Source organism: Anolis sagrei, chromosome 7 (genome assembly GCF_037176765.1).
Source record: "Anolis sagrei isolate rAnoSag1 chromosome 7, rAnoSag1.mat, whole genome shotgun sequence".
NCBI classification, from domain to species: Eukaryota; Metazoa; Chordata; class Lepidosauria; order Squamata; family Dactyloidae; genus Anolis; species Anolis sagrei.
Genome location: NC_090027.1, coordinates 24,468,891 through 24,540,979, shown reverse-complemented (window position 1 = coordinate 24,540,979; position 72,089 = coordinate 24,468,891). Strand labels below are relative to the sequence as shown.

General features: G+C 43.6%; 1 protein-coding gene across 1 annotated transcript; it reads right to left on the bottom strand.

Moving 5' to 3' along the window:
- Window positions 1-47,661: 47,661 nt before the first annotated feature.
- Window positions 47,662-68,813, bottom strand: SH2D6 (SH2 domain containing 6). The gene is made up of 12 exons (XM_067470608.1): window positions 68,699-68,813; window positions 67,530-67,546; window positions 65,818-65,953; window positions 64,002-64,060; window positions 62,876-62,945; window positions 60,206-60,319; window positions 58,920-58,948; window positions 58,557-58,602; window positions 52,772-52,803; window positions 51,874-51,957; window positions 51,604-51,762; window positions 47,662-48,179 (listed from the first exon to the last, which is right to left on the bottom strand). Exons 2-12 carry the CDS (start codon window positions 67,530-67,532, stop codon window positions 48,063-48,065), a joined length of 849 nt encoding a protein of 282 aa, XP_067326709.1. The 5' UTR covers window positions 67,533-67,546; window positions 68,699-68,813; the 3' UTR covers window positions 47,662-48,062.
- Between the last annotated feature and the right edge of the window lie 3,276 nt (window positions 68,814-72,089).

The following is a 72,089-nucleotide window of genomic DNA, read 5'->3' as shown; positions in this document are numbered from 1 at the left end:
TATCGTTCATCTGCAATCAAAGAGCACTCTGGATCCCACCAATGATGGCCCTGGAGCTAACTTGGCACACAGGACTCCCATGACCTAAGAAAAATACTGGAGAGATTTGGGAGGAATTCACTTTGATTTATAGCCATTGCATGTAATGGGATTTATAGTTCATCTGCAATCAAAGAGCACTCTGGACCCCACTAACAATGGTCCCAGAGCACACAGAACCACCTTGGCACACAGAGCACACAGAACCACCTTGGTCCTTGGCACACAGAACCATCATGATCAACTGAAAATACTGGAGAGGTCTGGTGGGGTCTGACCTTTATTTCTGGAAGTTGTAGTTCACTTACATCCAGAGACACTATGAGCATCACCGATGACGGATCTAACAGCTGGTACACTGGCTGGGATTTCTGGGAGTTGTAGGCCAAAAACATCTGAGGAACCCAGGTTGAGAACCACTGGTGTAGTCCAAACCAAGCCAACTTTTATCACGCAGGCGGTGTGTGCTTCTTTTCAGTTCAGTTCTTGTTTTGTTCCCAATGCCATTTACTGGAAGGGAAAGCCAGATTTCTTTGAAATGGTCTCTTTCAGTGAAAGTACTATTCTAAGAATTACTGCTCAGACTGCTTTTGCTTTCACATAAATTGTTTACCCCATTGTTTCTCAACCTTCCTAATGCCGAGACCTCTTAATGCACTTCTTTCTGTTGTGATGACCTCTAACCATAACATTCTTTTCGTTGCTACTTCATAACTGTCATTCTGCAGCCGTTATAATTCGTAATATAAATATCTGATATCTAGGATGTATTCTCACTCACTGGACCAAATTTGGCACAAATACCCGATACTCCCAAATTTGAATACTGGTGGGGTTGGTGGGATTGGGTTTGTCATTTGGGAAGTTGTAGTTGCTGGGATTTCGCACACTGGGATTTATAGTTCACCTACAACCAAAGAGCATGCTGAACTCCACCAAAAATTGAACCAAACTTGGCACGCAGAACTCCCATGACCAACAGAAAAGACTGGAAGGGTTTGGTGGGCATTGACTTTGAGTTTGGGAGTTGTAGTTCACCTACATCCAGAGTGCACCAGGGACTCAAACAATGATGGATCAGGACCAAACTTGGCATGTCTAAATGTGAACACTGATGGAGTTTGGGGAAAATAGACCTTGACATTTGGGAGTTGTAGTTGTTGGGATTTATAGTTCACCTACAATCAAAAGAGCATTCTGAACCCCACCAACAATAGAATTGGGCCAAACTTCCCACACAGAACCCCCATGCCTTGACCTTGAGTTTTGGAGTTGTAGTTCACCTACATCCAGAGAGCACTGTGGACTCAAACAATGATGGATCTGGACCAAACATAAATACTCAATATGCCTAAATGTATTTGGGGAATATAGACCTTGACATTTGGAAGTTGTAGGTGCTGGGATTTATAGTTCATCGATAATCAAAGAGCATTCTGAACCCCACCAACGATAGAATTGGGCCAAATTTCCTACACCAACCCCCATGACTAACAGATAATACTGTGACCCCTCTGACACCCTCTCGCGACCCTCCCAGGGGTCCTGACCCCCAGGTTGAGAAACGTTGATCTAGAGCAAACTTGCCCAACATGACAAAATTTAAGTACTGATGGAGTTTCAGGGCATTAACCTGGTATGTTGTGAGTTGTAGTTCACCCACATGACTTTTTCAAATAACCCAGGGAACGCCATGTAACCACGCTAGTTAATAAATAAAATTAATCATGACCATGCTATTTTCTACCTAAAAATCTTGGCAGTAGAAAGATGGAATGCCATTGTTTTAGGGTGGCATGATGACAATAGTATTGCAGAAGACAGAATTTCAGCAGGTACGCTATGTGATGCAAGGAGCAAAGGAAATTGCACCAGATGCAGATCTGCCTTCTAAGCTATTATTTAAAGTGCCAACTCTCTCTCTGCCAATCTTTATGGTGCCCAAATACACAGCGCTGAAAATTAGAACAATTTTCGACTTTTGTACGGAGCCACAATGTGATGATGGGATCTCAGATCTTTAATGATACAGTAAGGATCGCCCCACAGGTGATCTGGCTCCCTGATTTAAATTATTGATGGCCCACTAATGATGGAGGCGGCTTGGCATGTGACGGGAAGGGCAACAGATCAGAAAGGGAACGAACATAGAGTTTACTTGTTTGTTAAGGTGCGGCCAAAACAGCCAAAGCATAACCTCAGGGGAAGTCAGCCTGCCCTGGGATGATGAAAGCGCTTCCCAAGGTTACTACAGCAGATTTACAAACAGAGAAAGAGAGGAAGTGGGGCCTTCCTCTCACAGAATCCAAAACATTCAGGTAGATGCACTTCTCTAGATGCATCATGGGCAAACTTTAGCCCTCCAGGTGTTTTGGACTTCAACTCCCACCATTCCTAACAGCTCAGTACTGTCCCCCATGTTGTTTAACATCTACATGAAGCACATGTTGTTTAACATCTACATGAGAGATCATCCAGAGTTTTGGAGTCGAATGTCATCTGTATGCAGATGACGTTCAACTCTATTATTCCCTTCCACCTGCTACTAAGGAAGCTGTTCAGATCCTGAACCAGTGCTTGGCAGCTATGACGGTCTGGATGAGGGCAAACAAATTGAAACTGGGTACGGACATGTCACAACTCAGGATAGATTCACCTTGCCCAAGACACCACCACACACCACGGTTGTAGATTTTGTAGTTTATTGAGAAAAAGCAAAATCGAAACAGGGAAATAAAGGAGTAAAATTCATTGAGCAAAACAGAGTCTTAAATGAAAAGGCAAGGTATCCAGGTTTCAAAGGCAAATAACATGAAGCATAGTCCTTAAGCATTGGATAAACAAGCATCCATGGCAGCAAGACAAGGTCTCCAAGAAATCAGGATCAAAATTGGGTGCCATTCATTTTTCGGGCCCAATTCAAGGTACAGGTGCTTACCTACAAAGCCCTAAATGGTTTGGGACCCATCTACCTTTGTGGCCACATTTCTGTATACGAACCCACACGATCACTTCGTTCATCTGGAGAGGCCCTGCTCACGATCCCACCTGCTTCACAGGCGCGATTGGTGGGAACGAGGGACAGGGCCTTCTCGGTGTTGGCCCCGCGACTCTGGAACTCCCTCCCTAAGGACATCAGGCAGGCCCCAACACTGGCAGTCTTTAGAAGGAGTTTGAAAACATGGATGTTCCAGTGTGCCTTCCCAGAATAAGGAATCCTAAGCAATATGTCCTTAATGCACTTTATGAGACATTTAGAATTGTCTGCATGTCTTCCTATCCCAAAACACTCCTCCTATCTCCCTTGAACTCCCCAGTTTTTAACTTTAAATGTTCACATGTTTTTAAAATGTGTCGTGTTATTACTGTATTGCTTTTTGCTTTTATAAGTTATTCATTGTTTTGTTGTGGTTGTTTTGTGATGTTGTGGGGCTTGGCCTCTTGTAAGCCACACCGAGTCCTGCGGGAGATGGTAGCGGGGTATAAGAACAATAAAATAAATTAATTAAATTTTAAAAAAGTCCCAAAGAGCCAGGAGCTTTCTGTAAAAGCCAAGGTAATTCCATAGAAGTTAACAGGGTAGAAGCCACATTGGACTGACAGCGAATGCCCTTCGCCCAAAGCATTAAATAAGTTTTCCCAACATGAAAGCATTACGTTGACCTCTAGCTTCATGCTTGTTGGCAAGGGGTGCACTTCTTCAAACTCTTAATTGCAAGCAGTCTTCTCTAATCAAATCTCCACTACTCTCTTCAAGGCTGGTTACCTCATTATCTTCGCCCAGCCCGGCCTCGTCACCCTGGGAACCAGAAGGCCCAGTGCTCTCAGAAGGAGTCTCCACCTGGAGCTCAGAAGTTTCACTATCTTTATCAGAAAACACATTCCTTTCTCTAGGGAACAGAAATGCTGTCTCTTCCTCAGAATCCACACTGTCTGCCTCATTTGACTCACTGACCGGAACATGTTCAAAAATCCCATCCTCCTCCTCGTCCTGAGCAGGTTCAGAAAACTCAGGCTCAGACTGAGCCACAACAGGACAACACAAAGGTCCTCCTAGTCAGTTGCAAGGCCAAACAGGGTATAGGGTTACAGCCTGTGTTGGATGAGGTTACACTCCTCCTGAAGGCAGAGGTCCGCAGCTTGGGAGATCTCCTGAACTCATTGCTGAGCCTGGAACCCCAGGTCTCAGCTGTGGCCAGGGGAGCATTTGCACAATTAAAACTTGTGTGCCAGCTGTGCTTGCACCTTGGGAAGTCAGATTTGTCCATGGTGACCCATGCTCTGGTCACATCCCAAATAGACTACTGTAACACACTCTATATGGGGTTGCCTTTGAAGACTGTTCAGAAGCTCCAAATGGTCCAATGGGAGGCAGCCAGATTGCTCACCTGAGCGGGGTACAGGGAGACTATAACCCCCCTGTTACGTCAGCTCCACTGGCTGCCAGTCTGCTACCGAGCTCAATTCAAAGTGCTGGCTTTAGCCTATAAAGACCTAAACGGTTCCAGCCCAGCTTACCTGTCTGAATGGATCTCCCACTATGAACCATCTCAGAGCTTAAGATCATCTGGGGAGGCCCTGCTCTCGGTCCCGCCTCCTTTGCAGGAGTGATTGGTGGGAACGAGAGATAGGGCCTCCTCAGTGGTGGCCCCTCGGCCATGGAACTCCCTACCCAGTGAAATTACATCAGCCACCTCCCTTCTGACATTCAGAAAGAGTGTGAATACGTGGCACCAGGATCAACCCTTGAGAGAAGAACAGGAGTGGCGCCCAGGGAGAATACAACTCCTCTGTTGCGCCAGCTCCACTGGCTGCCTGTTAGCTACCGGGCACAATTCAAAGTGCTGGCTTTAGCCTATAAAGCCCTAAACGGTTCTGGCCCAACTTTCCTGTCTGCACGCATCTCCTCCTATGAACCAGCTAGGGTGCTAAGATCGTCTGGGGAGGGCCTGCTCTTGGTCCCGCCTGCGTCACAAGTACATTTGGTGAGAATGAGAGACAGGGCCTTGTCAGTGGTGGCCCCTCAGCTGTGGAACGCCCTTCAGATATTAGATCGGCCCCCTCTCTATTGACATTTCAGAGAAAAGTGAAGATCTGGTTGTTCGAGCAGGCATTTGAATAGGCAGTGTAATGAGCATAGGAATATGGAACAAATGGATGATGAGACTGGATTTTAACTATGATGTTTTATTTATTTATTTATTTATTTCTGTCACTTTTACCCCGCCCTTCTCACCCCCAAGGGGGGACTCAGGGCGGCTTACAGAGGAAGGCACAATTCGATGCCTTTATCACATATACATACATATATAAAAGCAATTAAAAGTTACAAATTAAAAATTAAATCATCAATACAAAACAGTACAATAAACACAGTAGTAGGCTAAACCTGAGCTCAGTGTTCGGAGTTCCGTAAATCCATTCCGTCTCGTCAAATTCCAGCTCGTCATCAAATTTATTTATTTATTTACTTTATTTGTATACCGCCGTTTCTCAGCCTAACCGGCGACTCAACGCGGTTTACAACAGGATAAAAACAGTCAACAATCTACAATTCAAAACAAAAGAGCACAGTACACAATATTACACAACAGCAACAACCCAATGCATCTCATAACTAGAGTCGTGATCCAAAATTCAATTCCAAATCTTTCTTTAGCTGCCAGAATGTCCAAATGCCTGGTCCCATATCTAGGTTTTCAACTTTTTCCTAAATGAGAGAAGGGACGTTGTCGATCTAATCTCCCCGGGGAGTGAATTCCACAGGCGGGGGGCCACCACCGAGAAGGCCCTGCTCCTCGTCCCCACCAATCTCACTTGTGATAGAGGCGGGGTTGAGAGCAGGGCTTCCCCAGAGGATCTTAGGTTCCGAGGTGGGACGTAGAGGGAGATCCGTTCGGACAAATATATATTGATTATATATATATGATTTATATTGACTGTTTATTATTATTATGTTTTTAACTGTTTTATGATGTTTTTGAGCATTGCATTTTGCTATTGTTAACTGCTCTGAGTCGCCCCAGGGCTGAGAAGAGCGGTATACAAATATAATAAATAAATAAATCAATAAATCAATAAAGCAATAGATGGACTGGAATTATGTGCAATGACTACCAGAATGACCTTAATTATGATTGCAGATAGCGTGGTTTTATAGTGATTGTAATGTTTTTTAAATGTTTTAATGTATTTCAATCTCGATCTTAATTTTTAATTCAAATGTTTATATGGTTGTTAAGGCATTGAACTATTGTCTATCTGTAAGCCGCCTTGAGTCCCCCTCGACGTCAAGAAAGGCGGGATATAAATATAGTAAATAAAGAAATAATGAATAAATAATTACACTAAAATCCTTTAAGTTTAGAAGGTTCCATATCTCTGTTCAAAAGGTTTGTAGAAGATTGGTTTACTGGCACTTCCTGCTCTGCATCTTTGTTGTTGTTGTGTTCCTTCGAGGAGTTCCTTGATTACGGGGCTTTCTTGACTGAAGTTATTCAGAAGGAATTTGCCCCTGGCTTCCTCTGAGGCTGAGAGAGTGTGACTTGTTTCTGTGGCTGAGTGGATTTTTGAACCTTGTCTGCAAGCATCCTAGTCCAAGCCTCAAGCATCTACCCCTCACTGTATGTACACAAAGCAACATCTAGATTAAGTTAATATTCATATGTTTTATGTAATTATGATGTTGTTTATTGTTTGCGTTTTCAGTTTGCGTTCAGTCGTTCTTTATTGTAATTGTTGTTTGGGCTTGGCCTCATGTAAGCCGCTCCGAATCCCCAATAATAACAAAGATTATCATTATTATCTATATAAATAAAAATGTAATGTTCGTTTGTGGGATTAACAGAACTCAAAAACCACTGGACGAATTGATATCACATTTGGACACAAGACACCTAACAACCCAATGTATGTCCTTCACTCATAAAACACTGAAAAACATAGCGGAAGGAACTTAAAAAGCCCCAAAAAGCTAAATGACAATACAGAAAAAAGGAAAGAACGAGGGGGGGGGGGAAGGGGAGAAAAGAAAGAGGGAGGTAAAGAAAGAAGGAAAGGGAGAAGGAAGCATGGAAGCAAAGAGAGAAGGAAGGAAGGAAAGATGTAGAGAAGGAAGAAAGGAGAGAAAGAGGGAGGGAAAGAAAAAGGGGGAAGGAAGGAAAGTTAGGAAAGTTAGAGAAGGAAGGAGAGAAGGAAAGAAAAAAGGGAAGGAAGGAAGGAAAGGGAGCGAAGGAAGGAAGGGAGAATGTAGAGAAAGAGGGAGGGAAGGAAAGAAGGAAAGAGAGAAGGAAGAAAAGAGACAGCAGAAGAAGAGAAAGAAAAAGGGGAAAGGAAGGAAAGAGATAGAGAAGGAAGGAAGAAGAGAAGGAAAGAGAGGAAGGAAGGGAGGCAGGAAGGAAGGAGGGAAGGAGGGAAGGAGGGAAGGAAGGAAACACGGAGTGAAGGAAGGAGGGAAAGAGGGAGAGAAAGAGGGAGGGAAAGAAAAAGGGGAAGGAAGGAAAGTTAGAGAAGGAAGGAAGGAGAGAAGGAAAGAAAAAAGGGAAAGAAGGAAGGAAAGAGGGAGCGAAGGAAGGGGAATGTAGAGAAAGAGGGAGGGAAGGAAAGAAGGAAAGAGAGAAGGAAAAAAGAGACAGCAGAAGAGAAACGAAAGGGGGGAGGAAGGAAAGAGAGAAGGAAGGAAGAGAAGGAAAGACAGGAAGGAAGGAAAGAAGGAAGGAAGGAAGGAAGGAAGGAAGGAAGGAAACAGGGAGTGAAGGAAGGAGGGAAAGAGGGAGAGAAAGAGGGAGGGAAAGAAAAAGGGGAAGGAAGGAAAGTTAGAGAAGGAAGGAAGGAGAGAAGGAAAGAAAAAAGGGAGAGAAGGAAGGAAAGAGGGAGCGAAGGAAGGAGGAATATAGAGAAAGAGGGAGGGAAGGAAAGAAGGAAAGAGAGAAGGAAGAAAAGAGACAGCAGAAGAGAAAGAAAAGGGGAGAGGAAAGAAAGAGAGAAAGAAGAAGAGAAGGAAAGACGGGAAGGAAGGGAAGAGGGAGGGAACAAAGGAGAGAAAGAGGGAAGGTTGGCCAGAGCAAAAAGTGGCGGGTACAGCTAGTTATTATTATAAGTTAGCTCACTCGGAAGAATACATCTCTGAATTCCCTTTAATTCAGTTGCCTTTCAGGAAGCGATTGCAGGCTTTTAAACAAGTGGAAAGACCTGCTTTGTTGTCGTCAGACAGATCCAGAAAACCTTTAGGGAATGTAGGAAGTCTCTTCCAAATAGGGCTGATGTAAGGAAGGAGAGCCATTGCCACATGAAGACAACGTATGAACAATTGAAAAAAGTGGAAATTTTTAGGGCCTGGCTTTACCACTGGCTTTGAAAGGATATGGTTGGCAAGTAGTTGGCTGGTGGTTAAAATTAGCCCCAGCCTCGTTTTGCATGATCAGATATACGCATCTCTGAGCTTCTGGAGTTTGAAAGTTTGAAAGGAAGTCTAGCCGTATTTAGGCTGATGTAATTAAACTGGGGATATTCATCACTTTCATTGTCTCGCTTGTGAGCGTCTGATCCGCCTGTTTCAGCTGCTCCTTGCAGAACACTAGATGAGATAAGTCTCTTGCTGAGATAATTCTTATCTTCTTATGTTATTAAGCTTGCTTTATTGAAGCCAGCCTCTGAGAAAATGGTACCAAGCCTCCAGAGATCACGTGTGCCTTGCACTCCTTTTATTCCGGTTTCCTCCGAGTTTTAGCGCATGTGTAGAAGGGCCTGAGCCTAGGTGCCCAGGTTTTGGCAATCGCCTGGAGTGAATTCAGAAAATCTTGTTGGAAATAGCAACCATCTTCAAGCCTCCACTAGTTATTTGTTATGTGTATAATTCAGATAGTTTAAGGTAAAGGTAAAGGTTGTCCCCTGACATTAAGTCCAGTCATGTCTGACTGGGGTGTGGTGCTCATCTCCATGTCTAAGCCGAAGAGCCAGCATTGTCCATAGACACCTCCAAGGCCATGTGGCCAGCATGACCGCATTGAGCGCCGTTACCTTCCCGCTGGAGTGGTACCTATTGATCTACTCACATTTGCATGTTTTCGAACTGCTAGGTTGGTAGAAGCTAGGGCTGACAGCGGAAGCTCACGCCGCTCCCTGGAATCGAACCTTTCGGTCAACAAGCTCAGCAGCTCAGTGCTTTAACCCACTGCGCCACCGGTGGCCCCTTCAGATAGTTTACTGTATTGAATATGTATGTATTGGTTTGCAGTTTTCCTCTTTTGTTATGAGAGGGGTTCCAGACCATGTGATCAGAACTGGGCTTGTTCAGGACTCAGACTCCATTTTAGGACAGTATGCTTTTACAAAGACAATAGGAACAGTAAACTTAAGACTCCAGTAGAAACAGTATTCTTAGAGACTCTAGTGGACTTCCAGACTAGACAGAGACTCTATTAGACTCTCAGAACAGAGAGATGCTTGGAAATCAGTGTTTCTCAACCTGGGGATTGGGACCTCTGGGGGGTTGCGGGCGGGGTGTCACAGGGATCACCAAAGACCATCAGAAAAAACATATTTCTGATGGTCTTAGGAACAATTTTGGCAGAGAAGGCTGAAGATCTCTCCACTTGTCCTTCTCTTCCTTTCTAGTGTTGGTGAACTACAACTCCCAGAATTCAAAAACAGCCCCGCCCCCCCACAACCTCACCATTATTCATTGTTGACCATATAGGTAGTGGGCCAAGTTTGGTGCACATCCATTGTGGGCTGGGTTCAGCATGCTCTTTGATTGTAGGTGAACTATAAATCCCAGCAACTACAACTCCCAAATGTCAAGGTCAGTGTTCACATTTGGGCATATTGAGTATTTGTGCCAAGTTTGGTCCATATCTATAATTGTTTGAGTCCACAGTGCTCTCTGGATGTAGGTGAACAACAGCTCCAAAACTCAAGGTCAATAATGCCCACCAAACCCTTCCAGTATTTTCTGTTGGTCATAGGAATTCTGTGTGCTAAGTTTGGTTCAATTCCATTGCTGGTGGATTTCAGAATGATCTTTGATTGGAGGTGAACGATAAATCCCATCAACTGTAATTCCCAAATGACAAAATCAAGCCCCCTCCAACCCCACCAGTATTCAAAATAGGGCATATCGGGTATTTGTGCCAAAATTGGTCCAGTGAATGAAAATACACCCTGAATATCAGATATTTACATTACAATTCATAACAGTAGCAAAATTACAGTTATGAAGTAGCAACGAAAATAATATTATGATTGGGGGTCAGCACAACATGAGGAACTGTATTAAGAGGTCACGGCATTAGGAAGGTTGAGAACCACCACTTTAGATTATGGCTGTTGAATATGAGGAAGATGCCCTGTGTTATCTGCACAGATAAACTACTTCAGATCTACTTGTAACTGGATTGCTATGCAAAGTACCTGTATACTGAATACATGACGTTTGTGAGTAAACCAACTATGTTACTTTTGGAGAAGTCTGCTTATTTTTCTCCCTTGATCCTCCGCCATCAACTCTGCTGGACTGGCCACGTTGTCCGGATGCCTGACCACCGTCTCCCAAAGCAGTTGCTCTACTCCGAACTCAAGAACGGAAAACGGAATGTTGGTGGACAGGAAAAGAGATTGAAAGATGGGCTCAAAGACAACCTTAAAAACCGTGGCATAGACACTGAGAACTGGGAAGTTCTGGCTCTTGAGCGCTCCAGCTGGAGGTCAGCTGTGACCAGCAGTGCTGCAGAATTTGAAGAGGCACGAATGGAGGGTGAAAGAGAGAAATGTGCCAAGAGGAAGGCGCATCAAGCCAACCTTGACCGAGACCGCCTTCCACCTGGAAACCAATGCCCTCACTGTGGGAGAAGATGCAGATCAAGAATAGGGCTCCACAGTCACCTACGGACTCACAAGAATTCTGATCCTGGAAGACTATCCTACTCAGCCAACGAGGGATCGCCTAAGTAAGTAAGTAAGCAAGCAAGCAAGCAATAATAGAGCAAAATAAGAAATAGAATAATAATGGAGTAAAATAATGTAACTATAATAATGATGATGATGATGATGATGATGATGATGATGATAATAATAGAGTAAAATAATAAATGTAATAAAACTAATACTAATAACAGTGTAAAAGAATAAATAACCTTGACTCGAGTGTCCAATTCTGGGCACCACAATTCAAGAGAGATATTGACAAGCTGGAATGTGTCCAAAGGAGGGCGACTAAAATGATCAAGGGTCTGGAGAACAAGCCCTATGAGGAGCGGCTTAAGGAGCTGGGCATGTTTAGCCTGAAGAAGAGAAGGCCGAGAGGAGATATGATAGCCATGTATAAATATGTAGAGGAAGCCACAGGGAGGAGGGAGCAAGCTTGTTTTCTGCTTCCCTGGAGACTAGGACGCGAAACAATGGCTTCAAACTACAAGAGAGGAGATTCCCATCTGAACATGAGGAAGAACTTCCTGACTGTGAGAGCCGTTCAGCAGTGGAACTCTCTGCCCCGGAGTGTGGTGGAGGCTCCTTCTTTCGAAGCTTTTAAACAGAGGCTGGATGGCCATCTGTTGGGGGTGATTTGAATGCAATATTCCTGCTTCTTGGCGGGGGATTGGACTGGATGGCCCATGAGGTCTCTTCCAACTCTTTGATTATTCTATGAGTATAAACCGAGGGGAGATTTTTCAGCCTAAAAAGGGGGCTGAAAAACTAGGCTTATACTCGAGTATATACAGTAATTGCCTTGCATGAATGCCATTTTCCCAAAAGGTTATGACTCTAAGGTCATGTTTTTTATCAAGAGGTTATGGCATCGTTTTTCAAAAGGTTATGACTTCCAACAAGGTCATGCCTTTCAATAGATAATAAAATGTCCAAAAGGTTATGGACATTTCCATTTTCCAAAAGTCTCCAGGGCCAGGTGAATTGCATCCAATAGTATTGAAACGACCTTGATACGGATGTAATCTCAGAGGCACTGCCAATAATCTTTCAGATTTCTTGGGGGAGTTATCCCAGTGGAGTGGAAGAGGTCAACTTTTGCTTTCATCTTCAAAAAGAGCCAAAGGGAGAAGTGTGTGCTTGAGCAAGTACAGACGTCATTACCACGAAGATCACTAAACAATCAGTCTGTACATACTGGAAAAGAAAAGTTGTGATTACTTAGCACCAGCTTGGGTTTCTCAGAAACCATTTATGCCAAACAGATAAGAAAGAAAACTCCCTCAAAACCACAGGACTTCTTCTTGGACAAACCCAACGCTATTTTGAAAGTTCATGTGATGTTTCTTCTTCATTCTAAAATATTTCCTGGGAGCTCCGGTCATGACTGAGTGTTTTTCACGCCTAATTTCCAAGTATTTGTTTATTTATTTATTTACTTTGCTTATATACCGCTGTATCTCAAGCCCGAAGGCGACTCACGGCAGTTCACAAACAGTAAAAACAGTAGAAACAGCAGTGGTTCCATGCAACATATAACAATTGACTTAACACATTATCCATAAATTACCAATAAGCAATTACAATGCACAATTATTACAAAAAACAACCGTACCCAATCTTCTCATCATCCAAGCGTAGTCCAGGTTCGTCGTCCATTGTTCCATTCCTATGTTCCATTACCAGATTGCACTAAATTACTCAAACGCCTGCACAAACATCCAGGTCTTCACCTTTTTGCGGAATACCATTAGAGATGGTGCTAGTCTAATGTCCGTAGGAAGGGCGTTCCACAGCCGAGGAGCCACCACCGAGAAGGCCCTATCTCTCGTCCCCGCCAGCCGAGCTTGAGAAGCAGGCGGGATCGAGAGCAGGGTCTCCCCGGAAGATCTCAAACTCCTGGTGGGTTCATAGGCAGAGATGCGGTCAGATAGGTAGCTTGGTACTTCTCCTTGTGCTTGGTTGACCTGCTTGTACTATCTCAGTGAATATGGCTACTGGAAAATCAACATCTTTATGAATTATGAATTACCCATATATACTCAAGTATAAGCCAACCCAAATATAAGCCGAGTCACCTAATTTTACCACAAAAAACTGGGAAAGTGGATTGACTCGAGCATAAGCCGAGGGTGGGAAATGCAGCAGCTATTGGTAAATTTCAAAATAAAAATAGATACCAATAAAATTACATTAATTGAGCAATCAGTAGGTTATTTATTTGTCGTGTCAGAGCAACCAGTCCATTATATTACATTTCTAATAGAACAAAGCAAACAAACAGACAAATACAAAACTTGTGAGTTTGGTAGTTGGTTAAATGTCCTTTGACCAGTATCTGGCCACTTGGAGTGCTTCCGGTGTTGCTGCAAGAAGATCCTCCATGGTGCATGTGGCAGGGCTCAGGTTGCATTGCAGCAGGTGGTCAGTGGTTTGCTCTTCTCCACACTCGCATGTCGAGGATTCCACTTTGTAGCCCCATTTCTCGAGGTTGGCTCTGCATCTCGTGGTGCCAGAGCGCAGTTTGTTCAGTGCCTTCCTAGTTGCCCAGTCTTCTGTGTGGCCAAGAGGGAGTCTCTCATTTGGTATCAACCATGGATTGAGATGCTGGGTTTGAGCCTGCCACTTTTGGACTCTCACTTGCTGAGGTGTTCCAGCGAGTGTCTCTGTAGGTCTTAGAAAACTATTTCTAGATTTAAGTCATTGACGTGCTGGCTGATACCCAAACAAGGGATGAGCTGGAGATGTCTCTGCCTTGGTCCTTTCACTATTGGCTGCTACTTCCCGGCGGATGTCAGGTGGTGCAATACCGGCTAAGCAGTGTAATTTCTCCAGTGGTGTAGGGCACAGACACCCCGTGATAATGCGACATGTCTCATTCAGAGCCACATCCACTGTTTTAGTGTGGTGAGATGTGTTCCACACTGGGCATGCATACTCAGCAGCAGAGTAGCACAGCGCAAGGGCAGATGTCTTCACTGTATCTGGTTGTATGTTTTTGAATCTATATAAATAAAAATGTAATGTTCGTTTGTGATACCATCAGAACTCAAAAACTACTGGGGGAATTGACACCAAATTTGGACACAAGACACCTAACAGTCCGATTTATGTCCTCTACTAAAAAAAATTGATTTTGTCATTTGGGAATTGTCGTTGCTGGGATTTATAGTTCATCTACAATCAAAGAGCATTCTGAACTCCACCAATGATGGAATTGGGCCAAACGTAGCACACAGGGCTCCCATGATCAACAGAAAAAACTGGAAGGGTTTGGTGGACATTGACCTTGAGTTTGGGAATTGTAGTTCACCCACATCCAGAGAGTACTGTGGACTCAAACAATGACGGATCTGGCCCAAACTAGGCACAAATATTCCATATGCCCAAATATGAACACAGATGGAGTTAAAGGGAAATAGACCTTGACATTTGGGAGTTGTAGTTGCTGGGATTTATAGTTCACCTACAATCAAGGAGCATTCTGAACTCCACCAATGATGGAATTCAACCAAACATGGCATACATGACATGCGAATGTGGAGAAGAGCAAACCACTGACCACCTGCTGCAATGCACCCTGAGCCCTGCCACATGCACAATGGAGGACCTTCTTGCGGCAACACCAGAGGCACTCCAAGTGGCCAGATACTGGTCATTTAATCAACTACCAAGCTTGCAAATTTTGTTTTGTGTCTGCTTGTTTGTTTCATTCTGTTAGAAATGTAATACAATTGTCTGGTTGCCCCTGACACGATAAATAAAAATAAGCTGTGACCAGCAGTGCTGCAGATTTCAAAGAGGCATGAATGGAGAGTGAAAGGGAGAAACGTGCCAAGAGGAAGGTGCATCAACCCAATCCTTATCTGGACCATCTTCCACCTGGAAAGCGATGTCCTCACTGCGGGAGAACATGCAAATCACGAATAGGGCGCCACAGCCACCTTCGGACCCACTGCCAAGACACTACACTTGGAAGACCATCATCCTGAGGCTACGAGGGATCACCTAAGTAAGTATGGATGGATGTTATCCTTGAAGTGACTGGCTTAACCTTAAAGGAGCTGGGGGTGGCCACGGTCAAAAGGGAACTCTGACCTGGTCCAGGAGGTCACACAGAGCCGGAAGCCACTGAATGAATTTAAAAAATGAATTACTCTCCCCTGGCATCACATTTCAATGAGTTGATTCTCTTATCAGCAGCTTTCTTCTAGTTCAGTGGTTCTCAGCCTTCCTAATACAGCGACCCCTTCATACAGTTCCTCTTGTTGTGGTGAGCCCCCCCCCCGCCCCAACCATAAAATAATTCTTGTTGCTACTTCATAACTGTAATGCTGCTACTGCTATGAACCATCATGTAAATATCTGATATGCAGGATGTATTTTCATTCACTGGACCAAATTTGGCACAAATACCCAATATGCCCAAATTTGAATACTGGTGGGGTTGGAGGGGAATTGATTTTGTCATTTGGGAGTTGTAGTTGCTGGGATTTATAGTTCGCCTACAATCAAAGAGCATTCTGAACCCCACCAACGATGGAATTCAACCCAACTTGACAGACAGAATTCCCATGACCAACAGAAAATACTGGAAGGGACATGAGTTTAGGAGTTGTAGTTCACCTACATCCAGAGAGCGCTGTGGACTTAAACAATGAGGGATCTGGACCAAACGTGGCACAAATACTCAATATGCCCAAATGTGAACACTTGACATTTGGGACTTGTTGTTGCTGGGAGTTATAGTTCGTCTACAATCAAAGCGCATTCTGAACCCCATCAATTCGGCCAAACTTCCCACATAGAACATCCATGCCTTAAAGGAACTTGGTGGCATGAGCCTCCCTCCAGCCTCCCATGTTCTTTCTCGCCCACACACGTGCACCACGCTGCCATGCAATGATGGGTGTGGACCAAACTTGTCATGGGTACTTAATATGCCCAAATGTGAACAATGGTGGAGTTTGAGGAAAAATAGACCTTGACATTTGGGAATTGTAGTTGCTGGGATTTATAGTTAACCTACAATAAAAGAACACTCTGAACCCAGTCCATGATGAATCTGCATCAAACTTGACACACTACCTACATGGCCAACATTGGATACTGGTGGGGTTGGGAGATGTTTTTTAATACTGAGAGTTGTAGTTCACCAACACCAAAAAGGAAGAGAAGGACAGGCGGAGAGATCTTCAGCCTTCTCTGCCAAAGGGTTCCTAATACTATCAGAAATACGTGTTTTCTGATGGTCTTTGGCGACCCCTCTGAAACACCCCTCGTGACCCCTCCAGGGGTCCTGACCTCTAGGTTGAGAAACACTGTTCTAGTTGTCGAAGGCTTTCATGGCCGGAATCACTGGGTTGTTGTAGGTTTTTCCGGGCCATATGGCCATGTTCTGGAGGCAATTTTTCTCCTGATGTTTCGTCTGCATCTATGGCAAGCATCCTCACTACCTCTGAGGATGCTTGCCATAGATGCAGGCGAAACGTCAGGAGAAAAATTGCCTCCAGAACATGGCCATATAGCCCGGGGAAACCTACAACAACCCACTGTTCTAGTTGCTGACAACAAAAGCCCCAACTAGAGAAGAATTCCCCCTTTTCCCCATCTCAAGATTTATTGTATTTACTGCAGACAATCTTCTAGAACTTGAGAATAAAAGCCTTCCTTCACAATCCTCTCAATATTTTATTTTGGCTAAAAGACGCTTTCTTCTCTGGATGATGAGATGTAAAAAGCCTGGGAAAGGAAAGTGATATCACAGTTAGAGGCTCTGTTAACTGTACTATAACGGAAGCTGACAAATAGATTATTATTTTGGAATTATAATAGGAGTAAAAGCGATCATAGCAAAACTATGTGATTTTCACTTTCACTTTTGCTCTCCAACCCCCTATTCCAGTATAAGAGCCATTGTGTTTCTGATTATATTGTGTTCACGTGTGTGTCCGTCTCCTGTCCTAGCCCGTGCCTTCCATGAAAGGCAGGAAGATTGGGGCACTCCTGGCAAACCAATCTTTCAGTTTCTCTTTTATATAATGTTCCCACCCAGTAGTTTCACAACCTGTACTGTTATGACCTGTAAACATGTTATATCACCATAGCTGCTGGGAACAGGGGTGGCTGAATAAACCTTGGAACAGCAGGTAGCTGATCTGTTTGTGATTAATTTCTTGGGGGAGAGTCAAGTCAGGCATGTGGACATCAGGAGAAACACACAACTATGGAGGAAAAATATGTAAATGTTTGACCCAGAGCGTTGGACTCCAGAACCTGAATGTTGTAGTCCTCCAGGCCACAGAAGCTTCTGAGACCTGGACACCAAGAAAAGAACTTTTCCAAGCTCAGGAAGAAACCCTTTCTCTTGCAATAGGCGTGATTGGGCAACATGCATCTAAGGCAGGGGTCCTCAAACTAAAGCTCGGGGGACGGATACAGCCCTCCAAGGTCATTTACCTGGCCCTCGCTCAGGGTCAACTTAAATCTGAAACTACTTGAAAGCACACCACCACCACCACCACAACAATCCTATCTCATCAGCCAAAAGTAGGCCCACATTTGCCACTGAAATACTAATAAGTTTATTTATTATTTATTTATTACTAGCAGTCCCCTGCCTCGTGTTGCTGTGGCCCAGTCTGGTGATCTGGAAAATAAAGTAATGAGAAAGTGTTGGTTTCCAATATATGTAATGTCTTTATGCTTGTGGGTAAACAGTATTTATTGCTGGGTTTTTTGTCAGTGTTGATGTGGAGATTGTCTGGTTTGCCTACTCTGGAACATGCAACATATCATTGTCCTTCTTTAGGGATCCCTTTCAAATCTTACTGCATCTGTCATATGCATATATGTGTGTGTGTGAATGGATGGGTGGCCCTTTGTCAGGAGGGCTTTGATTATGTTTTCTTGGGATTTTATTCAGCTGTGTGGAAGGGGCCCAAGATACTTGAACCCACAACCAAGACTTGACTTGACCAAAGACTCAGGCCTTGCTTCTAACTTGAAAGCCAACGTTGCCTGAACTGACTTTAAAGTAAACCCTGGCTGTTAATATGGAGTCATGAAATTGTGTATTTTCCCATGAATTTTCTCTATCTCTTTCCCGCAAAATCTCTTGGATCTATGGAGCCGATTCTCTGCTCTAATCGGTAAATGAAGATTTTTGCTTATCTCCGTAACACTAGGTGCTTTCTCTTGAGAGTTTTCCATTTCACTTCATTCTTCTTCTTCACTCTACCCCTTACCTAATGATGTTGTTTCTGTCTCCTGTGACTGACCTTGGGGCTCAGCACTGACTCGATTTCATTTCCCTGTCTTGAATCTTCAACACTTTGAAGCTGGCCTGAATCGGCATCTCTTTGAACCCCAGGAAATCCCGAAATCCCTTCTGAATCATCAGCAAACCCATCAGCCCCTGACTGCTGAGCTACAACACATAGAATCATAGAATCAAAGAGTTGGAAGAGACCTCATGGGCCATCCAGTCCAACCAGCTGCCAAGAAACAGGAATATTGCATTCAAAGCACCCCTGACAGATGGCCATCCAGCCTCTGTTTAAAAGCTTCCAAAGAAGGAACCTCCACCACACTCCGAGGCAGAGAGTTCCACTGCTGAATGGCTCTCACAGTCAGGAAGTTCTTCCTCATGTATCTATAGCAGTGGTTCTCAACCTGTGGGTCCCCAGATGTTTTCACCTTCAACTCCCAGAAATCCTAACAGCTGGTAAACTGGCTGGGATTTCTGGGAGTTGTAGGCTAAAACACCTGGGGATGCACAGGTTGAGAACCACTGAGCTATAGGCAGATTTGCACCCTTGGCTATTGTCCATATTGACTTGGGAAGTTAAAATTGAAAACACCTGGAGGACAAATTGTAGACGGCTGCAACAGGCCTTTACAATTTTGTCTCTGGATAGTGGATATACATCTTTAATTCCTTGACTGAATACACAAGTTTCAACTTGAGGTTGACCCGTCATTTGTGTTTACTTGGTTCACTTTGTTGACTTCCTGAACTGCTTTCAACCTCTTTCTCTGTCAATAATTCACTCACTGTCCTTGGTCTAATTTTAACTTCACTAATGTACCATACTTGAACTATGAAATGAGTATTTATTTTCCTCGGTATTTCTTCTAAAAGATGTTAGGGAAAAAATAGCCATTTAATAAATGTTTAATGCAATCCTTCCTAATACATTATCTATATACATGATGCAGGCTTTGTGAGTACAGTCAGCCTTCCACATTTGTTTTGTTGACTTTTGTGGATTCGATTATTAGCAGATTCATGTAAGATGCTCTGGAAATCCTACATGTCCTGTAAATGAGATCATGTGCTTTATTATCTCTGCACAAATTTGTTTTCGTATGCTTAATCACATGCATCTGGATGATAACCAACTCTACTAATGCACAGTGTGGCCTGGAGCTAACTTTGTTCCCGAATTAAAATCCCGCCTTGATTGAGTCCTTATTTTAAAACACATTTGTGAACAGACATATATTATAATTTATCACATGCCTGTCTGCTTTTTCTCCTCCGGGACAGAGCTCTGTCGGCACCAAGCCTGATACTGCCATTCCTAGAACCAGTCTTTCATTTCTCATTTCATTTTTGAAAAAGCAATCCCTACTCAGAGAAAAGATTGGATTGAATGCAACTCTGGCCAAATGCGATAGTTCCTTCCATCTTGGCTGAGGAACTTCAGTAAACGGGCCTAAGTCCATAACTCAGCCACTTGCCCTTTACTCTCCTCTCCTGGGCACCACAATTGAAGAGAGATACAGCTCCGGTCCAACGTACCTGTCCGAACGTATCTCCTTCTACGTCCCACCTCGGAGCTTAAGATCTTCTGGGGAGGCCCTGCTCTCGGCCCTGCCTTTGTCTCAAACACGCTTGGCGGGGACGAGGGACAGGGCCTTCTCGGTGGTGGCCCCCACCTGTGGAATTTGCTCCCCGGTGAAATTAGGTCATCGTCATCCCTCCTCACATTTAGAAAAAAGGTTAAAACGTGGCTGCGGGACCAGGCCTTCGGGCAATCACGTTAAAGGACAATTGATAATGTTTGACTATGGCATGGAAGAGGATTTGGATAAGTTAAGCGGAATAATCATTCGTAGATGGCTAGCTAAACAGCCACCAGACGGGCAATAACTAATCAGAGTATAAGTATGCTGTTTTTTTTGTTTTGTTTTTTGTTTGTTTGTTAAAACTGCTTATTTTGATTATGGTACATAACAGAAAAGCAAAGCAAATCATGGCAGATATAATCAGGTACCAATATTTTTGACGTGTACATGCCTAACTACCTTATTCAGTCAATCAGTTAATTTTGTCATTAAGTACAAATTATTATCATTTGCATATCTTAATGCACATAGACTTGCTATTTCTGCCTGCTTTCCACTGCTTTCCATCAGAGCTTTGTATTAAAATTTTCCATAACATTCAGTAAATCATCACATGGCATTTTACACACATACCACAGACCTTACACTCATCCCAAAACCCCTATCCTAAACAAAATAAACCCTTATCCCCACACCCGTGCACCTTTCACCATGACTTCCCACACCAAAACACTATGAAGCCTTTAAGCCTATTTATCTATCCTTATTTATGGTAAACCTAAATTCCTAATGGAGCTCCTCTATATTACTGACTCTCTATTCAGATATGTCATGGCCAACTTCCATTTTTCTTAAAAGTCCTCATTACTCTTATTCCTCCTGTTATAAGTTAGTCTGGCCATTAGCATATATTCTCGCATTGTTTCCTTCCAATCCTTTTTGGTTAGACCTTTTCCCCCTTTCCAATCTTTGGCAATGGTCAATCTTGCCGCTGCAAAGCTATATTGATATATTTCTTGGTCCTTTTGATTATTGTTTTCTCTCTGCAGACCTAGGAGACACAGTCCTGGGCTTTTTTAAATCTTGTTATGTAACATTTTATTTGTCTCCTTAATTACCTTATCCCAAAATTCCTGTATGATCACACAGGTCCACCATATGTGGAGGAATATCCCTTTCTGTTTCCTGCACCTCCAGCAAATACCTTGTTGTGATTTGTCTATTTTAGCCAATGTTGCTGGGGTGATATAACACCTATAAAACATTTTGTATTGATTCTCCCTGATTGAACCCGATAAAATAAACTTGAATTCTTTGTTCCATAGGTATTCCCATTTGTCCAATTTTATTGGTCTGCCTAGGTCCTTGGCCCAGGATAACATTACTGTTTTATGCTGTTTTAATCTTCATGTTTAATTGTTATATTTGTTATTCTGTATTTTATGATGCGGCATTCAATTATTGCCAATTGGAAGCCGCCCTGAGTCCTCCCAGGGGTTGAGAAGGGTGGTGTAGAAATGTTCGAAATAATAAAATAATAAGAATAATATTGACAAGCTGGAATGTGTCCAGAGGAGAGCGACTAAAATGATCAAGGGTCTGGAGAACAAGACCTATGAGGAGCGTCTTAAGGAGCTGGGCATGTTTAGCCTGAAGAAGAGAAGGCTGAGAGGAGATATGATAGCCATGTATAAATATGTGAGAGGAAGCCACAGGGAGGAGGGAGCAAGCTTGTTTTCTGCTTCCCTGGAGACTAGGAAGAGGAACAATGGCTTCAAACTACAAGAAAGGAGATTCCATCTAAATATGAGGAAGAACTTCCTGATTGTGAGAGCCGTTCAACAGTGGGATTCTCTGCCCCGGAGTGTGGTGGAGGCTCCTTCTTTGGAAGCTTTAAACAGAGGCTGGATGGCCATGTGTCGGGGGTGCTTTGAATGCAATATTCCTGCTTCTTGGCAGGGTTGGACTGGATAGCCCATGAGGTCTCTTCCAACTCTATGATTCTATATAGAGACTAGCTGTCCCCTGTCATGCGTTGCTGTGGCCCAGTCTGTGTATATGTGTGGGAGGTTTGGCCCAATCCACCAGCACTTTTTGGCAGAGAAGGCTAAAAACCTTCAACTTCCACAATTCCTAACAGCCGATGCCTTTGTAGAACAACTCCCATCTTTCTATTGCGTTGAACCAAAGCAGCATAGATGCACCCATCCTGACCCACAACTGTGATGACAGGCTGATTATGATTTAGGATTTCATCCATTATTTGGAACTAACCCTTCAAATGGAAACTCACCGTGGGACCGAGCCGTTCTAAGAGATGCCACATTAATGAAATCTGCGAGTCATCCAGATCTGTAGATGTCAAACCTGCAAATGCCGAGGGTTGAGTGTATAGTTAAAAAATAAACAAACCAAATGTCGGAATAGAACTATCCAGAATATCTTATCTTTTTGTGGCTGGAAGGCAGCTGTAATCTTCTCCTTACAAGGTTACTACGGTTCAGCTGGCATACCACTGGAACTTTGCCATTTTATCTCAAGGGCAGGGTGGAAATGGTATTTGTGAGCTATCACCAGTTATATAAGGATCACTTAAAAAAAAAAACCACAAAAAATATTGTTGTGGTGATAGGTGAAGGAGGGGGAAAGCGCTAAATTCACAAGTGGACAAAACCACCCAAAATGCTGCAGAAGAGACTATGAAGCCCTATGAGGAGCGGCTTAAGGAGCTGGGCATGTTTAGCCTGAAGAAGGCTATCGTATAATATCCAGATTATGTACTTTGAACTAGATTATATTGGTAGAACAGAAGCTCTCCGAAGCTCTAGGTGCTCTTACTGCCTATTACAGGGAAAACCAACTGATCCCTAATCCATCTAAAACACAGACATGTGCCTTTCACCTTAAGAACAGACAAGCATCCCGAGCTCTGAGGATTACCTGGGAAGGAATCCCACTGGAGCATTGCAACACACCCAAATACCTGGGAGTCACTTTGGACCGTGCTCTGACCTACAAGAAGCACTGCCTGAACATCAAACAAAAAGTGGGCGCTAGAAACAACATCATACGAAAGCTGACTGGCACAACCTGGGGATCACAACCAGACACAGTGAAAACATCTGCCCTTGCGCTATGCTACTCTGCTGCTGAGTATGCATGCCCAGTGTGGAACACATCTCACCACACTAAAACAGTGGATGTGGCTCTTAATGAGACATGCCGCATTATCACAGGGTGTCTGCGCCCCACACCACTGGAGAAATTACACTGCTTAGCCGGTATTGCACCACCTGACATCCGCCAGGAAGTAGCAGCCAATAGTGAAAGGACCAAGGCAGAGACATCTCCAGCTCATCCCCTGTTTGGGTATCAGCCAGCACGTCAACGACTTAAATCAAGACATAGTTTTCTTAGATCTACAGAGACACTCGCTGGAACACCCCAGCAAACGAGAGTCCAAAAGTGGCAGGCCCAAACCCAGCACCTCAATTCATGGGTGATACCAGATGAGAGACTCCCCCCCGGGCACACAGAAGACTGGGCGACGTGGAAGGCACTGAACAGACTGCGCTCTGGCACCACGAGATGCAGAGCCAATCTTAAGAAATGGGGCTACAGGGTGGAATCCTTGGCATGCGAGTGCGGAGAAGAACATTTAACCAACTACCCAATTTGCAAAATCTGCGTGTTTTTTTTCTTTTTTCTTTTTAATCTGTGTGTTTGTTTTGCTCTGTTAGAATTGTAATACAATGGTTGCTGATGACACGATAAATAAATAACTGGATTATATGGCAGTTTAGGTATACTCACATAATCCAGTTCAAAGCACATCATTTCGATTATATGCTTTGACAATCTGGATTATATGGCAGTGTAGAAGGGGCCTAAGCTTTTGAATGGTCCAGAATTATTTGTGTTTGTTTGTTATTGGGTGCCTTAAAGTATTTTTCCTATTTATGACAATTCTCTTGTGGGTTGCTGTGAGTTTTCCGGACTGTCTGGCCATATGCCAGAAGCATTCTCTCCTGACATTTTGCCCACATCTATGGCAGGCATCCTCAGAGGTTGTGAGGTCTGTTGGAAACTAGGCAAGAGGGGTTTTACTGTATATACTCGAGTATAAGCCTAGTTTTTCAGCCCCATTTTTAAGCTGAAAATGCTCCCCTCAGCTTATACTCGAGTCAAGGTTATTTATTCTTTTACTGTGTTATTAGTATTATTTTATTACATTTATTATTTTACTCTATTATTATTATATTTACATTATTTTGCTCACCGCCCCCGGTGGCGCAATGGGTTAAAGCCCCGTGCCGACAGGACTGAAGAACGACAGGTTGCAGGTTCGAATCCGGGCAGAGGCGGATGAGCTCCCTATGTCAGCTCCAGCTCCTCATGCGGGACATGAGAGAAGCCTCCCACAAGGATGATAAAACATCAAATCATCTGGGTGTCCCCTGGGCAACATCCTTGCAGACGGCCAATTTTCTCACCACAGGAGCGGTCGCTCCTGACACAACAAAAATAATAATAATTTTGCTCTATTATTATTATTACATTTACAGTATTTTACCCTATTATTATTATTATTACATTTATTAATTCATTATTATTATTATTATTATTATTACATTTACAGTATTTTACCCTATTATTACTACATTTATTATTTTACTCTATTATTACTGTTTTATTGCATTTTCATTATTTTACTCTATTATTTTTATTATATTTATTATTTTAATAATAAATACATTTACATTGAAGGAGGTTAGAATAATGGTTTAATAAGAGTTGGACAGTCTTATCTTAAATTACAGTTTTATGTAAATATTCAGAAACATGCCTCAATTAATGTAATTTTATTGGTATCTATTTTTAGTTTGAAATTGACCCATAGTGGATGCATTTCCCACCCTCGGCTTATACTCGAGTCAATACGTTTTCCCAGTTTTTGGCTCGGTGGCTCGGCTTATATTTGGGTCGGCTTATACTCGAGTATATACGGTATATATCTGTGGAGTAATGTCCAGGGTGGGAGAAAGAACTCTTGTCTGTTGGAAGCAAGTGTGAATGTTGCAATTGGCCATCTTGATTAGCACTGAATGGCATTGCAACTTTAAAGCCTGGCTGCTTCCTGTCTGGGGGAGGGGGGTAGGAGGAAACAATCAGCTAACACCTCCCAATGAAGGATTCCCCCAGGCAGGAAGCAGCCAGGCTTTGAAGCTGCAAGGCAATTCACTGCTAATCAAGGCGGCCAATTGCAACATTCACACTTGCCTCAAACAGACAAGAGTTCTTTCTCTCACCTTGGACATCATTCCACCGATATATAAACCCCACTTGCCTATTTTCCAGCAATCCTCACAACCTCTGAGGATGCCTGCTATAGATGTGGGTGAAGTGTCAGGAGAGAATGCTTCTGGAAAACTGACACGGAAAACTGACAGCAACCCAGCTATGCTGTTTAATAACAACAGCAAAACAGAAGCAGGATTGGATTTCTGGACACTTTGGGGTTTTGTTTTCTTGTTTTTTGGTACTCAAGAGGAACAAAGTCCTGCCACGGTTGCTCGAATAATAAAAATTGCAAAAGATACAGGCTTTTGGTTTTCCTCTCCCATTGACGTGGATGACACACCTCAGGGGAACTGTTCCTTCTTCCCTCTTCAGCAGAATCGGAGAGGGCAGCTTTCTTGTCTAAGGCCGCTACTGTAAAAGGGACTATTTTGGTCTGGACTTTGCAACTGAGCTTGCAGCTGTGCCAAGTGAGAAAAGGACTCCTAAACGGGTTCCTAAAATAGTCACGGCACGTGAGGGATACTATTACAGAGGGGGAAAGACGGGATGCTACTACGCCAGGGGAACTCTGGCAATGCAAAGAATCCAGGGCCCAGGATACATCACTTTAGGAAGTAGTGTGAGGCCTCAGTGGCCAAAACTAGATCATTACAACAGCTATCACTCTTCTCTCTTTACAACTAAGATTTTTATGGATCAAGGGCAAAAAAGTATATGCAGAAAGTAGAAACAAAACCACTGTATTTACCTATAGCAGGTATGATACTGTGAACCACTGCCTCCTCCTGAGAAAAATGTACATTCAGCAAAGGACAAGAGGGATCCTCTCACTTCTGCAGGACCACCAAACGCAGCATTGCCCAAACACGAATCAAGGAACATGAAAGGCACTGCAGACTACTTCAACCAGAGAAGTCAGCCATAGCAGAGTATCTGATGAACCAACCTGGACACAGCATATTATTTGAGAACACAGAAATGCTGGACCACGTTAACAACCGACATGTCAGACTACACAGAGAAGCCATTGAAATCCACAAGCATGTGGACAATTTCAACAGAAAGGAGGAAACCATGAAAATGAACAAAATCTGGCTACCAGTATTAAATAACTCTGAAATTGCAACAGCAAAACAACAGAGAGGAAACAATCAGGGACATCTAATCACCTCTCAACCAAAGATTGTCCCAGGCACTAACAAGCCACACCAAACAACAGCCAGGTCACCAAATGCTAATCAAGGTGGTCAGTTGAAACATCCACACCTAGCTCCAGCAGACAAGAGACCTTTGTCCCACCCTGGTCATTCCACAGATATATAAACCCACTTTTTCCTAGTTCCAACAGACCTCACTACCTCTGAGGATGCTTGCCATAGATGCAGGCGAAACGTCAGGAGTCAAGACAAAGATCCATCCAGAAGAAAAGTGTTCTTGCCATATATCAAGGGAACCACTGACCGCATAGGGAAGCTGATGAGGAAACACAACATACAAACTATCTACAGACCCACCAAGAAAATCCAACAAATGCTACGTTCAGCAAAGGACAAGAGGGATCCTCTCACTTCTGCAGGAGTCTACCGTACCGGATACCATGCAGCTGTGGACAAGAAGTCTACATAGGGACCACTCACTACAGCAGCATTGCCCAAACACGAATCAGGGAACATAAAAGGCACTGCAGACAAAGTCAACCAGAGAAGTCAACCATAGCAGAGCACCTGATGAACCAACCTGGACACAGCATATTATTTGAGAACACAGAAATGCTGGACCACGTTAACAACCAACATGTCAGATTACACAGAGAAGCCATTGAAATCCACAAGCATATGGACAATTTCAACAGAAAGGAGGAAACCACGAAAAAGAACAAAATCTGGCTACCAGTATTAAAAAAAAACTCTAAAATTACAACAGCAAAACAACAGAGAGGAAACAATCAGGGACATCTAATCACCTCTCAACAAAAGACTGCCCCAGGCACTAACAAGCCACACCAAACAACAGCCAAGCCATCAAATGCTAATCAAGGTGGTCAGTTGAAACATTCACACCTAGCTCCAGCAGACAAGAATCCTTTTTCCAGCCCTCGTCATTCCACACATATATAAACCCATTTTCCTAGTTCCAACAGACCTCACTACCTCTGAGGATGCTTGCCATAGATGCAGGTGAAACGTCAGGAGATAATGCCTCTAGAATATGGTCATATAGCCCGAAAAAACCTGCAACAACTCAGCTTCCAGTATTTTCTGCTGGTCATGGAAGTTGTGTATACCAAGTTTGGTTCAATTCCATCATGGGCGGAGTTCAGAATGCTCTTTGACTGAAGGTGACAAACTCCCAAATGACAAAATCAACCCTACCAATATTCAAATTTGGGTGTATGGGATATTTGTGCCAAATGTGATCCAGTGAATGAAAATACATCCTGCATATCAGATATTTACATGACGATTCATAACAATAGCAAAATTACAATTAGGAAGTAGCAACGAAAATAATGTTATGGTTGGGGGTCACCACAATGTGAAGAACTGTATTCAGGGGTTGCGGCATTAGGAAGTTTGGGAAACACTGCCACAGACTGGGTTGTTGTAGGTTTTTCCGGGCTATATGGCCATGTTCTGGAGGCAATTTTTCTCCTGACGTTTCGCCTGCATCTATGGCAAGCATCCTCAGAGGTCGTGAGGTCTGCCATAGACTATTAAAGAGAAGTGATTGATTTGTGAGAGTCAAGCTGGAAGGGGAAAGGAATTTGTGACCTTCAAAGGGTCACAAAGACAAGGAAAAGCCCCAAGCCACAATCAACCCATACACACATATCAACAAAGGAGCGTGAGTCATGGAAATTCCTCTGCCGCCACCAGATTCCAAGCCTGATTGAATCATTCTTTCTTCACGCTGAATCATTGCTGGTAAACATAACAGCAAAATCATGCTGAGTCTGGATCCGGGGGATTCTGGGAGTTGCAGTCCAGAAAGGGCACTTTCTCTCATGCTCTGCAGAGAAAGAATGCTGAAAACACCCCAGGGATAGGAAGTGGCACTGTTTGGCGTCAGCCCAACTTCCTGGCTGTTTTAGGACATCTGGTTTTGGTCTGGTGCACGAGAATGGAACCTATTGTGCAAAAACCTCTCCGCAGGATGTGCCAGCCTAGGGACGCAAAACAGTTTGCCCTCCACATTGAAAAACTGCCAATAAAGACATTGCTCTTTGCCAGAGGCGGCCCTAGGTAATTTTCAAGGGTAAGCAAATGGTATTTTGGTGCCCCCTCTCCAACCAATCACTGATATATATTTTGTTTGTCATGGGAGTTCTGTGTGCCATATTTGGTTCAATTCCATCATTGGTGGAGTTCAGAATGCTCTTTGATTTTAGGTAAACTATACATCCCAGTGGAGCCTCCGGTGGCGCAGTGGGTTAAAGCTTGTTGATCAAAAGGTCGCAGGTTCGATTCCGGGGAGCGGCGTGAGCTTCCGCTGTGAGCCCTAGCTTCTGCCAACCTAGCAGTTCGAAAACTTGCAAATGTGAGTAGATCAATAGGTACCGCTCCGACAGGAAGGTAACGGCGCTCCATGCAGTCATGCCGGCCACATGACCTTAGAGATGTCTACGGACAACGCTGGCTCTTCGGCTTAGAAATGGAGATGAGCACCACACCCCAGAGTCAGACATGACTGGACTTAATGTCAGGGGACTACCTTTACCTTTACTACACATCCCAGTAACTACAACTCGCATGTCAAGGTCTATTTTCCCCCAAGAGCGCCTCAAGAGCGTCCCTGGGCAAAATCAACTATACTGCAAATGCTTACTTTGAGTAATGGGTTGAGCTGCCCCTGCTCTTTGCTCTCTGACTGAGAGAACTCCTCTCTAGGAATTTCAGGTCTTTTTGCTTGACTTCTGATGGAAGTGGATCATAGAATTGAACTGGAGGAGCTAGAGCAGGCATGGGCAAACTCTGGTCCTCCAGGTGTTTTGGACTTCGACTCCCACCATTCCTAACAGCCGACAGGGGAGACTGAAGTTTGCCCATGCCTGTTCTACAAGGTCTTTAGTCTTCTCTGCCAAAGAGTGCTGATGCTTCACCAAACTACGACTCCATACCATTGAGCTGTGGATGTTAACGTGGAGTCAAAACTAAATTAGCTGGCCCTGATAAAGGACACGGAGTAATCTTATACACGGGAGTAGTCTTATATGTGGGAGTAGTCTTATACACGGGAGTAGTCTTATACACGGGAGTTGTCTTATACACCGGAGTAATCTTATACACCGGAGTAGTCTTATATGCGGGAGTAGTCTTATACACGGGAGTCGTCTTATAGAGCAGGTGCTGAAACTTCCAATCAGATTGGAGAATCTGTGGTTGCTGCGTATGGTGGGGGAAGCTCAAAAATGGCAGTGGCCATATCCATGCCATATGCAGGGACTGTATGAAAGCATTAAGGGTGACGCTGTACAAGTACGGTAGAAGAAAATCCACTCATCAGGATTCGTGAACTTAATGCAGTCCTGATGGTGAGGTGAAGGGGTGCCTCACCGGGAAGGTGTAAGTGAAGGGTGAAACAAGCTGCAGGCTTCTGGGGCGCCCGGGATATGGAAAAAAGAGATAGAGTGGTTCTGGGCCCAGAAAAACACACCTCTTTTACCTGTCTGGCCCACCTTGTATCCTATTACTGTACCTCCTCCTCTGCCTCTCAGATCTCGCTCCTGAAGACTGCAGTGAAGTGGTGCAGGTGCGCATGTGCGAGATCTGAGAGGCAGAGAAGGAGGTACAGTAATAGGAAAATTACCATATTGAAATCAAATCTGATGCTTTTTAAATTTTTATTTGGTGTGCGTTGGAAGAGGGCTGGTCTTATACGGCGAATATATCCCAAACTCTATATTTTAACTGGAAAAGTTGGGGGTCGTCTTATATGCCCAGTCGTCTTATATGCTGGAATATAGTAGATAAATAAGTTCTGGGGGTGGTCACAAATGACAGGGAACTCTGGCATGGGCTGGTCCAGGAGGTCACGAAGAGTCAGAAATGACTGAACAGCAACAAAAAATATGGCTTGTTGGTTTTTCATACGTATTTGCTTTGCAATTTCAGATGCAGGTGAAACATCAGGAGAGATTGCCTCTAGAACATGGCCATATAGCCCAAAAAACCTACAACAACCCAGTGATTCCAGCCATGAAAGCTTTCGACAATACACAGTGTTCCCCATTCTGTATCTTTGCATTTCGTTTTTCCTGCCAAAGTGGAGTATGTTACATTTGTCTCTGTTGAACTTCATTTTGTTAGTTTTGGCCCATCTCTCTAATCTGTCAAGATCATTTTGAATTCTGCTCCTATCTTCTGGAGTATTGGCTATCTCTCCCAATTTGTTGCCATCTGCAAACTTGATGATCATGCCTTCTAACCCTGCGGCACTCCGCTCGTCACTTCTTTCTAGGATGAAGAGGAAGCATTGGTGAACACCCGCTGGGTTCGTTTGCTTAACCAGTTACAGATCCGCCTAGCCCACATTGGACTAATTTGTTTGGCAGAAGGTCATGGGGAACCTTTTCACAGGAATTTCCTTGATTGTGAAAAACTCCACTGCTGATGACATTTTAGAAGTTGAAGCCGCTATGTCTACTAATTTTGTTGAGGACCTAATTGCAACGGAAGACCAGGAGAGGAATAGGTTTGAGGGGCAGAAGGTAGATGATAAACAAGAAACTGAGGTTTTTGGGGGAGGGAATAGGCTGTCTCCTTTTCAAAAGGGACAGGGGAAGATGGGACAGGAAAAGACAAACTTTGTGTTGCAGAATACAAACAACAATTTAACATCTGAGTCAATTGAACAAACTCTGGACAATCCACGCAATTTTCAACATCTGTTGCGAACAAATAATCTGGCTGTGGAAGTTTTGGACTATTTATGGAACAGAGGCAAATGGACATCAAAGAGAGCAGTCCAGATCTCTATCTCAAATTGTATCTGTAAGCCAGTCAGATGTGAAGATCAAGACCATCGACTGGTTTTATGGAGACTACCAATCCTGGGACTGCTCCACGTGTCTTCTCATTTCGTTGGAAGACAGACTGCTAGTGGAGGAGCTGCTCTCACTTGGGCCTCAAGTAAAGCACTGAGAAATTATTTTTAGAAAGGTATTTGTAGACCCAACGATCCGCTCTTTGGTCACCGAGCTGAGACCACATCGACAGACTCGAAAAAACCCAGCATTAGGGTGAAAAGTCCACCCGTCTAGGTCCTCTCGTCAGAGTTTAATTTTGAGACTCTCTCCCTAGTTTCCATCCCCGCCTCTTCCAATTTCCAATCCCACCCACACACGCTTCCCTTGTTTAGCCCCTCTCCATGTCAGATGACTCCTTCTTCTTATCTCCAGTGGAGATTTCCACCTCTCCTAGCAAAATAAATTCATTAGGCCAAATTGTCCACATGCTTGTGGATTTCAGTGGCTTCTCTGTGTAGTCTCACAGGGACAGGAAAAGACAAACTTTGTCTTGCAGAATACAAACAACAATTTAACATCTGAGTCCACTGAACAACCTATGGACAATCCACGCCATTTTCAACATCTGTTGTGAACAAATAATCTGGCTGTGGAAGTTTCGGACTCTTTATGGAACAGAGGCAAATGGACATCAAAGAGAGCAGTCCAGATCTCTCTATCTCAAATTCTATCTATAAGCCAGTCAGATGTGAAGATCAAGACCATTGACTGGTTTTATAGAGACTACCAATCCTGGGACTGCTCCACGTGTCTTCTCATTTTGTTGGAAGACAGACTGCTAGCGGAGGAGCTGCTCTCACTTGGGCCTCAAGTAAAGCACTGAGAAATTATTTTTAGAAAGGTATTTGTAGACCCAAGGATCCGCTCTTTGGTCACCGAGCTGAGACCACATCAACAAGCTTGAAAAAACCCAGCATTAGGGTGAAAAGTCCACCCGTCTTGGTCCTCTCGTCAGAGTTTAATTTTGAAACTCTCTCCCTAGTTTCCATCCCTGCCTCTTCCAATTTCCAATCCCGCCCACACACGCTTCCCTTGTTTAGCCCCTCTCCATGTCAGATGACTCCTTCTTCTTATCTCCAGTGGAGATTTCCACCTCTCCTAGCAAAATAATTTCATTAGGCCAAATTGTCCACATGCTTGTGGATTTCAGTGGCTTCTCTGTGTAGTCTGACACGGCCAGGAAAAGACAAACTTTGTCTTGCAGAATACACACAACAATTTAACATCTGAGTCCACTGAACAAACTCTGGACAATCCATTTTCAACATCTGTTGCAAACAAATAATCTGGCTGTGGAAGCTTCGGACTCTTTATGGAACAGAGGCAAATGGACATCAAAGAGAGCAGTCCAGATCTCTCTATCTCAAATTCTATCTGTAAGCCAGTCAGATGTGAAGATCAAGACCATTGACTGGTTTTATAGAGACTACCAACCCTGGGACTGCTCCACGTGTCTTCTCATTTCGTTGGAAGACAGACTGCTAGTGGAGGAGCTGCTCTCACTAGCGCCTCAAGTAAAGCACTGAGAAATTATTTTTAGAAAGGTATTTGTCGACCCAACGATCCACTCTTTGGTCACCGAGCTGAGACCACATCAACAGGCTCGAAAAAACCCAGCATTAGGGTGAAAAGTCCACCCGTCTAGGTCCTCTCGTCAGAGTTTAATTTTGAAACTCTCTCCCTAGTTTCCATCCCTGCCTCTTCCAATTTCCAATCCCGCCCACACACGCTTCCCTTGTTTAGCCCCTCTCCATGTCAGATGACTCCTTCTTCTTATCTCCAGTGGAGATTTCCACCTCTCCTAGCAAAATAAATTCATTAGGCGGCTCTCCAGTTCTGAAGAGCTGACTAATCTCTTCAGAATATAGTTCCAATTAGCCTATCCACCAGGGGGGAGGGGTTTTAAATGGGTCGGGTGCCATTGAAGTGGTGTGGGGAAGGAGGAAGGTTGGTCACTCACTACCCAGGAAGAAGTGCAACAGAGTTCTTGCAACCCTGGGGAAAGGATAGGTGTGGTAGTCTCCATGTCAGACCCCCTGGACTTAAGATCCTGCTCTTGAATGCCAGATCCGTCAATGGTAAGACATCTGTCATTCAGGATCTGATCCTGGATGAGGAGATGGATCTGGCGTACATCACCGAGACATGGTTGAATGAGCTGGGGTGGGGGTGGGGGGTAAATCTCACCCATGTCCACCGGGTTTTAGGGTGCATCAGCAGACTAAGTCCAGGGGGCGAGGAGGAGGGGTCGCCGTGATCTTTTGGCAGTCCATTGTCCTGATCAGATGCACCATCCCGCAATTTCCGAGGTTTGAGAGTGTCTGCTTGAGGATGGGAGCCCGAGACAGCCTGGGGATCCTGCTGGTGTACCATCCACCCTGTGGATGGTACACCAGCAGTTTCCCTGTCTGGCAGTTTCCCTGTCTGAGCTAGCAGAAGTGGTCTCAAATTCGGCTTTGTCCTCCCAACAACTCTTAGTTTTGGGAGACTTTAACATCCACACCGAGACTACATTGATAGGTGCAGCTCAGGATTTCATGGTTGCGATGATGACCATGGGGTTGACTCAAGTAATATCCATCCCCACACATCAGGCAGGACACATGTTGGACCTTGTTTTCATTGTGGACAGTGAAACAGAGTGGACCACCATCTGATCTGCTTAATATTAGCCATGTCCTCTAACCTCCGCAGGGGTGGTGGACCCATTAAGATGGTTCGCCCCAGGAGGTTTATGGATCCAGAAAGACTCCTGAGGTCTCTTGGGGATCTTCCTGTCCTGGAAACAGACAATCCTGTCGACACCTTGGTTGATCTCTATAATAGCGAGTTGGCTAAGGCGATTGACACGATTGCTCCCGAATGTCCCCTCTCGTTGCATAGAGTCACACCGACTCCTTGGTTTACGGAGGAGCTGACTGTGATGAAGCACACGAGGAGGAGTCTAGAGTGCATATGGAGGAAATCTTGTGACGTACCTGACCAAGTATGGGCTAAAGCCGCTGTTAAGGCTTTTTCTGCAGTTTTACCAGCAGCCCAGAAAGCATTCTCAACTGCTTGCATAGCGTCTGCAGCGAATAGGCCATCGGAGTTGTTCTGAGTTGTTGGGGAGCTCCTGAGATTGGGGGGTTTCCTGACAACGGCAACTTGGTGCAGCACTTTTGCGCACCATTTTGCAGGCAGTGTCTCAGATACATCTCGAGCTGGACTCCAGTTTAAACATAGTGCCAGATGAGATAACCGAGGCACCTGTCTATTCAATCTTATGGGATTCTTTCCATCTTGTTCTTCCTGATGATGTGGAGGAGGTCCTTGGGACTGTGAGAGCGACCACTTGTGCTCTGGATCCTTGCCCTTCCTGGCTAGTTAAGCTGGCCAGAGGGGGCTTGTTGGATTGGTTTGTTGTGATAATAAATGCTTCACTGGGCCAGGGGAAATTCCTGTCTTGCCTTAAGCAGGCGGTGGTAAAACCTCTACTAAAGAAGACCTCCCTTGACCCGACTATATGTAACAATTACAGACCAATCTCCAACCTCCCTTTCTTGGGCAAGGTTCTGGAGCAGGTGGTCGCCTTACAGCTTTAGGGATTCCTCAATGACACAGATTTTCTGGATTGTTCATAGTCTGGCTTCAGGCCTGGGCACAGTACCGAGATGGCTTTGGTTGCCTTGGTGGATAACCTCCGCAGGGAACTGGACAGGAGGAGTGTGACTCTGCTCGTTCTCTTGGATAACTAAGTGGCTTTCGATACATCAACCATGGTATCTTTCTGGGGAGACTCACTGGGATGGGTCTCGGAGGCACGGTTTTACTGTGGCTCTGGTCCTTCCTGAAGGGTCGTTCCCAGTTGGTGAAGCTGGGGAACTCCTGCTTGGAGCCCTGGCCATTGACCTGTGGGGTCCCACAAGGATCTGTTCTGTCCCCCATGCTTTTTAACATCTACATGAAACCGCTGGGAGAGGTCATCCGAAGTTTTGGAGTATGGTGCCATCTCTACGCAGATGACACCCAACTCCACTACTCATTTCCACCAGATTCCAAGGAAGCCCCTCGGATACTGGACCAGTGCCTGGCTGCTGTGATGATCTAGATGAGGACGAACAAGCTGAGGATTAACCCTGACAAGACAAGTCGCTGGTCTGACTGGAGTATTGGGTGGCAATCTGTACTGGACGGGGTTGCACTCCCCCTGAAGTCACAGGTCCACAGATTGGGAGTCCTCCTGGACTCAGTGCTGACACTTTACGCGCAGGTGTCGGCGGTGGCTGGGAGTGCCTTTGCACAATTAAAACTTGTATGCCAACTGCGACCATACCTTGTGAAGTCTGACTTGACCATGGTGATCCATGCCTTAGTTACCTCTAGACTGGACTACTGCAATGCACTCTATGTGGGGCTACCCTTGAAAACGGCCCAGAAATTACTACTCGTCCAACGTTCAGCAGCCAGATTAATAACCGGGGCGAGTTACAGGGAGAGGTGAACTCCCTTGTTTAAGGAGCTTCACTGGCTGCTATTTATTTTCTGGCCCCAATTCAAGGTGCAGGTTATCACCTATCAAACTCTAAACGGTTTGGGACCCGCCTACCTTCATGACAGTATCTCTCTCCATGAACCAGCCCTAGCCCTTCGATCTTTGGGGGAGGCCCTCCTTTCGTCCCTGCCAGGATCACAGGCTCGTCTCATGGGTACAATGAGTGTGCCCCCCCCCCCCCCCGCCCCTCTGAAACTCATTGCCTGGAGAGATTAGGAAAGCCCCCACCTTAGGAACCTTCAAGAAGGATCTTAAAACCTGGCTTTTCTGTTGCGCCTTTGGAGAGTAGCCACACAACCATATACTATTGCTCCCCTTAATGTTTTGTTCCTGAAGTACACTTCCCCTGATTGTATGAAGACCTGTTTTTTTACAACCCAGTTTCTTTATGAGTTCTCCCTCACACATAATCTGCCCTTTTTTAAATCTCACTCTGAGTTTTTAGCATTTTATCTTGCACATTTATATTTCTTTGGAATAATGTCATTGTCATTGTGACTGTGGTTATTTTATTTTTATATTCCTTATTGTATTCATATGTTTTATGTATTTCATTGGTTGTCATTCGTGTCTTTGGTTTTATTTTATTATACATTGCTGTTTGGGCTTGGCCTCATGTAAGCCGCCCCGAGTCCCCATTAGGGGAGATGGTGGCGGGGTATAAATAAAGATTATTATTATTATTATTATTATTATTATTATTATTATTATTATGGCCTTACTGAAATCAGGTACGCTACATCCACGGCATTCCTTGCATCTACCCAGCTTGTAACTCTATCGAAAAAAGAGATCAGATTAGTCTGGCGTGACTTGTTTTTGATAAATCCGTGTTGACTATTAGCGATGACTGCATTTGTTTCTAAGTGTTTGCAGACCACTTCCTTAACAATCTTTTCCAGAATCTTGCCTGGTATCGACGTGAGGCTGACCAGATGGTAATTGCTTGGGTCATCCTTTTTTCCCTTCTTCTCCCGTTCTCCAAGAACTCTCAAAGAGGATTGCCAATGGTTCAGAGATGACTTCCGCTAGTTCCTTCAATACTCTTGGGTGTAGTTGATCTGGCCCCGGGGACTTGAACTCATTTAGAGCAGCCAGGTATTCCTGGATGACTTGTTTCCCAATTTGTGGTTGGATGTCCTCTAATCCCTCATCCACTCCAACTTGCTGAGGTTGAAGATGACTTTCTTTTTGTGAGAAGATCGAAGCATTAAGTAGTTCTACCATTTCCCTATCCCCTATCAGCATTGCCCCATCTTCTCCTCAAAGAGGCCCTATCGCCTCCTTGTTCTTCCTTTTTCTACTGACATAAGAAGAGAATCCCTTTTTATTGTTTTTAATGTTCCTGGCAAGCCTGAGCTTGTTTTGTGCTTTAGCCTTGCGAACCTTTTCCCTACAGGAGTTGGTTATTTGTTTGAATTCTTCTTTGGCGATTTCTCCCTTTTTTCACTTCTTGTGCATGTCTCTTTTGAGTCTTAGTACAGTTAGAAGTTCTTTGGACATCCATTCTGGCTTCTTTGCGCTTGTCCTATTTTTTCTCTTTGTTGGCACTGTTTGCAATTGCGCATTGAGTATTTCACTCTTGAAAAACTCCCATCCATCCTTAACTCCCTTGTCTTTTAGTATCTGTGTCCATGGAATGCTGCTCAGTATTTCCTTCATTTTTTGGAAGTCAGCTCTCCTAAACCCACTCTACATCCTGGTGTGGTTTGGAAGAGGATGGACCCCTTAAAAATAGCCATAGTGTGTCTCCTGGAGGAAAAATAAATATAAGATAGTGTCTTATTTTCAGAGAAACACAGTAAGCAACAAGCACGCCTGCTTATATAGAACTGCAGCTTTTGCTAAGACTTTGCATCCATTCAACCCTTTCAGTATTTGACTCACATTTTTGTAATTAAAAATACCTAGTTACTTTTTAGTATTTCTGACACATTCATTCTATATAATAGAGGCACCCCAAGGCTTTCTTTTCAATTGCTGTAATCTTTGGTGCCCTAACATTTTTTTAAAAGAAGGAATCCTAATTAGACAGAAACTTTAAAGTACATCTTTTTTTGCCCAAATTACAAAGAACATACTTTTTACTGCAGTGCATTACATTTGGCAGCAATTTTATTTTATTTTTTTGGTTTTAGGGTTTTGAAAATGGAGGTGCGCATTAAATTTGATGGTGCATTAGACTCGTGTAAATCCGGTACTTTTTTGCAACTGTCCTGGCTGGTACTTCAGGGAGGCATGAGTTCAAAGAAAAGTTACATTCCCAGACTTTCTATCTTTTGGTCTGAACAAACAGGAATCTTCTTTTTATGTCCTTCTTAGGATTCCAGCTCAGTTTTCAGGCGAGTGTCATGATCTTGTGTCCCTCTTGTACTTTGTTGAACAGAACATTTGTGTGTCTGTTTTGAACCTTTTCCAGGAAAATGGCCAAAGGTGCAGACTGTCCCTATGTGGGAAGGAGATCAAAGGTCCCAAAAGTATATCCACATCAGAAGCCCTGCAATCTTTCCACCACTGGGAACATCCAAACATATTTATCTCAGCAACGTGGGCAAATAATAGCAAAGTGTGGTCAAGATGGCAAAAGATCAAGCTGTGGCAGTTCAAGTGGAATCTGAATGTTGCAATGGCAAGAAGGGTCACACAGGAATTGGCAAATTATTCTCGGGCGAAGCAGCCAGACAAATGTTTTGTCTGCCTCTTTGAGGTTGTGCCCAGAACCCTTCTGACCATCTTTACCAGGTTGTCTTCTTTTTCACAAAGGCCCCAAACGAGCACGTGTAGCCTTCAATATTTCATAACCTCCTCCTCCTGGGACTGGGTTGTTGTGAGTTTTCTGGGCCATGTTCCAGAAGCATTCTCTCCTGAAGTTTCACCTGCATCTATGGCAGGCTTCCTCAGAGGTTGTGAGGTCTGCTGGAAACTAGGCAAGTGGGATTTATGTGGAATAATGTCCAGGGTAGGAGAAATAACTCTGTCTGCTCAAGGTAGGTGTGAATGTTGAAACCAACCACTTTGATTAGCATTCAATTGCCTTGCAGTTTCAAGGTGTGGCTTCTTACTGCCAGGGGGAATCCTTTATTGGGAGGTGATTAGCTGACCCTGATTGTTTCTGTCTGGAATTCTCCTGTTTTCTGAGTATTGTTCTTTCTTTACTGTCCTGATTTTAGAGTTTGTTAATACTGGTAGCCAGATTTTGTTCATTTCCATGGTTTCCTCCTTTCTGTTGAAATTGTCCACATGCTTGTGAATTTCAGTGGCTTCTCTGTGTAGTCTGACATGGTGGTTGTTAACGTGGTCCAGCATTTCTGTGTTCTCAAATAATATGCTGTGTCCAGGTTGTTTCATCAGGTGCTCTGCTATGGCTGACTTCTCTGGTTGACTTTGTCTGCAGTGCCTTTTATGTTCCCTGATTTGTGTTTGCTGTATTGGGTGGTTCCTATGGAGACTTCTTGTCCACAGCTGCATGGTATACGGGAGACTCCTTCAGAGGTGAAAGGATCTCTCTTGTACTTTGTTGAACGGAACCTTTGTTGCATTTTCTTAGTGGGTCTGTAGATGGTTTGTAGGTTGTGTTTCTTCATCAGTTTCCCTATGCGGTCAGTGGTTCCCTTGATGCATGGTAAGAACACTTTTCCTCTGGGTGGATCTTTGTCTTTCCTCTCATGTCTGTGGTGGAGTTTCCATTGGCCTGTAGAGCCCAGTACCTTGGGAAGTCTGACTTGGCCATGGTGGTCACGCAGGTAAGCAAGTCCCAAACCGTTTAGGGCTTTGTAGGTGAGCACCTGCACCTTGAACTATGAGTTGTAGTTACTGGGATTTATAGTTCACCTACAATCAAAGAGCATTCTGAACTCCACCAATGATGGAATTGAACCAAATATGGCACACAGAACTCCCGCAACGAACAGAAAATATATATCAGTGATTGATTGGGGAGGGGCGCCAAAATACTGTTTGCTTATCATTGAAAATTACCTAGAGGCCGCCTCTGCCTGCCACAGATGCAGATGAAACGTCAGGAGAGAATGCTTCTGGAACATGGCCATACAGCCCAGAAAACTCACAACAACCCAGTGATTCCGGCCATGATAACCTTCGACAATATATTTCTGGGACCTTAAACGGAGGTATAAGGAGTAATGTGAAGGGATGGGAGACCTCAGGCCGAGCTGGTTGGTGCACTAGCAAAACTCTCTCCTGGCCGTTGCCTGGTGTCGTCATTCCTGATTCACATTTTTTGCTGGCAGTTGCCAAGGCAACCCTTGGCTCAGCATCATCCCATGGCATCCAGATCCTTGACCCGTCTTTTTTGGCTTGTCAAAGAGGGGGCGAATGAGGCGTCAGGATGACCCGCGGATTGTTATCCCTCTTGTCCTTTTGCTTTGGCAAGGGCCTGTTGCTTTTCGAGGCCCTTGCCAAAGCTTTATTTGAAGCCGCTGTCTCCCTGCATCACATCCGCCAGGCTTTGCTCGAGAACACAGGCTCCGGTTGAATGGAAGAGGGCATTTCATGGACTTAGCTGCCAATCTCTGTGTAGTGTTGCAATCATGCTGGGGGAAAAAATAAAACTACATACACACAAAAAGGAGTTTCCATACAATTAACTCGGCACAAGCTGACCATAGACTTGTTTTGAAGATCTAGATATTCCTAGTGATGTATTCTCTTAGGTTAAAAAAGATAGAATTTTATGTATTTGCCTTTTTTTTTCACTTTCATGGAGGTCCTGTGCCCTGAACCGCAGTAAATATGGAGGGTTGGCTGTATTTACTCTTTTTTAAAAAAAGAAATGCTGTATTTACTCTTACAAGATACCTTCACCTGGCTGTATTTACTCATACATGAAGGTATCTTCTTCTTCTTAGGCATTCCCTCATAGCCCTAGGATGATGGTCCTCAAAGTGTAGTGTCTTGGTGTGCTGGCACGGCTGTGCCAGGAGATTTGAATTCCTTTTCTTGCACCGTTAGTTTGTTTGAATCCATTTGGGCCATGCATTTTGCAATTGGGTAGCTTTCCCCAGGTTGCAGTCATAGGGCCAACAACCTATCAATCATCATTAGAGCCTTTAGATCCGCCCCTTTCCCCAGGTTTGGAAGGAAAAGGGGACTTTTAGTTCAGTCTCACAGTTTGGAGCCTTACAGCAGGACGTGTGGGCTTTCTCTGTCCCACCTGCAAAAAGCTTCACTTCTTACAGCTTTTGCTGGGGAAAAAGCTGGGGAGTAAAGTTACAGTTCCACAGCCTTTGCTGGAGGAATACAGCCAGCATTTGCTGGGGCAAAAGAGCCTTCGTGGAGAAACTAAAGGACACCAGCTTGGCAGATCTGCAGCAACCATTGCCTGGTAAGGGACCACTCGGGCTATCCATAACGCAGCTTGGAGCCAGGAGTTGGGGCCCCACGCCAGCAAGGTAAAGAAAGATTGCCCAAGGAGGGGTCGGAAGGTTTCCCTAAAGAAGATAGGAACCCTTCCTCTTGGCACATTTCTCCCTTTTGCCCTCTATTTGTCCTTCTTAGAATTATGCAGCACTGCTGGTCACAGCCGACCTCCAGTTAGAGCGCCCAAGGGCCAAGGCTTTCCAGTTCTCGGTGCCTGCCATAGTTTTTAAGGTTGGCTTTAAGAAAGCCCATCTTTAAATCTCTTTCCCTGTCCACATTACATTTCCCATTCTTGAGTTGGGAGTAGAGTAACTGCTTTGGGTGATGGTGATTGGGCATTCGGACAATGCTGGCACGGGAGCATTGCTTCAGTGCTGGTAGTCTTTGCTTCTCCCAGCATGCTGACATTTTTCTGCCTGTCTTCCCAAGATATTTGCAGGATTTTTCGAAGGCAGCGCTGCTGGAATCATTCCAAGATTTGAGTGTGACGTCTGTAGATAGTCCATGTTTCGCAGGCATATAGCAGGGTTGGGAGGACAGTAGCTTTATAAACAAGCACCTTGGTCTCCTTCAAATACTCTGTGCTTCATTCAGAAAAATGCTGCACTCACAGAGCTCAGGCAGTGTTGTATTTCAGTGTCAATGTTGAGTTTTGTGGAGAGGTAGCTGCCAAGGGAGCAGAAATGGTCAACATTTTCAAGTAATACACAATTAAGCTGCATTTCTGGCATTGCAAAGGGATTGGCTGGTGACTGCTGGAAGAGCACTTTGGTTTTCTCAATGTTCAATGAGAGGCCGAGTTTCTTGTATGCTTCTGCAAAGGTGTTTGGAGTGGTGTAGGTCTTCTTCTGAATGTGCACAGACTGCATTATCATCGGCATATTGGAGTTCTACAGCAGATATTGTTATGACCTTGGTTTTGGTTTTCAGTCTGCTAAGGTTAAATAGCTTGCCATCTGACGATAGATGACTTCCACTCCAGTGGGAAGCTTCTCATCAACAAGATGAAGTATCATAGTGATGAAGATGGAAAATAAGGTTGGGGCATAGTATGAAATCCTTCATGGGAGATGATGGGAAATCGCTTTGCAGTGTTAACAACCTCAAGATTGTGTACGTGGGCTCCATCTTCACAACAACAACAACCCTGTGCCTCCTGTGTGATTTACTATTCCTGGGATTGTGCAGCTTGATCAGGTACAGGGAGGAATTTTGCATCTGAGTTTATAGCAAGAAGGATTTTGTACCTTGAGCTTTTCCCTTTTGCTGATGGGAGCGCCGGTTGCAGATTAGAAGGCACTCCGTAAGCTTTCTAATCAAGATAATGTGGAATTGCTTGAAAGAGGCAAAACAAAGACCAAGGTCTAATTCTGCCTTTTAGAATGGAATCACACACACACACACACACACACACTCACATAGAGCAGACATGGGCAAACTTCGGCCCTCCAGGTGTTTTGTACTTCAACTCTCACATTTCCTAACAGCCTCAAGCCCCTTCCTTTCCCCCCTCAGCCGTTTCTGACACATTTTCAGGAAGGGAATGATCAATTGTAGATAATGGGCACAAATTGTCAGAAATATTAAAAATTAGCTATGTATTTTTAATTACAAAAATATGAGTCAAGCACTGAAAAGGTTAAATGGATGCAATGACTCAGCAAAAACTGCAGTTCTATATAAGCAGGTGTGCCTGTAGCTTAGTAGCTGCCAGTCTGAGGTAAACCTCAGTGGGAGAAAAGTCTCAGTCTGTGAGAAGGCTTCACAGTGTGAGGTAGGCCTTAGTCAGTGAGAAGACCTCAAAGTGTGAGGTAGGCCTTAGTCAGTGAGAAGGCCTCACAATGTGAGGTAGGCCTTAGTCTGTGAATGATATTGAGCAGGAATTTAGTGGCTCTCGCCCTGGAGGGTGACCTTGGAGGATTTCATACTATGCCCCAACCTTATTTTCCATCTTCATCGCTATGATACTTCATCTTGTTGATGAGAAGCTTCCCACTGGAGCAGAAGTCATCTATCGGCAGATGGCAAGCTATTTAACCTTAGCAGACTGAAAGGCAAAACCAAGGTCATAACAATATCTGCTGTAGAACTCCAATATGCTGATGATAATGTAGTCTGTGCACATTCAGAAGAAGACCTACACCACACGCAATATGGAATTTCCTTGATTTCCCAAATAAATCTCACCAAAGTTGAAGAAAACGCCACCGAGTTGCTTTATTGTGAGCCAGCTGGATAGGATGCAAAGCCGCGATATTTCGTCAGGCAAGCATACATTCAATACAAAGCCAATGGGATTTTGTCCTGTATCAATAGGAGCATAGTGTCTAGATCTAGGGAAGTAATGCTACCCCTCTATTCCACCTTGGTTAGACCACACCTGGAATATTGTGTCCAATTCTGGGCACCACAATTGAAGAGAGATATTGACAAGCTGGAATGTGTCCAGAAGAGGGCAACTAAAATAATCAAGGGTCTGGAGAACAAGCCCTATGAGGAGCGGCTTAAGGAGCTGGGCATGTTTAGCCTGAAGAAGAGAAGGCTGAGAGAAGATACGATAGCCATGTATAAATATGTGAGAGGAAGCCACAGGGAGGAGGGAGCAAGCTTGTTTTCTACCTCCTTGGAGACTAGACGCGGAACAATGGCTTCAAACTACAAGAGAGGAGATTCCATCTGAACATTAGGAAGAACTTCCTGACTGTGAGAGCCATTCAACAGTGGAACTCTCTGCCCCGGAGTGTGGTGGAGGCTCCTTCTTTGGAAGCTTTTAAACGGAGGCTGGATGGCCATCTGTCAGGGGTGATTTGAATGCAATATTCCTGCTTCTTGGCAGAATGGGGTTGGACTGGATGGCCCATGAAGTCTCTTCCAACTTTTTGATTCTATGATTCAAAGCTGTGCCATTTTATAGAAAATACAGAGCTGTAGATTTCAAATTCCCCACCGCCCACCCATCAGCCGGCTTGGCGCTGATTGGCTGGTGCGCTTAACAGCTGGGAGGCAGCTTGGTTACCTTTAGCACGCTTCAGCCAATCAGTGAGGCGCTGTCACCTCACCTTGGTCCTGGCCAATCAGGCGAAGGGGAGGTGAGACAAGAGAAGACAAGGAAAGGATGAATGGATTAATGTCCCAATTGTTCTTGGATCCAGATTTTTCCTGCGACTGGCCTTGGAAACAATAATTGTGATCTGTGTGGCAGTTTTGGTGTGGAAGTAAAGGATGAAGCAACCGGGGGCTTGTTTGTCCCTTGTGTCTTGATGGGATTAACCAGACAGATGTATGTCCCAAGAGGTCCGGCTCCGAGGCTTGGGGCATATTTCCTTTATATTGTCCATGCAAGTAGTTTCTGTCAGGATCCCTTTCAATCAAAGGATTATCTTCTCAGAGGAATGTGAAGTTTTCCCTAAGGCTTTGGGTGCTGGGGTCACGAAGAGTGGCATTTCATATTTCATATAAGGGGTATGGGGAAGGGGGAAACATGCAAGGGAATCATATGAGGGTACATTCATATAAAGAGAAAGAGCCCATCTCCACCTTCCCCCACCCACCAAAGTCCATTTGGGAATTCATAAAGCCATTTTGAGAGCCCATGGGGCTGGGGAGAGGAACAAGTTTTTTAAAAATCCAAAGGTTCATGGGGCTTGAAAAGCTATAGTTTCTAAGAGTCCTCCAGAAGGGAAAAAAGTCCCATAAAAGTTCAAGAGAGTACATAAGTGTAAAGAGAGGTGGTTTCTCAGTAATAAATGTGTTATCATCTGCTATATATGAAACATAGAACCTTGATTAAACATACACACTATCTGGCATGGGAAGGGTCCCTGTTGTGGTTGTTAGTGTCTTTGCAAATTGACCAAGACTTGACCCCTATTATCCAGCCTGATGTCCTTGTCCTTAGCAAGACTATAAGTTACTATCTCTTATGGGGGTGGGGGGACTTCACAAGTAGCTTCAGTGAGAGGAAACCATGCTGCTACTGATAACTCTGCTATACATTCATGGGGAGGGTCTTTTGGTAATAAGCCCACTTACCCCAACACAAATATAGTGCGGTCCCTGACACAGTTGAGGGGAGAAATAATTGGCAATCCTTTATATCAGATAGATTGAGTAGCACTGCTTTACCATCACAGGATGGTAAAAAAAATACTTTGCAAGACACACGGTGCAAATTCAATAAATAACTGCAAAAACTAGCAAACCCTGGCAAAACCCACTAAGGTCTATCCTGAGAATTCACCCTTCTTTAGATCATTCTGGAAGAATCTAAGGTCAGGGATGTGTGCATGCCATCTCCTTTATAGAGAGGCAAAATTTCGTGGATGCTGAGGACATCTTGTGGCCTTTCCTATGAATTGCTGCAGGTAGTGCATCCTTTACCCACAATTCCTCCAAATAGGTGGATGAAAGAATGCCACCTTTTCTTTCTGAGAGTTCAACATAGAGAGTTCGTGCACAAAGTTGTGTAGAAATATTGTGCATTACATTACCTGCAGGCTATGTGTGTTAGGTGTATAATAAGTCAAGCTAAAGTTTCCCCCTGACATTAAGTCTAGTAGTGTCTGACTCTGGAGGTTGGTGCTCATCTCCATTTCTAAGCTGAAGAGCCGGTGTTGTCCGTAGACGCCTCCAATGTCATGTGGCCGGCATGACTGCATGGAATGCTGTTACCTTCCCACAAAAGCGGTACCTATTGATCTACTCACATTTGCATGTTTTCAAACTGCTAGGTTGGTAGAAGCTGGGGCTAACAGCAGGAGCTCTCTCCACTCCCCAGATTCAAACCTGGGACCATTCTGTCAACAAATTCAGCAGCTCAGCGGTTTAACTCACTGCACTACCAGAGGCTCCTATCTCATTATGTATCTACTAGCTGTCCCCTGCCACGCGTTGCTGTGGCCCAGTCTGTTGATCTGGAAAATAAAGTAATGAGAAAGTGTTGGTTCCTAATATATGTAATTTTTTTAATGCTTGTGGGTAAACAGTATTTCTTGCTGTTTCTTTGTCAGTGTCGACGTGGAGAGTGTCTGGTTTGCCTACTCTGGAACACGCAACATAAAATGTCCTTCTTCAGGGGTCCCTTTCAAATCTATGATACTATGTCTGTGTGTGTGTGAATCATCTATATCTTTCTATATCTATGGCTGGATATCTATATCTTTCTATATCTATGCTGTGTCCAAGCATATTATTTGAGAACACAGAAATGCTGGACCACTCTCACAACCACCATGTCAGACTACACAGAGAAGCCATTGAAATCCATAAGCATGTGGACAATTTCAACAGAAAGGAGGAAACCATGAAAATGAACAAAATCTGGCTACCAGTATTAAAAAACTCAAAAATTACAACAGCAAAACAACAGAGAGGAAACAATCAGGGACATCTAATCACCTCTCAACAAAAGATTGCCCCAGGCACTGCCAGGCCATCAAATGCTAATCAAGGTGGTCAGTTGAAACATTCACACCTAACTCCAGCAGACAAGAGTTCTATGTCCCACCCTGGTCATTCCACAGATATATAAACCCACTTTCCTAGTTCCAATAGACCTCTCTACCTCTGAGGATGCTTGCCATAGATGCAGGCGAAACGTCAGGAGGGAATGCCTCTAGAAAATGGCCATATAGCCCGAAAAAACCCATAACAACCCAGTGAATCCGGCCATGAAACCTTCGAGAATACATTATCTAACTTTGTCAGGCAGTTTAGTGGTTGTGGATAGTGAGATCCAAGCTACTGTGGGTTTAGCCAGGTGAGAAAAAGAAGCCAATGTTCCAGAATAAATCTCACCAAGTTGAAGCAGAAGCCAGCGAGGTTTTATTTCTATTCCAGCTGGAAAAAGATGACGGTTGCATTAATTTGCTGAAGAAATCGCCACTTTTTTTAGGCAGAAAAATACAGAATATATATTATATGCTAAACAAGGTGATCAGTTGAAACATTCACACCTAGCTCCAGCAGACAAGAGTCCTTTGTCTCACCCTGGTCATTCCACAGATATATAAATCCTTTTTCCTAGTTCCAACAGACCTCACTACCTCTGAGGATGCTTGCCATAGATGCCGGCGAAACGTCAGGAGAGAATGCCTCTAGACCATGGCCGTATAGCCTGAAAAAACCTACAACAACACAGAATATATAGTTTTCCATTCATTTCCCCCTGTGCTCACCCCCTGAGCCAGCTTTGCTGTGATTGGCTGTGATGCTAGCAAACCGGGAGGAGCAGCCGGGGACCGATGCAGCTCGTCCAATCGGAGCAAGAGCCCTGCTTCGACCACTCAGCCAATTATGAGAGAGGAGGCGGGCAACAGTGGAAACAATGAAAAATGTCGTGATTGTGAGTTATGAATGGCCCTTTCTGCACCTGTATGATAGCTTGAGCCTCCAGCCTTGATCCTGGCTATTGTCTCCTTTGTTGGAGGCTTTGATACAGAGGCTGGATGGCCATCTGTTGGGTGTGCTTTGAATGCGATTTTCCTGTTTCTTGGCAGAATGAGGTTGGACTCGATGACTTGTGAGGTCTCTTCCAAGGATTCTATGATTCTATAAAAGCATAACAAAATAAACCACGGGGTTAAAAAGAAAGAAAAGACTAAAACAATTATAACAATGTACTTGTATTTTATTTTAAGATGAGTCTCTTCAAAACACAGGATTCTATAATTAAAAGTGTTGGGGAAATAGAGCCAGAATAAAAATGGGAAGGAGAGGAGGAAATAATTCTCTTGCTTTTGGCAAACTAGACACTTTTAAAGGGAAAACAAATGCTCCTCTCCAGTCACTTCCTGTGCCTGCCATTCATTCAGTTTCCTTATCAATACAACAGGATTGTAGATTGTGTATTCTGTGGTCTTTGGCCTTTGGGAGGACGTTTGTTTAAAAACGAAACTGCAAAACACAAGGATAATCACACTGAATTCTGACATTTTGGCCGAGCGTAGTTCCAGAAGGAAAAAGGAGCTGTTTGATGCCTTCAAGTTTGGGGATGAAGTCCATTGCTCATCATGGTTTCACCGGAAACACCAGGCAGGTTTGCTCCTTGGCGGAAGTCTTGCCGTCAATCAATGTCATGGGCCGCTCTGTGTAGCTCTGGATGATGCTGGAAACACTATCAAAGAGCTGGCAAAGGGAAGGGAATGACAGAGGAGGAAAAGAGATCAGTGCCTAATAATGATAATGATAATAATAATAATAATAATAATATAACATAATAATAATAATAATAATAATAATATCACCAGACATCACAATTGTGGAAAAGAAAGAAGTCTGGATTATTGATGTCGCCATACCAGGTGACAGTCACATTGAGGAAAAACAACAGGAAAAACTCAGCCGCTATCAAGACCTCAACATAGAACTTCAAAGTGTGAAGGAGCGCGTATATTACTGCTACTAATTGTAAAGGCTTGGCCACTAATTTGTAGTGATGCCACCAAATTGTAAGGATGTATAAATATAACTGCTACCAATATGTAGAGAGTTGGTAAAAAGGAGTCACCTCTTTGTGAGGGCTTATTAAATTGATGACACAACCAATAGCTTGTAATGTTGCTTTGGTCTTTCTTCAATATGTAGCATGACTTGACTTGGAAAGGAATGGTAACACAGGCTTGACTTTAAAAAGAAACTAACAAGTTTATTGAGGTACAGAAGCATGATGGTTTCAAATGTTTCAAACTCTTAGAGGTACAGCTCTTCAAAGGTTACATTTGTAACAGTTCTTAAATAACTCTTAGGAGGTCTAATTCTTCTGACAAACAGGTCTCAAACTTAGTTCCTTTAAAAAGATGTTTCTTTCTTTAACAGATTATGTCAGGCACACACTTATCCTTTCTTTATGATGGTTCTGTTACAATAAAGATGCTTATTAGGGCTTCCCCGCTTTTTCCACAACCGTTACTTTTAATATAAATAAGTCACCCGACTTATCTAAACTATATTGGCTCAAAGCCAAAAGCTTCCTGATTCTTAATACCAAAGAATCAGGCTTCCCCTGTAGTTCTTTGACTACAGAATCCTCACTAGTTCTCCACACACAACAGAACCAGCCACTTCTGCAGGTCACCGACCACAGACTAACAGCTTTAAAATGGCTGCTCTGCCAACTCTCCATAGCAACTCAGCTCAAAGCGAGCTGAACTGGCTACCATCCCCCATTATTATGCAACATAATATACTTACCCTTACAAACACTTATCTATAACAATACATAACTGTAGATAAAAATTTACACTTCATCACACAAAGGCTCTGGCATAAACCAGTACAGGAGGTCCCAGTGGTCATTGGCGCACTGGGTGCCGTGCCAAAAGATCTCAGCCAGTGCTCACCTACAAAGCCCTAAACGGTTTGGGACCTGCCTACCTGCATGATCGCATCTCCATTTACGAACCCACACGCTCCCTTCGATCATCTGGAGAGGCCCTGCTCACGATCCCACCTGCGTTGCAGGCGCGTTTGGTGGGGATGAGGGACAGGGCCTTCTCTGTGGTGGCCCTCCGACTCTGGAACTCTCTCCCCAAGGACATCAGACAAGGCCCAACATTGGCTGTCTTTAGGAAGAGCCTGAAGACCTGGCTGTTCCAGTGTGCCTTTCCAGAATAGGAAACTCCTGGCTTCAAGTCCCAAATGCACTTTGCTAGAGATTCAGGATTATCTGCACATTGCACCTACCTCCATATACCTCTACATATTACCTGTCAAGTTCAGCATTTTTAAATTTTGTCCATTACATTTGGCCCGGCCTTTAGGTTTTAATTGCTTCACGATGTTATTGTCCTACTGTTCTATTGTTTTGCTTGATGTTTTATTATTTGCTTATGAGTTTATTGTGTATTGTATGTTGTTGATTGTTGGCGGCCTTGGCCTTTGTAAGCCGCATCGAGTCCTTCGGGAGATTTTGCGGGTATAAGTAAAGTTAATAATAATAATAATAAAAATTTGGAAACAATAAACATCGACAAAATCACGATCTGTCAACTGCAAAAGGCCACCTGACTTGGATCTGCATGCATCATTCGAAAATACATCACACAATCCTAGACGCTTGGGAAGTGTTCGACTTATGATTTTGTGATACAAAATCCAGCATATAGATCTTGTTTGCTGTGACATACTGTGCTTTTGTGTCAACAACAACAACAACAACACTTTATTTATATTCCACCCTTCTCCCCGCGGGGACTCAGAGCGGATTACAGTATATAAGCAGACATAGGCAAACATTCAGTGCCTTATTACAATGGCATACAATGAGACACAAACACACAGGCAAAAGCAAAGGCTTCTCCTTTCATTTCTGGCTTTGGAGGCGGTGCTCATCACCAGCTCCGGGAGAGGGGCTCTTTCTCCATTTCCAAAGTGAGGAGTCTGCATCCATAGACACTTTTTTTGTCGTGTGGGTGGCATAACTACTTGGAATGTCTTTCTGCCCTCTCCCACCAAAGCGATACCTATTGATTTACTCACATTTGCACATTTGCACTGCGTTCCCTTATTTCTCTCGGGAAATCCTATCCCAGTTATATCCTACCTTGTTCACATCAGCATTATTTTTTTAACTTTAATCGTTTACATTTGGCCCGGCCATTGATTTTAAATGCTTATACGTCACCGTTGTTTATTGCTTATTTTTGTTTATGTGATTTATATGATTTGTATTGTATTGTTTGCTTATTATGTTTTGTTTATTGATGTTTGTTTATTGATGTATTGTGGGCCTGGCCTCATGAAAGCCGCACCGAGTCCCTTGGGGAGATGGTAGCGGGGTACAAATAAAGATTATTATTATTATTATTATTATTATTATTATTATTATGGGAAGCCCCCGGTGGCGCAGTGGGTTAAAGCCCTGTGCCGGCAGGACTGAAGACCGACAGGTCGCAGGTTCAAATCTGGGGAGAGGCGGATGAGCTCCCTCTATCAGCTCCAGCTCCTCATGCAGGAACATGAGAGAAGCCTCCCACAAGGATGATAAAAACATCAAATCATCCAGGCATCCCCTGGGCAACGTCCTTGCAGACGGCCAACAGGAGCGACTCCTGACACAACAAAAAAATTTATTATTATTATTATTAATCTGCTAGGTTGGCAGGAGCTAGGGCTAACAGTGAGCTCATTCCATCTCGCAGATTTGAACTGCCAACCTTCAGGTCAGCAGTTCAGCAGCACAAGGGTTTAACCCATTGTGCCACCCTGAGGGGGAAAAGACTGAGGGGGAAAAGGAAGGGGGCTGAGGCTGTTAGGATTTGTGGAAGCTGAAGTCCAAAACATTGGGAGGCTGACGTTTGCCCATGCCTGCTATAGGGGGATCTAGATATTCCTAGAAAGAACAGTTTAACGATATCTGTAAAAGTCAAATCTGCCAATAGGGTGAATTAATCAAAGGTGTGTTTTTGCAGAGGCAGCAATGGGGACATAGCTACAGAGATGTATCTCTAGGTGCCAGTTGTATGTTTCCTGATGTGGGATATTAGCCACTGTCCATATTTTCAAATCTGGATCCCACCAGAAAGGTCTGCCTTGCAAACCAGGGTCCTACCTCCTCCTGGCTCCTGCCATCCTTGCCCAGCGAGTACTGGTGGCTGCTCTCAATGTAGCGGATGGGGATGTTGTAGACATGGCTCTTGTAAAGCACAGCCAAAGTGAAGGGCTGGTTGCCACCGTATCGCGAGCTCCGCCTCACCAGGTAGGCGCTATCCTGCCATAAAGGCCCAAAGATTAGGGTTAGAGGGGCTGACTCCAAAAGGATTTAGAACTCCCTTTTTTGGTGAGGGGGGAACACACACATCGTTTTGATGTACCCCTTTACCTTGTTATACTGGAGAAGGGCAGCCTCAGCCGTTTGCCGGTCACAGCTGCCTGCATACCAGGCCTTGTTTTGCATGCCACATTCCTGCATGACAAACACAACAGGGGTGATGACACAATTGTTAAAACACAGTTGTCACAGTGGTGTTAGGTCATGTAAAAATCAGTTGGTGAGTGTGTTCACTGAAAATGCAAAGCACAAGGCTGATTGGTTGGGCCACGCCCAAGAAGCTAGCTGAGCCTGGGAGTTTTGGCAACAGTTACATATTTGGGCTTTAGCCGTGCAGGAGTTTGCAGAGAGAGATAGTTCTTGCTTCATAAGCTGGTGGAAGAGAATCTTCCACATGGATACCATTTAAATCTCTCTCAAAGGACATTGTGTGAGTCAATACAACTGTTCACATGACTGTATATATGTTGCTCTGCATTACAAAGAATAAAATTCTTGTTCTTTACCGATCATCTGCATAGCATATTTTCTTTCTCTGGCAATACAGTGTATGGGCTGGTAAAACGTGAACTACGTGTGATTTTCATTCCTCCACAAGTGGCATACTGTTTTCCCACATGAGCAAAGCCTAGAACTCTATCATCTGCCTATATTTGTATTGAAAACACAACAGATAGCTACTGTTTCAGAATTCAATCAATAGAGAATTCAGGATGTTATTTTTGTTGTTGTTCATATAAACTTATATTCATATAAACAAATACTTCAGCTCCCACATACTTCATCATTAGCCAAGGCAACTGAGGCTTCTGGAAGCTGAAGTCCAACACACATGGAGAACTAGAGTTTGGGAATCACTGATATAAATTGCGATTGTGTGGCTTACACTCAAAAAATGAGTATCTCCAAGTTCAGGCCTTGCTCTAACAGTATAATCTCCATATTTTACCTCTGGCAAGGATCCACTCTTCAGACTACCACCTGAAAAGAGAAAGAACACGTCAGGATTGTAGGGCTGTATTTTGAGTAGGCAAAGATGACTAAAGAACTATCAGTGCAAAGGTTATAGACATATGTTGATATGATGTATAAAATATGAAATTACAAGAATTGAATTTTAGTCAAAATGTTCAGATTGCCTGTATGGTAGTCACTTCTTGGTATCATTTATCTTAAATATATTTGTCTCTGTTTAACAGAAGTTGATGTTACCTCAAGAGGCCATTGGAGAGTTATGGGAAAGAGCCGGCTGTCGCCAGCTGTCGCCCCAAGAGACCATTGAAGGGTTGTGGGTAAGAGCCAGCTGTCACCCCAAGAGGCCATTGAAGGATTGTGGGAAAGAGCCAGCTGTCACGCCAAGAGACCATTGAAGGATTGTGGGAAAGAGCCAGCTGTCGCCCCAAGAGACCATTGAAGGATTGTGGGAAAGAGCCAGCTGTCACCCCAAGAGGCCATTGGAGGATCACGGGAAAGAGCCCACTGTTACCCCAAGAGGTCATTGAAGGGTTGTGGGAAAGAGCCAGCTGTCACCCCAAAAGGCCACTAGAGCAGGCATGGGTGAACTTTGACCCTCCCTCCAGGTGTTTTGGACTTCAACTCACACAATTCCTAACAGCCATTAGAGAGAGCCAAAGTTTGTCCATGTCTGCACTAGAGATTGAGTTTAGTCAGCTACCTGAGGGACAGAGAAACTACTGCTTTGTGTTTCAATATAGTAATAGAACTATGCCTACTGACTAACTGGGTACACAAGCTAATATAGTGTGTATATGTGTATACATATATGAAGTTGATACAGGGATTGGGGAAAAGCTATGAGGCAAGATAATTAAGGGGTTATTTTAATACTGTTTAATTAATTTTATTCTACTCCGTGTTTTTTTTTATTTTTTGGGTGGATTTTTAAAATTTATTAAAATTTAAGTAAGAGCAATAAATTGTGGACTCACCCCTGTCCTCAAAGTCAGCACATAATCATGCAAGGTAACCTGATATGCCCTCAGGAAAACTTACCATCCGATGAGTTCTCTGTCAATACCTAGACAAAAAGGGAATATAGAGAATGTCAGACTAGGGATCTTGCCCTTCCCTGTAGGCTTAAGAAAAAGCAAACTGCTACGACTTCTCTCTGATTATTTATTAATAATACATGATCAATTATGATAATTAATCAGTTTCATTAAGGAAAAATAAAAGTCATTCATCAGTTTTGCCATGTTAACCACATTCTGTTGTTAATGTGACTATGTGCCCCAGTTTTCAGTCAGTTAAATTTGTGTCACGTTCAGTATATCACAGACTTGATACGCACCTGCTGGAGTCCAGGTGAGGAGATCTTTGACCTAATATTAAAGAAAAAAAATCAGAATTGGAATCAGGTATCAGCCTTGCAATTTATAGCAGTGTTGTTGTACAGCCTAAATCTGAGGCTAATGGGTTCACTGATGGTTTAGAGCAGTAGTTCCTAACCTTTGGGCCACTAGGTGTTTTGCATTTCAACTCCCAGAAATCCCAGCCAGTTTACCAGCTGTTAGGAACTGTTGGAGCTGAAGTCTAAAACACCTGGAGGCCCAAAGGCTGGGAGAGAATTGTGGGATTTCCTATGAGATTTCCTGGGGCACAAAGTGATGGAAGTTCAAGTAAGAGGAATGATGGTTTTCTCTGGGGAAAACCTGACTCAGAAAGTACAAGGTTCCAAGGTCAGGCAGATGAGCCAGAAATTGCAACATTAGATAAGAAGTCGGACAAAGAATTAAGTGGTACAGAGGGCTCCCAGGAAAAAAACACCTGGAGCTATGAGGGTAAGTAAAAGCTTTTGTTTATAGATTAGAGCACAAAATAGACACCTCTGGTCAGAGCATCTACATGGGAAAGTTGAAGTTGAAACAAAATAACTTCATGGCTGCTTATTGTAGTGAATCTTACCTAGTAATCTGAAAAGGAAGCCTGGATAACAGTAGGGCAAACCTCCATTTTGAGAGTGTAAGCCAGGGAAACAGCCATCTTGAGTGAGGATAGCTAGAAGATGGGAGGAGTTTGAGGTCTCCTGGGATTGGCTAGAACAGATGGGAGGAGCCAAGCCTTAGGAGGGAAAAGATTTCAGCTTCTGTGAAGAGGAGAATTGGGAGCTGGTGGGAAAAGAAGTGTTTTTGGAAACTGGGTTTTCAGAGAGAGTGTGTCTGTGTCAGACAGGACTGATTAGCTGACAGGAAAGGTCAGACAGCTACCTGATTTCTTGTGGGAGATAGCACAAGGGATTAGCTCTCTAGACTGAGTTAGTTAGCCGCAAGAACTCCGGGAAGAGTTAGTTGATAACTCAGGGGACTACCTAGGTTAGGTTAGTCAGTGATTCATTACTATTTCTCTGAAGTAGAGTGAAGGATTTTTGTAACCAGCAGCTATATCTGTTTGATTAGATCTGTATGTAACTAAGTGAAGAAACTTATTCCAGCAACCATCAAGCTATAGTACACTTTTGTAACAAGTCAAGCATTTTGTGCCTCTCAGAAGAAGTTAGTTGTCTGTTTTTATAAATAAATCCTTTTCTATTTAACTTTCAAAAAGGTCTCTATCGTTCCTCAATCTATCTGTAATCCTTTGTGATAATTCCAGCCTCTTTAACATCCTGATACCACAGAAAGGTCTCTTATCCAAACAGTCATTTTGGGAGGTAGGGGGAGAGCAATATTGGTGGAAGTGGGAAAGGTTTACCTCAGAAACTCATTTTAAAAATCCTAAGGCAGCTTGGGTTGGTGGCAGCATTAAACTTAAAGAAGATTAAAAGACAAACAGTGTTCACTATCATTTCACACACCTAACATCATCTCGCTACCACACCAGTGTCCAGTGGTGTGATATTACATATAATCCTTTACAGTGGTGTTCAGCTGTGAGATACTTGGTGTTAGATCACTTGCTTTTCGTTATATTGGTGGTAAGCGGTATGATTTATAATAAGATATAATTGTGCACTTCTCTATAATTGGTACCAGTGGCGAGATTGATATCGTACACTTCTTTATACTTATTAATTAGGAAGTTGTTTTCCTGAGTGTTAGTTCAGGCAAGGTAGCATTCAAAGGAGAAGCTAGGCCTGAGTTCTCTTGTTCTTGTTGCAAGTGAAGCCTTGGTTTTGCATTCAAGTATCCTGGAAGCTTTCTATGCTGCTGTTTTGTGTTCTTGCTCAAGTTTTACTAAATATACCTTTGCTTGTGGATTTACACTATGCTGGATTATATTACCTTGGGATTCTCATGAGAAATTTGGATTACTGCCTGGTTATCACCTATTGCTGACCCTTTCCTGGATTATATATCTTCTATCCTTATTCCTGATTTTCATATATTTTATGTGTTTGCTTCTACTCTGGACTGTTGTGTGGTGCTGTGGGCATAGGGGTTTCTAGGCCTGGGGTGCAACGGGCACACAAAGCTGAGACATGAGATCTATTGCCAAATTCATACAATTCTGGAAATGGAGCGGGGGGTATATACGTACCTTCCTTGCTTCAAAAGGTGAGGTATAGGAAGATTTCTGCCAGGCGATGAGGCTAGAAGGAAACAACATGGATCAGGCCCAAGAAAAAGTTGCTGTTTATGTTTGATTCCATTTTAATGTTTGTTTGTTTTGGGGTTCCAATTGTATTGAATTGATTTTGTTGTGAGCCACTTTGAGTCTCTTTTTTGAGAGAAAAAGTGGGATAACAACAACAACAGCTTTACAAAGCATTTAGCCTTCTCTGTCAAATAGTATTGTTGCCTCAACAAACTAAAACTCCCAGTATTCCATAGCATTGAGCCATGACAGCTAAAGTTATGTCAAAATGCATTATTTCTGCAATGTAGATGCACCCTTACTTACTTAGGCGATCCCTCGTAGCCTGAGGATGATGGCCCTCCAAGTGCAGCGTCTTGGTGGTGGATACGTAGGTGGCCGTGGAGACCTATTCTTGATCTGGATGTTCTCCTGCAGTGAAGACATCAGTTTCCAAGTGAAAGATGTTCCCGGTCAAAGTTGGCTTGATGCGCCTTTCTCTTGGCAAGTTTCTCCCTTTCGCCTTCCATTCGAGCCTCTTCAAATTCCACAGCACTGCTGGTCACAGCTGACGTCTAGCTGGAGCACTCAAGGGCCAGGACTTCTCAGTTCTCTCTCTGTGTCTATGCCACAGTTTTTAAAGTTAGTTTTAAGCCCATCTTTAAATCTCTTTTGCTGTCCACCAACATTACATTTTCCGTTCTTGAGTTGGGAGTATATATTAAGTGCTTTGGGACACAGTGATTGGGCATTCAGACAATGTGGCATTCAGTCCAGCGGAGTTGATGGTGAAGGAGCATCACTTCATTGCTGGTGATCTTTGCTGCTTCCAGCATGCTGACATTTGTCTGCCTGTCTTCCCAAGAGATTTGCAGGATTTTCGGAGGCACCATTGATAGAATCATTCCAGGAATTTATTTATTTATTTATTTATTTATTTGCCGTATTTATATACTGCCTTTCTCAGCCTGGTGACTTAAGTGTGCCAAGCTTGGTCCAGTTGAGTGTGACATCTGTAGGCAGTCCACGTTTTGCAGGCATATAACAGGGTTGGAAGGACAATCGTTTTATAAACAAGCACCTTGGTCTCCCTACGGATGTCCTCAGAGTGCTTCATTTGGAAAAATGCTGCACTCACAGAGCTCATGCGGTGTTATATTTCAGTGTCAACGTTGACTTTTGTGGAGAGGTGGCTGCCAAGGAAGCGGAAATGGTCAACATTTTCTAACATTACACCATTACGCTGTATTTCTGGCATTGCAGAGGGATTGGCTGGTGCCTTTTGCTGGAAGAGCACTTTGGTTTTCTATATGTTCAATGAGTGGTCGAGCTTCCTGTATGCTTCTGCAAAGGTGTTTAGAGTGGCTTGTAGGTCTTCTTCTGAATGTGCATAGACTACATTATCAAACCGTTTAGCCTTCTCTGTCAAATTATATTGGTACCTAACAAACTAAAACTCCCAGGATTTCATAGCACTGAGCCATGACAGCTAAAGTTATGTCAAATTGCATTAATTCTGCAGTGCAGATGCACCCACAGATACTCCAAAATAATAATACACTTTATTTATATTCTGCTTTATCTCCCCAGAGGGACTCAGGGCGGATTACAGTATACGCATATAAGGCAAACATTCAGTGTCTTTTACACAGTGAACAACAAGGACATACAATACACAGTCAAAGGTAAAGGTCTTGCCCTTTTCATTTTCGACGTTGGGAGGTGATGCTCAACTCCGGCCATGGGGAGGTGCTGTTGTTCCATTTTTTCCAGGCCGAGGAGCCCGCTGTTCATAGGCATCTCCAATTGTGTTTACTGGCATGTCTGCATGGGGCGCCCTTTTACCTTCCCACTGAGGTGGCAGCTATTGATCTACTCGCATTGCATGCTTTTAAACTGCTAAGTTGGCAGAAGCTAGGGCTAACAGCGGGAACTCACTCCAGCTCATGGCTTCGAACTGCCAACCCTCCGATGAGCAGATTTCCTGCAACTAGCAGTTTAACCCGCTGCACTACTGTGGTCCCTAATCCCAAATATTTTTGATCCTAAGCCTTTTGAATAAGGGAAATTCCATCTCAATCCAATCCTCATAATTTTAACTGACCAGATGCGGCCTTCTGTTTGCCAAATGTGATGTCCTATCACCCAAATATGCCCCTTTCCTTACAATGACAAGAGGTGAGACTGAATGGGTGTCTTACCTGTGTCAGGCTCACATTCCAGATAAATGGACTCTTCATGAGACTCCTGATGGCAGAAGGAGAGATACATTGGATCAGAGAGAAGCTAATCGTGAAGCATGGCTATTTTATGCCTGGTATTTTTGCTGGAGTACAAGGCAAAGCACTGGATTTCACGTTTAAAAGAGGAATTCTGCTCATCCTGCTCCTCCAAAGACCTCACTGGCAAATAGGACCACTACATGAGTCCAGAAAACTGCTACAAAAGTAGTAGTATTTTTCTTTCTTATCTTTGATAAGCATTGTGTTAACAAAGTGCAATAACCTCTGAAATGGTAAATGTGCTGGATGTATAATGCCTCCAGCTGATGCAATCTGAATTACCTTGTCTTCCTTCAAGGGCAGGAAAGGATCTGCAAAGAGATAACCAAGCTTGACACAATTCAACACACAAGCACAAGTTTACCTATTTCAGAAAGCAATTGAATGCTATTGAGAAGAGAAATGCTTGGAGGGTCATGAAATATAGCAGAGATGGGGAATATTGGGGTTAGAACAGGCATGGGCAAACTTGGGTCCTCCAGGTGTTTTGGAGTTCAACTCCCACATTTCCTAACCGTCTCAAGCCCCTTCCTTTCCCCCCTCAGCTGCTTATGCTTAAACTTCATCAGTACTTAAAGTTGGTTATGTTGGGCAAGTTTGCTCTAAATGCATCATTGGTGGAGTTCAGTGTGCTCTCTGGCTGTAGGGTAAACTATAACTCCCACTATGGTGACTTGGTCCCCGCAAACCTCTCCAGTAGGCTGAATTAGTCGTGGGGGTTCTGTGTGCCAAGTTTGGTCCAGGTCCATCATCGGTTGTGGGTGAATTACAACTTCCAGAAAGAAAGGTCAGTTTCCCCAAGTGTGGTTTAGGTCCATCGTTGGTAGAATTCAGAATGCTCTTAGATTACAGGTGAACTATACATCTCAGTACCTACAGCTCCTATAAATCATGGTGAATTCTCCCCAAACCTCTCTAGTATGGTCTGTTGCTGATCGATTCCTCTGTTTGCTGTGTGCCATAGAAAAAAATAGGAAAGGGTTAAGGGAGGAGCAGTGGGCAGGGTTATGCAAATGCCACACCAATTGAGAGAGTAAGAAACACTGGGATGTCTGTGGTGGAGGAAAAATAGAAAATCTAGAATGAAATTGTCCCTATATGAAAGTCTTCACTTGGGTGGTGAGCAGTGTGGTGTTTGTGGAGGACATTAGCGGGGCTCTTGGACATGTTCATGGTGCTCACTATAACCTGCAATGACATTGGAGAGAGGGTCATTGGTATTTCCTACGTAGAAAATCTAGAATGAAATTGTCCCTATATGAAAGTCTTCACTTGGGTGGTGAGCAGTATGGTGTTTGTGGAGAACATTGGAAGGGCTCTTGGACATGTTCATGGTGCTCACTATAACCTGCAATGACATTGGAGGGAGGGTTATTGGTGTTTCCTACGTGTTGAGAGCTATAGCTATTTGTGGAAGTGGGAACTTGTCTGTGTAAGTGGAGACCCCAGTCACACACATATATGCATATTTTCACTTTTATTATGTGTATAGATTATTATTATTATATCATCCTTCAGCACCACAACCCAACTCTTGCCCAGATTTCAGGAGACACAATTCTACATACCTTTGTTTGTAGCATCCTTTATTTCGAATCCAGGGGAAGGTAACACTGGAAGGGATACTCGGCGAGCTGAGAGAGGCAGCCCCATGGCATTTTTCATTATCCCTTTCTGCAGAGCTGGAAAGAAAAGAAATGTCAACCGATTTACCATTTATTGACCCATGTGGAACCAGGGAAGCCAGGCTGTGGAGGGGAGAAAACAATGCTGGCCAAAAGGACTAGAGAAAAAAAGAACAAGGCTGCAACAAAATATTGCAATTTTAAGTGAAGTCTCACTTATTGTGCCAGAGTCTTCACTTAAGAATCTGTTATGGGCGCGAAGTTCATACATAGAAAAGTGTTTCTCAACCTGGGGTTGGGACCCCTTGGGCGGGGGTTGCAAGGGGGTTTAGAAGGGGTCACCAAAGACCTTCCTAATGCTGTGACCCCTTAATACAGTTCTTCATGTTGTGGTGACCCTCAAACATAAAATTGGAATACTGGTGTGGTTTGGGTGGGGTTGATTTTGTCATGGGAGTTGTAGTTGCTGGGATTTAAAGTTCATCTACAATCCAAGACAATTCTGAACTTACCAACGATGGAATTCAACCAAACTTGGCACTTGTATAGGAAGGATAATAATAGTGAGGATAGTTTTTACGGTGTGGTGAGTGAATTAGAATCAGACATCCTGAGGAGTGAGGTTGAATAGGCCTTAAGAAGCATTGCTAACAACAAGGCAGCAGGAGATGACGGGATCCCAGCGGAACTGTTCAAAATCTTGAAAGATGATGCTGTCAAGGTGATGCATGCCATATGCCAGCAAATATGGAAAACACAAGATTGGCCATCAGACTGGAAAAATCAACTTATATCCCCATACCAAAAAGGGGAAGGCTAAAGACTGCTCAAACTTCCATACAGTGGCCCTTATTTCTCATGCCAGGAAGGTCATGCTCAAGATCCTGCAAGGAAGACTCCAGCAATACATGGAGAGAGAGTTACCAGATGTACAAGCTGGGTTTAGAAAAGGCAGAGGAAGGAGAGACCAGATTGCCAATATCTGGATGCTGGATAATGGAGAAAGGCAGGGAGTTTCAGAAAAACATCTATTTCTGTTTTATTGAATATTCTAAAGCCTTTGACTGTGTGGATCATGATAAATTGTGGCAAGTTCTTGGTGGCATGGGCATACCAAATCACCTTGTTTCTCTACTAAAGAATCTGTATAAGGACCAAGTAGCAACAGTCAGAATTCATCATGGAACAACAGACTGGTTCAAGATTGGGAAAGGCGCACGGCAGGCTTGTCTACTTTCACCCAACCTTGTATGCAGAACACATCATGCGATGTGTGGGGCTTGATGAATGCAAAGCTGAGGTTAAAATTGCTGGAACAAACATTAACAACCTTAGATATGCAGATGATACCACTTTGATTGCCGAAAGCAAGGAGGAGCTGAGGAGCCTTCTAATCAAGGTGAAAGAAGAAAACGCAAAAGCTGGGTTGCAGCTAAACATCAGAAAAACCAAGATTATGGCAACCGGACTGACTGATAACTGGCAAATAGAGGGAGAAAACATGGAGGCAGTGACAGACTTTGTATTTCTAGATGCAAAGATTAGTGCACACGCAGACTGCAGCCAGGAAATCAGGAGACGCTTACTTCTTGGGAGGAGAGCAAGGACCAATCTTGATAAAATAGTAAAGAGTAGAGACATCACACTGGCAACGAAGATCCAGATAGTCAAAGCAATGGTATTCCCCATAGTAACCTACGGATGTGAGAGCTGGACCATAGGGAAAGAAGGCTGAGCGAAGGAAGAGAGATGCCTTTGAACTGTTGGAGGAAAATTCGGAGAGTGCCTTGGACCACAAGAAGATCCAACCAGTCCATACTTCAGGAAATAAAGCCTGACTGCTCGTTGGAGGGAAGGATAGTAGAGGCCAAGATGAAGTACTTTGGCCACATCATGTGAAGAAAGGAAAGCTTAGAGAAGACAATTATGCTGGGGGAAAAGGAAGGAAAAAGGAAGAGGGGTCGACCAAGGGCAAGATGGATGGATGGCATCCTTGAAGTGACTGGATTGACCATGAAGGAGCTGGGGGTATTGACGGCTGACAGGGAGCTTTGGTGTGGACTTGTCCATGAGGTCACAAAGAGTCGGAAACGACTGAACAAATGAACAACAACAACCAAAAAGGTGCTCCTTACTGGGTTGTTGTAGGCTTTTTCCGGACTATATGGCCATGTTCTAGAGCAGAGGTCCTCAAACTTTTTAAACAGAGGGCCGTTTCACAGTCCCTCAAACTGTTGGAGGGCCAGATTATAAATTTGAAAAAAGCATGAATGAATTCCTATGCACACTGCACATATCTTATTTGTAGCGCAAAAAACACTTTAAAATAATATAATAATTAAAATGAAGAACAAATTTAACAAGTAAAACTTATTAGTATTTCAATGGGAAGTGTGGGCCTGCTTTTGGCTGATGAGGTAGGATTGTTGTTGTTGTTGTTGTTGTTGTTGTGTGCTTTCAAGTTTTTTCAGACTTAGGTTGACCCTGAGTGAGGGTCGGGTCAATGACCTTGAAGGGCCGCATTCGGCCCTCGGGCCTTAGTTTGAGGACCCCTGGTCTAGAGGCATTCTCTCTTAGGTACTCCTTACGGTTTTTGCAGTCTCTTCTTCTTACCTCTTTCTAAGGCTTCAAAATTGAATGTTTCTTCCACAATGCCTCTGTCAGTCCCAGATTTTGACAGAAACTGCAAGAAAGGTGTGTTAATATGTATCATCCATGTAATGCCCTCAATCATCTTTCAAGGAGTTGAGAAAATGAGATGTCTTGGAGATGGGAACTAAGTCTAAACATGACGTGCATTTATTTTGTGCGCACATTTGATATACACAACATGAAGGCAATACAGTAGGGTCTCACTTATGCAACATAAACAGGCTAGCAGAACGTCGGAGAAACGAAAATGTTGGATAATACGGAGTCTCCTCCTGTTACCCGTCTGACGCAGTGCTAGACACCTGGAATACCAAAAACAGGGACTCAGAGGTTTAAGGCAAGGCAACACCTCAGGCTAGAGTGGCGCATCAGGAAGTGCCTGCTCTTTCTAAAATAGCAACTCAGCACTGGGGCAAGAGAATATTCCAGGATTTCTCTGCCATTGGAAGAAGCTCTAACTACTTCGCCTCCAAGCTAGCTTTGAGTTTAGATAGGGAAAGACCTGCTCTTTCTAGTATAGCGACTCAGGGCTAGGGTAGAGAGAATTCCAGGATTTCTCCACCATTGGAAGAAGTTAACTCAGCAGCTGAAGGGAAAAGTCAGAAAGGAACAGCCACATGATTTTATAAGTTGACTGTTTGTATTTGTAACCTCAACAAGTTGTGCCAAGCCTGACAAGGACTTTGAGAAAATAAAATTATTGTTTGATGTTCAATCTGGAGATGTCTTCGGGACTCCTGAGCTTCAAAGTAAGGCCCCAGCGGTCCACCCGGCTAAAGAAAGGAGCACATCATAGTTTCAATGAATCCACTTTAAATCCGGTTTTGCCTCCTGCAGAATTCAAGGGTTTGTATTTTAGTGAGACTGTTAAAGACTCCTCCCTAAACTACAAACCCCAGGAGGCAGCAACTGAATTTAATTCTGTAGGAGGCAGCAACCGGATTCACTCTCTAGTGTGATGAGGTCCTTTATCAACATTTTAACAATTGAGCAGGAAGCTGAAATCCTTCTTGTTTGCAACTCTCATCACTGGAGAGAATTTGCATCGAGAGGGAAGCCCTTTCACATTCTCAAGCACACATCTCACCATCCTGGGTCTTGGCTGGAGGTTACTTGGTTCAGAGCAGCGCCTTGCAGCTGCACGATCTAAAGGAAGAGACAGAATTGAATTGAATTACATAACTTTATTCTCATTGTGCTATTTCACCATGAAATTAAATGACTTACTAACCATAAGTCAGAGAGAAAGAAAGAGGGCGGGTGATGCTAGAGAATTACAACATTGTACAGTTGGAAAAGAACACAACAACCATCTACCCCAACTCCCCAATTCACCTAAAGCACTCCAGAGTTATGGCTTCCCCAACCTTTGTTTGAAAACCTCCCACAAAGGAGAGTCCACTATCTTCAATAAGATACATTAAAACACTCACACTGGGGAGAATCCCCATATAACTTCCTGGAGTGTAGACAGAACTTTACTTTGAGTACAAATCTACATTTACGTCAAAGGACTCAGAATGGAGAGAAACCCTATACATGTCCGGAATGTGGACAGAGCTTCACTCATAATTCAGATCTACATAAACATCAAATGACCATCTTCAATAAGATGCATTAAAGCACTCACACTGGGGAGAAACCCTATAAATGCCTGGAGTGTGGACAGAGCTTCACTCAACATGGAAGTCTACACAAACATCAAAGGGGGAAAACCCTATAAATGCCTGGAGTGTGGACAGAGCTTCACTCAACATGGAGGTCTACACAAACATCAATGGGGGAAAACCCTATAAATATCTGGAGTGTGGACAGAGCTTCACTCAATGTGGAAGTCTACACAAACATCAAAGGAGGACAACCCTATAAATGCTTGGAGTGTGGACAGTTTCACTCAATGTGGAAGTCAACACAAACATCAAAGGGGGAAAACCCTATAAATGCTTGGAGTGTGGACAGAGCTTCACTCAATATGGAAGTCTACACAAACATCAAAGGAGGAAAACCCTATAAATGCTTGGAGTGTGGACAGAGCTTCACTCAACGTGGAAGTCAACACAAACATCAAAGGAGGAAAACCCTATAAATGCTTGGAGTGTGGACAGAGCTTCACTCAATGTGGAAGTCAACACAAACATCAAAGGAGGAAAACCCTATAAATCCTTGGAGTGTGGACAGAGCTTCACTCAACGTGGAAGTCTACACAAACATCGAAGGGGGGAAACCCTATAAATGCCTGGAGTGTGGAAAGAGCTTCACTCAACGTGGAAGTTTACACAAACATCAAAAGGGGGCCCCGGTGGCGCAGTGGGTTAAAGCCCTGTGGGACTGAAGACCAACAGGTCGCAGGTTCGAATCCGGGGAGAGGCGGATGAGCTCCCTCTATCAGCTCCAGCTCCTCATGCGGGGACATGAGAGAAGCCTCCCACAAGGATGATAAAAACATCAAATCATCCGGGCATCTCCTGGGCAATGCCCTTGCAGGCGGCCAATTCTCTCACACCAGAAGCGACTTGCAGTTTCTCAAGTCGCTCCTGACACGACTAATAATAATCAAAAGGGGGAAAACCCTATAAATGCTTGGAGTGTGAACAGAGCTTCACTCAATGTGGAAGTCTACACAAACATCAAAGGACTCACACTGAGGAGAAACCCTATAAATGTCTTGAGTGTGGACAGAGCTTCTAAGGTAGATTTCTAACATTGTGAATTATGAAAATAATGGAAACAGATGTAGGATATGGGTTCCTCTTATGTTCCAAGTATCCAAGAGCCATTTTGAGTCTTGTTCAAGAAAGCAAAATGGAGTATAAATAAAGAATATAATAAATATTTGTATTATTTCTCCCAACCGCCCCAACCAATTATTATTGCCAGATCCATACTCAAGCCAATAACTTTACCAAGATACATGCTCTCTGCAGCTTCCAGCTGGTGGGCTGCAGCCAACATCTTGCCTTGCCCTTCACTTGGGGGGATTTCGTAGGTATAGTGGTCCTCTTCTTCCTCCTCCTCTTCAGCGTCACTATTCCTGTGAATCTAAGCCATTATGAGGAAGTTGAATGATGCTCCTGTGCATCTGAATGCAAATGTAAGAGTGAGGATCCTAGGAAGAGGCTGAAGTTCAGAAGGTAGAGCATTTGCTTTGCATCCAGAAGCCTAGTTCTTGGAATTTACTGGTAGAACTGGGAAAGACCCCATAATTGACATATTGGGGAAACAATGAGTCAGTATAGGCCCTGCATGGGCAAACTTCAGCCCTTCAGATGTTTTGGACTTCAACTCCTATAATTCTGTTAGGAATTGTAGGAGTTGAAGTCCAAAACACCTGGAGGCCTGAAGTTTGCCCATGCCTGGTATAGGCCAACCTTATACAAATATAGTACTAAGACAACATTGTTACAGATTTCTAGATTATCTACTTTGATGAGGCACTAGAGCAATGTTTCTCAACCTTCTTAATGCCACAGCCCCTTAATACAGTTCCTCAGGTTGTGGTGACCCCCAACCATAAAATTATTTTCGTTGCTACTTCTTAACTGTAATTTTGCTACTGCTATGAACTGTAATGTAAATATCTAATATGCAGGACGTATTTTCATTCACTGGACCAAATTTGGCACAAATACCCAACATGCCCAAATTTGAATACTGGTGGGGGTTAGGAGGATTGATTTTGTCATTTGGGAGTTGTAGTTGCTGGGATTTATAGTTCACCAACAATCAAGGAACATTCTGAACTCCACCAATGATGGAACTGAACCAAACTTGGCACACAGAACTCCTATGACCAACAGAAAATACTGGGAGGGTTTGGTGGGCATTGACCTTGAGTTTTGGAGTTGTAGTACACCTACATCCAGAGAGCACTGTGGACTCAAAGAATGATGGATCTGGATTAAACTTGGTACGAATAACTCAATATGCCCAAATGTGAACACTTGACATTTGGGACTTGTTGTTGCTGGGAGTTATAGTTCGTCTGCAATCAAAGGACATTCTGGACCCCATCAATTTGGCCAAACTTCCCACATAGAACATTCATGCCTTGAAGGGACTTGGTGGCATGAGCCTCCCTCCAGCCTCCCATGTTCTTCCTCGCCCGCACATGCGCACCATGCTGCCATGCGCTGCACACGCCTGCTCTCCCCTCCTCGCTTGGAGTCTCAGAAACAGCCCTTCCCTTGGCTGAGAGGCTGGCCAATCACAGCGGAGGAGGGCTTTTGGTGGGAGGATTCAACGTCTGTTTCCAAAAAGGAAGAGAAGGACAGACAGAGAGAACTTCAGCCTTCTTTGCTGAAGGGATTCGTAAGAACATCAAAAATATATGTTTTCTGGTGGTCTTTGGCGATCTTTTGGCGACCCCCTCACAACCCCCCCAGGTGTCCTGACCCCCCAGGTTGAGAAACGCTGCTCTTCAGTGTGATGGCAAATCCACTGAAGAATCCTAAGTACAACTGAGTCACACAAATAGATTTAACAGTGTGATGAAGGTAGGAAAATAATCCATTTCATTTCTAAACAGAATATGAGTGAGCACTATGATAAACATACTCTACCAAACACTTCCCTGCTTCAGTGTGATGAAGTCCAGAAACTGGAATAAACTGCTTACCATCTGCTGCTGGTTTTCTGAAATACACAAAGAGATTTGAGTCAGTCTGGTTCTCAGAGCAAGACAATGAGCTCAACTTGGGAGCGATATGAGGCCACCACTCCCTTCCGGCCCTAGGGATCAAGGAAGGGGAAAGAGAGAACAAGAAAACAACCCTTTAGAATCAGGCACGGGCAAACTTTCTAACTTGGGGGCCACAGACTAGCACTTCCTGCTAGGAGGACTGGTTGCCCGGTGATGGAAGGAAGGAATAATAATAATATAATAACTATAATATAATAATATAATAACTATAATATAATAATATAGCAAGGATATAAATATAATTATTTATATCCTGCTTTTCTCCCTAAGCAGCTCACATTTTCAAACAATACACATTAACCATGTGTAAACAATAAACAATAAGGAAAGGAAGGACAAAAGGGAAGGAAGGAAGGAAGGAAGAAAGGAGGAAGGTAAAAGAGAAGGAAGGGAGGAAGAGAATGATGGAGGGAAGGGAAGGATAAAGGAGAGAAAGAAGGAAAAATGAAAGAGAAGGAAGGAAAGAAGGAAGGAAGGAAGGTGAAAGAGGGAGGAAAGAAGGAAGGATAAAATGGAGAAAGAGAGAGAGAAAGAGGGAAGGGAGAAATGACAGAAGGAAGGAAAGACAAAATGGAGGGAAGGATGAAAGGGTGGAAGGGAAAGATGGAAGCAGGCCCGTAGCCAGGATTTCGATTCGGGGGTGGGGGTGGGCTGAGTTTGTTTCGGGGGGGGGGGGGAGGCTGAGTCTGAGTGAAAGAGGGTCTACCCTAGCAAACCTTTTGTAGCGTTACCCCAATACCCCCATGCATATGGGATATATTGAGTATGGTGATCAGATCATGATATGAATAAACATAACAGTTTAAATAATGCACCAGTAAGGCCTTCTCGCGGACCATCATGAGAATTTGGTCATGTCCCCCCCCCCCCCCAGCTACATGCCTGGATGGAAGGAAGGAAAGGAGGAAGGAAAGAGAAGGAGGGGAGGAAGAGAAGGTTGGAAGGAAAGGGAAGGAAGAAGGAAGGGAGAGAAGGATAAAGGAAAGAGAGAAGGAAGGAAAGAAAAAGAGGGAGAGAGGTAGGAAAGAGGCAAGGAAAGAAGGACATCCATCAAGTCGGGCCAGTGTGAACCATTGGTGGCTTACCTGGTCTCCTTGGAGGCACTGGTGGAATCTGAGACCTTGAGAAAGAATAGAAGACATGGGCAAATTCTAATATTTCATGCAATCATGTAGCCTTTCCATTAGGTGCTGGAAAGATGTTTATATCTATCTAGACATCTCTCTTCCTATATATATGTGTGCATTTCCCCTGCACAAACTGGGCACAAATCCTAAATATGCCCAAATGTGAACACTGGTGGGGTTTGGGGAAAATAGAGCTTGATATTTGGGAGTTGTAATTGCTGGGATTTATAGTTCACCTACAATCAAAGAGAATTATGAACCCTACCAATTATGGAAATGGGCCAAATTTCCCACACAGAACTTCTATGACCAACAGAAAATACTGTTTCCTTGCACAGCAAATTTGCTATGCAAGGTTATGGCAAAAAAAAGGAAATACCTACAATAGAAGACTGGAACAAAAAAAATCATGGGTATAAGACACATGGATAGGCTAAGCTATTTACTACAAAAATATAAAGGGAAAATAGAAAAAGAGACAGACTGGAAAATGACAAATGAATATCTAAAATAAAATATAAAAAGTAGGATATATATAAGTATAGAAATGCCCCACAATATAATAAAAAGTAAGACAAAATAAGAAAAGAAAGGATGGAAACTGAAAAACTACAAAAGAAGGAAAAGGAAGAAGCCCCCATCGAGGTAACCCAGTAGTTGGACCGAAGAGGAACTATTCTTCTCTCTCTCTCTCTCTCTCTCTCTCTCTCTTTTTTCTTGTCCCCCCCCCCCCCCCGTTTCTCTTTCCTTTTTTCCTTTGATCTTTGCTTTGTCCCTTCTGTATTTTATTTCTACGGTCTCTATTTTAGATCGGTATTTTAAAAGCTTGTTACTATTTTTCAGCTATATTGTGTTATGAAAATATTCAATAAAGATTATATTAAAATGATTAATAAAAAAATAATACTGTGTTTCCTAATGGTCTTTGGCGACCCCTCTGACACCCCCTTGCACCCCCCCCCCCCCCCGGGGTCCCGACTCCCAGTTTGAGAAACGCTGTCTTAATTCATGTTACTATTAAGTTTAAGGAATATGTTAAACTTTTGATTAAAGTGTGTTTTTAGATTAACACGGTTTATTATTTTTGAACCTTGTGGTCCCTGCTAGCAACAAAAAAATCAAAGTGATCTCTGGATAAACCCAAAAAAAAGGTTGGGAGCCATTGCTGTAATCCAACCTTTTTTCTGCCTGGCCCTTGTTACAAATCACAGAAGATCCAAAAGAAGCAGCTACTCACGGGGTCTTATTCTTCCCAAAGGCGTTCTGCAAAGGAAATAAAATAGCTTAGAATGAAATGGCATCAATACCCTTCCCTGCTACTTTTGATATCGCAAGTCCTCCCGACTATTTATTTATTTATTACTAGCTGTACCCGCCACGCGTTGCTGTGGCAAACCTTCCCTCCCTCTTTCTCCTCCTTCTTTCTTTCACTCCTTCCTTCCCTCCCTCTTTCCTTCCTCCTCTCTTTTTCTTTCTCTTCTTCTTTCTTCCTTCTCTATCTGTTTCTTTTCTCACTTCCTTTGCTCTTTGGTTCCATCCTTCCTTGTCTCCTTCCTTCCTTCTCTCTTTGGTTCCTTCTCTCCTTCCCTCCTTCTTTCCCTCTTTCTCTCCCTCCTTCTCTCCTTCCTTCTCTACCTTTCTTTCTTTCCTTCTCTTCTTCCCTCCTTCTTTCCCTCTTTCTTATTTATTTATTTATTTACTGCATTTGTTGACCGCCGTTCTCAGCCCTGGGGCGACTCACAGCGGTGTACAACATATAAAAGACAATTCACAATAAGGCAATAACGAAAAATCAACATATCACTAACACACAATAATATAATTACACTAAATAATTTCTCTCCCTCCTTCACTCCTTCCTTCTCTTTCTTTCTTTCTTTCTTTCTTTCTTTCCTTCTTTCTCTCCTTCCCTCCTTCTTTCCTTCTTTCTCTCCCTCCTCTCCCTCCTTCTCTCCTTCCTTCCTTCTCTACCCTTTCTTTCCTTCCTTCCCTCCTTCTCTCCCTCTTTCTCTACCTTTCTTTCTTTCCTTCTCTCCTTCCCTCCTTCTCTCCCTCTTTCTCTCCCTCCTTCCTTCTCTTTTTCTTTCCTTCTTTCTCTCCTTCCCTCCTTCTTTCCATTTTTCTCTCCCTCCTCTCCCTCCTTCTCTCCTTCCTTCCTTCTCTACCTTTCTTTCTTTCCTTCCCTCCTTCTTTCCCTCTTTCCCTCCCTCCTTCTCTCCTTCCTTCCTTCTCTACCCTTCTTTCTTTCCTTCTTTCTCTCCTTCCCTCCTTCTTTCCCTCTTTCTCTCCCTCCTTCTCTCCTTCCTTCCTTCTCTACCCTTTCTTTCCTTCCTTCTCTCCTTCTTTCCTTCCTTCCTTCCCCCTTTCTGTGTATGTGTTTTGTGTGTGTATATGCATATATGTGTGTATATATGTGTGTTTGTGTATATGTGTGGTTTTGCACATGCATTGTAATTTTTGGGTTTTTTTTTGTTGCTTTTTCAGTCCCTTCTGCTATGTTTTTCAGTGGTTTATGAGTGATGATCACTCATTGGCCTGATAAGTGTATTGTGTCCAAATTTGGTGTCAATTCGTCCAGTGGTTTTTAGAGTTATGTTAATCCCACAAACAAACATTACATTTTTCTTTATATAGACTACCCGTCCCCTGCCACGCATTGCTGTGGCCCACATGGCTTTTCTGTGTGGGAGGTTTGGGCCAATTCTAACATTGGTGGGGTTCAGAATGCTCTGTGATTGTAGGTGAACTATAAATCCCAGCAACTACAACTCCCAAATGTCAAGATTCTATTTTCCCCAAACTCCACCAGTGTTCACATTTGGGCATATTGAGTATTCGTGTAGAGTTTGGTCCAGATCCATCATTGTTTGAATCCACAGTGATCTCTGAATGTAGGTGAACTGCAACTCCAAAACCAAAGGACACTGCCCACCAAACCCTTCCAGTATTTTCTGTTGTTCATGGGAGAACTGTGTGCCAAGTTTGCACAGTTCTGTCGTTGGTGGGGTTCAGAATGTTCTTTGATTGTAGGTGAAATATAAATCCCAGCAACTACAACTCCCAAATGACAAAATCAATTTTTTGAGTGAAGGACATACATTGGTTTGTTAGGTGTGTTGTGTCCAAATTTGGTGTCAATTCGTCCAGTGGTTTTTGAGTTCTGTTAATCCCACAGACGAACATTACATTTTTATTTATATAGATTTATTTAAAACATTTATATTCCGCCCTTCTCATTCCGCAGGGAACTCAGGGCGGAGCTCAACATATATACGGGAAACATTCAATGCCGGAACAAAAAAACCATAAATATATACAAACATTAAAATCACTTCTATCCACATTAAAA

Bases quoted from the DNA above. Each gene is read 5' to 3' on its own strand.
- SH2D6 (XM_067470608.1), bottom strand. The intron at 60,320-62,875 runs GTAAGAAGAAGA...TTTTCTTTCCAG, and splicing joins TTTTGAAGCCTTAGAAAGAG to CTCTGCAGAAAGGGATAATG. The intron at 58,603-58,919 runs GTAATTCAGATT...TTCTGCCATCAG, and splicing joins TGCCCTTGAAGGAAGACAAG to GAGTCTCATGAAGAGTCCAT.